The 72,089-nt window shown below is 42.4% G+C and overlaps 3 protein-coding genes across 3 annotated transcripts in view; 2 read left to right on the forward strand and 1 right to left on the reverse strand.

The window, feature by feature from the left end:
- Nucleotides 1-1,815: 1,815 nt before the first annotated feature.
- On the forward strand, nt 1,816-8,702 carry LOC118209896 (carbonic anhydrase 4-like). Its single transcript, XM_035385622.1, has 8 exons — nt 1,816-1,910; nt 5,837-5,881; nt 6,172-6,336; nt 7,010-7,155; nt 7,604-7,696; nt 7,884-7,950; nt 8,263-8,426; nt 8,535-8,702. The coding sequence occupies exons 1-8, from the start codon at nt 1,850-1,852 to the stop codon at nt 8,700-8,702; spliced, it is 909 nt and encodes a 302-aa protein (XP_035241513.1). The 5' UTR covers nt 1,816-1,849.
- Nucleotides 8,703-20,991: 12,289 nt separating this feature from the next.
- Nucleotides 20,992-38,750, reverse strand: LOC118209798 (vitamin K epoxide reductase complex subunit 1-like protein 1). Its single transcript, XM_035385464.1, has 3 exons — nt 38,358-38,750; nt 27,357-27,466; nt 20,992-26,595 (listed from the first exon to the last, which is right to left on the reverse strand). Exons 1-3 carry the CDS (start codon nt 38,546-38,548, stop codon nt 26,369-26,371), a joined length of 528 nt encoding a protein of 175 aa, XP_035241355.1. The 5' UTR covers nt 38,549-38,750; the 3' UTR covers nt 20,992-26,368.
- A 27,490-nt stretch (nt 38,751-66,240) lies between these two features.
- LOC118209261 (dehydrogenase/reductase SDR family member 11-like) overlaps nt 66,241-72,089 on the forward strand; it is a 5,982-nt gene continuing 133 nt past the window's right edge. Inside the window, exons 1-7 of the mRNA XM_035384461.1 lie at nt 66,241-66,822; nt 67,966-68,175; nt 68,654-68,748; nt 69,338-69,467; nt 71,070-71,162; nt 71,318-71,383; nt 71,899-72,089. The exon at nt 71,899-72,089 is cut by the window's right edge and continues 133 nt beyond it. Of these exons, the coding sequence (XP_035240352.1) occupies nt 66,691-66,822; nt 67,966-68,175; nt 68,654-68,748; nt 69,338-69,467; nt 71,070-71,162; nt 71,318-71,383; nt 71,899-71,940 (768 nt within the window). The 5' untranslated portion in view covers nt 66,241-66,690 and the 3' untranslated portion in view covers nt 71,941-72,089. The remainder of the gene's footprint in view (nt 66,823-67,965; nt 68,176-68,653; nt 68,749-69,337; nt 69,468-71,069; nt 71,163-71,317; nt 71,384-71,898) is intronic.

Below are 72,089 nucleotides of genomic sequence, written 5' to 3' on the forward strand. Positions count from 1 at the left end.
AAAGCTTGCATTGAGAGGGCGTGTACTTGGGGCTCTATGATTCAATATTTTGATGACTTTGGAAACCCTCCCTGGAATCTTCCAGAATCATTAATGTCTGTATAAACAACCATGGTAGTGTGACGATTAGTTCTGTGTGTATAGGGTCGGGCAATGTTGGGTAAGGAAATGGAAATATTTTTTGTGATACCTCTCTAGAAAACCTTTTTTATTGTACATATTCAGCGCAACTTTGAATCTTGACTAAACAAAGTATACTGATGTCATAGGTGTCATGTCACAGGGTTTAGGACCCAGGCGCAGAGTGGGGGAAAAACACGAAACTCAAAAATGTAGGTACATTTGGTCAGAAACAAACACAAGTCAGGAATGAGCACAAAGTCGGAAACAAACACAAAGAACCAGCACCCGAGTCAAGGGGACAAAGAACTTAAATAGACAGGGGTAACAAGACACAGGTGAACTCAAAGAACAATCAAACCAAAAAAGGAAGGGATAACAAGACACAGGTGGGAACAATGAGACACAATCAGAAACAATAATAAAATAATTGAAAGCAATAATACAATTAACAGGGGAACGAGCAGGACACAAAACAGAAGTGCCGCCATCTGGCGGCCCAACAAGGAAAGACAGAGACGGAAACAGAACCATAACAATAGGAATGTCAGTTATATACTCATTGAGTTGAAACGAATATTGATAAGGCTAAAATGAATAATATATTATATAATTTATAGAGAACTTGTGAATTCAATTAGTTTTATTGACTGTGGTTGTGGAGAAGAGGGAAACGAAGAGAAATTGAACATACACAGCTTATTTTGCGTCCACATTCTACACAGTAGTCGGATAAATTAGCGATAACATAAGCCTACATATAAAGTGACTATGTTCTCCTTTGTTTTTGCCAAGAGGTAACTATTCCCTTGCGCAATAAACAAATAAATCGTACATGTCCACACAGAGCTGGCCACTGACATACGCCAATAGCTACAGTAGTTTACGGCAAAAACCATCCCTGCGCCCACAATTCAAGGTTTTTAGGGTATTTATTTATTTATTTTTCACAGTAACCCTTTTAAGGATCAAACCTGGTTGCTTGTTCTTGGAGAATGCCAATGAGTTGCGACTATTGCAGTTGAGGTGGGTGTGAGAAGCTACGACTGCTCTGAAGGCAGGGATCAGTGTTAGCCAATAGATGTATATCAGAAGGTATCACGGTGGTCTGATTGCAAAAATGAACCTTTGTCACATTCTACTCTTAGGGTCGTTCAACAAACACTGCCCTCAGAGGCCCCACACTCAAAAAACGACAGCAATTAATACAACAGTTATTTGGACACGAAGTCATCGTCGTGGTAAGGGCTCACGCAGGTGAGGATAATGAGACGATCTCCCTTAAAACTTTTGGGAAGGCTAAAACTCTAAAATGATCAGCGAGAGTCCAGACGAGTAGGTCTAAAAATGGATCGAAACACTGTGCGAGAAATTAACAGAAGACAAAATGCAGCTATTTGAAGTTCAAGGTAAATGTTAATGCAGCTGTGTATGACCATTTCTGCGGAGATGTCTGGGTTAATAATCATTTCGCATCCTTCCAGTAATATTATAATTTCCATAACCCTTGAAATCGTATAATGTAATAAATCTCATTATAGGACAGTAGTTCAACATGTAAAACCTTTTGTCCACGTGCCTATCAGTGAAGATATTTATTAGAGAGGCGGGGAGGAGTCACTTTATCTTTTGGTATTACAGATATAAATATCTCCGATATAACATCATGTCATTAAAAAATATCTCATGGTGTTGTAACCTGTTTTAGCTGCTTTGGATTAAAACCAAAATGCATCTACTATTTCTTTGTCTTGTCTCCATTTGCTTTATAAACATTACAACAGGCGCAGGTGAGTGAATATTTTCCATTTTACCTGTAGAAAATAACATCACAAGAATGCAATGCATTAATTTCTACTGATTTTATATGTTACGTGTGGTCTAATATCGTAAATCATGTCGTTTTGATAGTGTAAATAGGCTATAAAACGCCGGAAAGATAAAACAATTAATTGTATTTAAAGTTTATCAAAGGCTATGAATATTCTACTCGTGAAACCTATCCATTGTTACAAATGAAAGTGTCCCTGACAAAAAAAAAAAAAAAACATAATTATGTCTAATTTATTTCCCTCAACATTATAATGTGCATTATTCCGACATTTACTACGGCCTAATACCGGTTTCACATACCATTTTCGGGTGTTTAGTGTATAGAATTATTGGATCCGTATAGTGGAGGCGCACACTGATGTTCTGATTATTATTTTCTCGCAATCGTTCGTCCGAAACATATAGCGTAGGCTACTTTTGCATTCAACTTTTCTCTTGCATAATTTTATTACTTTGACATAGAAGGTATGTCAGAATTTCGTGAAGTAGGCTATAATGCGTATAACCTACTTTCAACGTTTTAGGGAATAATGCTCCCGAGTTTATTTATGTGTAGTTGTACTATGTGCAGAAAAGAAAATAAAAAAAAGTCATCTGAAGAATACATCACCGATTTACCGTGTCTCGCTAAAATCATCATACAACAATGTACTGTGGTCTGTTCATCTGCAGATCACAAGATACTTGCTGTGGCAATGGTGAATTTTTGAGATCTGACACCGCTTTCCATAATTTTTTTCAGACTAGTGAGTTAATGTTGTGTCTGCGTTGGGCGACTTTCCAGTTCAACAAAATTCTATAAGCATCAGTTTTGTTCCACTGTGCAAATTGGTCTCAATGGGGAGGTATTGTTGAAGACAAGCTTCTTCATGCTTTCCCTAGTCCTGATTGATACCCAAGGAATGAACAGTTAAATGCGAAAGTACTGGGACGGCAACACAATTTGGCTCTGTACTCCAGCACAATGGATTTCAAATAAAACAATGAATGAGGGTAAAGTTCTGTTTACATTCATGTCAGGTGATCCATGTAGGAATTACAGCCCTTTTTGTGTATACTGCCCCCTTTTTAGGGGAGCAGACGTAAATTAACAAATCAACATAGTCTGAAATAAAGTTGTCATATTAAGTACTTGGTTTCAAATCCTTTTCATTTGATGATTCCTGAAGTCTGTGACTCATAGACATAGGGGTGTGCAGAGACCTCATTATCTGTATGTGTATCTGTTCAACCAACAAAATGATCTGTATCTGTATCTTTTATTCGGATGAGGACCGGAAGTGGGCGTGGTTTATACAGGAAGTCACGTTAAATCAGGCAAATGTATTTTCAAACCTAATATTCATTGGCAATGCAATGCCATAATTAATTATGAAATATATTTACACATCCTTATACTGTACTTTTCACCTGTCTCTCTTTTCTTTTTTTTTCTTTTTAACTAAACTAAGTTTTATGAACTTAGTTTAGTTAAACTAAGGGCAACTAAGTCTTTCTTTTTTCCCCGAATCCGAATAATAACGAGCAACTTCGGGTAGAAGAAATATCTGTTTCCATCGCATTATTCGTGCTTTCCCGAATACAGTATTCAGATTCGGATACATCCCTACATAGACATCACCATATGTTGGGTATCTTCTCTGGTGATGCTCTGCCAGGGCTGTATTGCAGGCATCTTCAGCTCCTGCTTGTTTCTGAGGCATTTTCCATCCAGTCTTGTCTTCAGGAAGTGCAAAAGCTTGTTCAGCTGGATTCAGGATGGATGATTGACCTAGCGGCTAGGTCCTAGCCAGTCAAGAGAATTCCACTTTGGTTGCTTCATCAGTATCCTTTTGAGGCATTTGTTTGGAGCAGGTTTGGTGGATAAAATAGCTAGTATGGAAGCAGGACTTAGAAGTGGTAGGTCATATGTGACCAAAACACCTGCTTACTTGATTTTTATCACCTTGTACTGGTGCACTTTAGCACCATGTCTCCACAATAACTATGTATATATTTTTCGAAATATCCTGGCATTTGTTTCTTTTGTTGAGAATGTTCCCCATTTTGTATCTAGCAGAGTGTGAGGCCCTTTTCCTATGCAGTGTCCCAGTATTTACGCATATGATTGATTGTTGTAATGTGGAGCATGGCCAGAGACTAAGGTGAATGGGAAAATCCTTTTAATTACTTAAAGTTAAGTGTGTGACGTCAGTCAGTTGGCACCTGGGCCACGCCAACTATTACATTTATTATTTACTGAATAAAAAATGGTTGTTATACAAGTAACGTTATGTACATACTCATTCATTGTCTAACATTAGGCTAACTTAAGCTGTCTTTACACTGCCGAGCCGGGTTAAAATGCTGTAGCAGACCTGGGGTAGAATTAGTGATGATAAATTTCCACAAACGTTCTTTATCCACCTTTTGCTCGGTATGAACATCTTTACACTGCAGAGAAGAATTCGCGGGATTCGCTGTGGTTCGTGCAATTATGTATCGTGCACAAAAATTCTTTTTTGTGAATGATTGTTGTGTGATATTTTTGAAATAACTGCCTTGTTGTTTCTGGTTTTGCTAGCTAAACTATTCGAGAATAAAGCTGAGCTGGGTGTTAAATTAGCAATCAGAACAAGAAGAATAAAACAAAAACAAAGGAGATTTCATCAAAAAAGGGCATCAAGGCTGAAGGAACATATGAGGAAGCATAATAAAATAATAACAACGCTAATCCATACTGCCATATTCTTTTATTTAGTTTTCTCAGGCTTGACATCTTTACACAGAAATCAGACACGCTCTGCTCCACCTATACCCCGGCTTTTTTCCGATCAATATACTGATGAACTTGATGGCAATGTAAATAATGATAACGTGAAGGCCAGTTCAGATCAATGATTCGCAACGAGACGAAACGGTTTCAGAATGTTGCAGAGAAAATTGCAGTGGTGTGAACTGGTTAGTTGCAGAGCGTCTGAAGCCGTTGCCAGGGGTCTCAAAAGACCCACCATGTCAAATCGCTAAGTGCAGTTTTAGAACGTTTACAATCAGACGTCTTGGAATTTTGCAGGTTGCATCCAGTCTCGTTGCGAATCATCGATCTGAACTGGCCTTTAGTTAGCTACATTGCAACGTTGCAACAAGGTAGCCTTGCATTCGATAGACGGTTTGCGAGGTCGGTACCGGTCGGTAGCGTTAGCTAGCGTTTTTTCTAATTGTTAGCTGACATTAGATTGTGTTAATTACATTAGCTAGCTAGCTAACGCAACGTTACCTGATATGAGAGATGGATACTGTGCGCAACGTTGTCTAAACGAATGTTGCCTTTCTTGACATGGTCCGGTAGCTAGCGTTAGCTGAACAAATAGCAATTTAGTAACGTTACATTGTCATCAAATGTAATACGAAAACTACTTCAACAAATAATATGACTTCTCATGTTACACAAAAACTTAATAGGGTTCCATAACCCCCCCCCCCCCCCCTTCTCTGTAACGCTAGCAGACACCGGAAAAAAAACAGTACGCTGCTCACACACAAGTGAGTTCAAGAGCGAGCCTGTTGCATTAGCTCCGCCTACCCTCTCTGGCGGACCAACCACTGATGGGTGATGGAAAATGCGTCACTAACTATGCACCACTTATGATTTTTTTCCCGGAAATGTCGCCACAGACGCCCAGTTCTTTAATCATAAATTATAATAATAATAATAACAATATAAATTAATATAATAATAGGCTCAATCACAATTGTGTTACCTAATTCAGCGATAGATAGTGACTTAACAGAGATTTATTTTAATGAAAATCTTCGAGATTGTTACTTTAAGGAGCGAGTTTAAAAACCTGCTCTTCTAACTTCCCTTCATTCGAAGATACAGTAATTATGCTTCCTGTTTTAGATTGGTGTTATGAGTCACAAGTGTCGTGTAACAGGTCTTGTCTTGGTAAGTTTTATGCACATTTTCATCCACTTAAAGATTCTGTTTCTTGTAATGTTTTATTATAGGTTGTCATTTTAATTGCAAACACAAAGGATGTGTGTTACATATGTTATATTGTCAATGACAGCAAAACTATTGAATATTTTAAAAATATGATTATGAATGATAATATAATTACATATTGACCTACTTATTTCCATAGCTAAATATGTGCATTAATTACAGTAAATACATTCTGCTATTTTGAAAATGCAGATGAAATGATTCCAGTTCATTCTGACTGATTTGTGAAGGACCAGAAGAATGGAACGAGGTTGCCGCTTCCTGTGAAGGACGAGTGCAGTCCCCCATTAACATTGTGACCAGGAAAACCCTGCTCGATGAACGTCTCGTGCCTTTCACATTCTCAGGCTATGAAGAAGCGTTTCGCAGTCTCCTTAAAAACAATGGCCACACAGGTAGGTTTTAACTGGAATTCCTCAAACAAAATTGACTTAGTTCTAACCATAAATAAGGACATTTTTAATCGTTTTCATTTAGCTGAACACTAAGATGGCTGTGTGAGTATTATTTTCTACTCAATTGGCCACACAACAGCACTGACGTGAGAGTTTTAGTGCCTGGGACTATTGCTTTCCAGCATAGCAAGGCATTTTAATTTACCATTAAAATAAAAAATACCATTAAACATAAAATATTCAAACATTTATGAACAACACATCTTAATGCCCAGACAGATGCTGTTTGCCAGATGTAGGCTACACAGTTGAAAAACAGAAACAATTATGTCCCAGCTTTGCATGAGGCAAAGTCTGTGTCTTAAGACCCCACTGCCAGGAAATACCAGTAATCAGGTGGAGTGGTGAAACTGTACAGGAAAATGTGAAGTGTTAATTCAACTCTAACAGATTTTATATGGGTCCAATAGGAACCACATGCACACTGTAAGAGTTAATTTAACACTGAACCTTTAACTGTGGGATAGCCACTAGCACAGGATGAAGTGAAGAGTAGAGTGGCAACAGAAATAAAGGAAGGACAGCGCTGGTTTGAGTGATTGATTGATTGAGTGATTGATTCATTCATTTATTGATTGACTAATTGGTTGATTAAAGTCTGTCTGTCTTTCAGTTGAAGTGGACCTGCCCCACAGTGCCATGGTAAGTGGTGGTTCACTAGAAAGCACATACAGGGCAGTACAGCTGCACTTGCACTGGGGCCAGAATGGAGGATCGGGATCAGAACACACAATTGACGGGGAGCAGTATCCCATGGAGGTAAAGCTCCACATGGATTATGCATGTACTGTACATCTGCACTGTCTCAATTTCAGTTTTATATTATACTGTGTGAAATATTACATAATCACCTTTCACAAACTTCAATCAAAAATTCAACACATTGTAGCTGTGTTTCCACAATCAGGATAGCCATATTGAACAAGCTCAACCAAAGCTAGCTCAAACTGTTGCCTGGTCCAGAGCATGGTCTTCATTAATAGAGTAAACTGACTGATTATCCTGCCCGCAATCTTAATTACACAATTTATTGATGAGGAGTGGCTGTATGGAAATTGACTATTGAGTACCATTGTTATATATGCGTTAGATGATAAGATCATCAAATGTTGCTTTGAACTAAGATTTCTACTGGGATGGAAATCTTGCTTTTCAGTCAGATGTACTGGCATGATGAATGATTGTTCTCCTGGTGTTTTCCCCCCAGCTGCATATAGTCCATGTGAAGCAGGAATACAGTTCCTTGGCTGAAGCTCTTGAAGACCCCACCGGAGTTGCAGTCCTCGGATTTTTTTTCGAGGTTAAGAGATTATCCAATATCATATAATATTACCTCTGCTTGGCTTCTTTGAAATAACTGTGTGAAGGTAAATCATGTCATGATTTATGAAGGATTATCAACGGTTAAACCATGTTCAATCAAAGTATAACTGGTTTGTAAAATGTGTTCTTATCTGGAAAGTTTCATATTATTCCTACAATTGCAGACATCAAAAAGTGCCAATAAAAAATATGAGCCCATCATAAGATCCTTGGGAAACATTAAACAGTCTGGTGAGTCAGGTTCATTTACGTCACGCCTGTTGCTATTGTGTCTGTGAATAATGTTTTCATATCAGAACTGTAGAGCCCTTGGGTAGCTGTTCTGAAACCAAGCCTAATGAAAACTAAAGCCTAACAAGAAGCATGAAAGACTATTAATATTTATTGTTTTGAACTGACATTCCAAACTGTTTAAGCTTACACTGTTTTATTCACTGAAAAGAGCAATTCCTCTTGTAATAAATGACAGACAGGGCAATTTGACCAAACACAAAGGTAAATACTTAATATGTCAAAGGCGTATTCTGTGGGTTGTGCTCCAAGGCTCCAACGCATCTCTCAATGGCCTCTCCCTGGATATGCTCATCCCCGCAAAGGAGGACATGCGAACGTACTACCGGTACCAGGGCTCCCTCACCACACCGGGCTGCTCCGAGGCGGTGGTCTGGACCCTGTTTCAATGCACCATTCCCCTCAGCAAGGAGCAGGTGTGCTACTTCCAGAAGAGCGTCTGCTTCTCCCTTGTCTGTGTCACCACTAGGTTTTTGCCTCACAGTCTCAAGGTTAACCTCCTTCTTTCTCCTTTTGTTTTCCAGCTCTCCGCATTTTCCGCTCTTCGGTTTAGTAGCGGTGAACCAATGATAGGGACGTTCCGCCCAGTGCAGCCGCTGAACGGCCGCAGGGTGTACCGATCTGGAAGCGGCGCTGTTCTGGCCAGCACAATCGCCCCGGTCATCTCTGTCCTAGTCTCCATTGGACTGTGATGGTTCACGCTGTGAATATTTTTACATGGTAATCCTTCAGGCTAAAAAAACATCCTCATTGCAAGTATGTTTATAAATGCATAAATCTACCACTGACATTTTCAAATGACGAGTCAAATATTACAGTTATACTAATCAACAAATAAAAATACGTTGATTTCGTTACCTCTAATTTTATTTGAAAACCTTTAAAAAGTGCAAACTTTAAGCACATCGGCACTGTTTCATATCGTACATAATTATACACTAGTTTTATTTTTTATATGTAACAAATGCTTCAGGAATTGCTTTTTTATCTTGCCATTGTCACATGGGCAATATTACATCCAAGTTTTTCAGGCAGCATTAAATTGTTAAACTCACATTTTGGTTTAGTTAGATTTATGAGCAGGAGTGTGCTCGTGATTTTGGCCACCAAGTCAAAATAAAGGTGCTGTGAATTTAAGTGGCTGGCTATAATTCCATTGTCCATTTATTGTCAACACCGGCACAATGAGATTTCAGGTTAGGTATATATATATTTCCAAGTGCCTTAATGTGCATTTAGACACGCCTTTCGCATTTTCCTGAAATGTTTCTGAACATGTTTCTGTTCATCCGATATGGATGAAAATACTCTCAAATTAAATCTGACAGTCTGCACTTCAACTTCATTGTCAGTGTATCCTTTCAAACTCAAAGTGCTAGAGTACAGAATCAAAATAACAAAAAATGTGTCACTGTCCAATGAATTATGGTGCTGACTGTATACCAGTCAGCTGAGGAAGACAAATTCCTCCAATGATTCGAGACAAAAATATCAGGAGCTGAAGTTCTAGCAGAAAAGACCTTTGAAGGTTGGGTGTTATTTCAAACGTTAAGATACTATTGCAAGATAACAGCTATCAGCATTAACTGGCGCACAAATCAATTGTAGGCTACTAACAAGTACTTGTAAAATAAAGTTCATAAATGTAGTTTATTTATAGAAGGTTTATAGTATCTTGTATTTTGTTGAGTAGCATGTAAAAATAATATTCTCACAAATGTAATTTAAAAGTGTTGAAATTCAGGGCCATGTGGCTTAAAATCCCATTTATTAACTGTTTATTTGCTGCCAATAATAACTATAAAATGGATATCGGTCAAGTTGTGGATTGGTATTTGCTGTTGTTGATGTCACATTGAAAAATGTTATTTAAATGGTAAAGATGAAATGATAAAATGGTGGCCAGCTAATGTTCACCTAGCAGCAAGCATGAAATAGCAGCTGGAAGCCACACCAGTACAGTAATGTACATAGCAAAAGCCCACATCAATACCCCTATCATAATGATCATAAGAATGAGTTTTTAAAAAGAAACCATCGACAGGGACTTCTTTATTTCGCAACATTCTTGCATAACACACTCATCTTAGGTTTTTTCCCCTCAGCAATAAGATTTTATTTCAGTACAGAGCCCTTCAGTATGTGCCAATGCACTTTGAACAGACAGGGATAGCACAGACCTGGTGGTCCTGTTCTGACATGTTAGCCAGAACACTGTGCCCTGCACACTACCTGCTAACATGCGTTTAGGCCTACCTGCCAATTCAACGAGATGAACTTCAACTGCTGTTGTTTTTTTCTGCTTTATACAAAGCTTTAATACGTGTATATTCATTCTTTTTAAACTTACAGAATGGGACGTTGTTGAGGCGTGGGAAGTTATAACAGAGATATAGTGGGATTTGTTGGAAATGTGTATACAATGGACAAACAAAAATAAAGGAATATCGTGCTGTTGAAAGCTGTCAGTTCAACCAGGCATAAAATGGGACCCTGTTCATTTTATATGTTTTTCTTCTTACCTGAAGCCAAAATGGCAGAGGTATATGCCTTGATCAATCTTAACATCATGCATAGCACAACCACAAGACAGTGCGCCCAGTGTTTTTTTATGACTCAGTGTTATCAGCTTATCCATGGCCTTGTCTTCCATTAAAGATAGTATATCCACAGATAAGAAATGTCCATCACATAAACTGTCATGTTATCAATTCATCTGCTGAGCAAAGCAAGTTTTTCAGCCTTTTTGCCTCATGTGAGGTGTTGAGTTTGCACAGAGCCTTATGGACAGAGACACTGTACATATATACTGCATTGCATGACGGTTGTCCCAGTTCTATTGCCTGTGATACAATGCACAAGTAGTGCTATGAAACATTGCTGTCAAAATATCAATCACAAGTCATATTTGCACACATTCATATCAGAGAATTACAGCCATAAATAAAAAAATAGAAGAACCCGTTCTGTACAGAATGTTCCATTAAACCACCACACTGAGTTCCATTGCTGGTTACGTTGGCTTTTCTGATGTCTTTGGCCCTGTTTTGATGCCATACTGTGGATGTCATGAGTGCATTACCATATGCTGAAGAAAAGTGTGCAGACCACATGCTGTGGCTTGAATTACACATAGGTACACAGAAATGTGTCTGATAAAATTTGATAAATGAGTGTGCACATGCACAAAAGCACACAAGACCTCATCTTTGTCTTTGCTAGATGATGAAAAAAATTTCATGTGAGAATAATCTGTGGTCACGGTGTCATGGTTCTTTGTTTCTGTCTCTGTTTCCGTGTTGGGCCGCCAGATGGCGGCACTTCTGTTTTGTGTCCTGCTCGTTTGTTTCTGATTGTGTCTCGTTGTTCCCACCCTGTCCTGGTTTGATTGTTAATTGTGCCCTCCTGTGTCTTGTTGGTTTTGAGTCTATTTAAGTCCTTTGTCTGCCTGACTCAGGTGCTGGTTCCTTGTGTTTCTGACTTTGTTTCTGCCTGCATTTGGTTTGTGTTTCTGCCTATGTGTTCTACCTGCTTGTGTTCCGTCTGTCTGTGTTTCGTCTGCTTGTGTTTTGCCCTGCTTGATTTCTGCCTGGCTGTTTCAGTTTACAGTTTTCTGCCCTTGTTATGTGTTCCCAGTGTTTTGACTTTGAGTTTCTATGCTTGAGTTTCTATGCTTGTGTTTTTAAGTTTTTTTTTTTTTTGAGTTTTCATTTGTTATTGCCCCTCGTGGCCTTTCGTTTGTTCCTGTTTGTTTTTGTAGTAAGTAAAATCTTTGCTTTGTTTCATTCACCTTTGAGTCTCCTTTTTACTCTGTGCTTGGGTCCAACCCGTCAAAACGCTGACACACAGTCTCCCTGAGAACAGGTCAGCAGTGACACAGGCCTTGACTGCTCATGACAGTAATTTCAGTCTTTTTGGCCCCAGGTTTAAAGACATAGTTGGACGCCATGTAGGTCATTAAGACTTTTGGGCCCGGACCGGCTATGCCCAAGATGAGGTAAAAAGGATTTCGCACTACTTGAATCAGCTCCAGTTTGGTATATGTGTAGTTTATAATGACTTGATGTATACGAAACACTTTTCAGTGCTGTCTAATTAGCTGCACCTGTCACTGCTACCAAGTAAGGATTGCTCTTACCTGTTGTCTGGTATGGATGTCAGTGTACTGCTGATCACCCCCATTGCTTTGAGATTGCAAAAGTTTATTTTCAAAGATTTTCAATAATTTTGTATCTTCATTATCACTCACCAGAGCCTCTCCAACAAAGCTACCAGACTATGGACTTGAAAGCTTTGTAGTTGCCTTAGGCAACACCTAGTTTTATTTCCAGAAATGCAGTGCTGGTTTTCATACAGCACTTAAAAGCTTTGGCTCACACATTTTTGGTAATTCTATGCTTTTGTACAGCATGTGGCAATAAAGCTGTGAGTTCTTAACCCTCCTGTTATGTTGCGGGTCAAATTGACCCTTTTTAAAGTTTGAAAATCTAGGAAAAATACTTAAAATTATTTTTTCAGTATGAAACTTCTTCTACTGGCCTTAATTAGTGTAATCAACATTTTAAATGAAAATGGTTCATTTCATGTATTTGCAAACCCCCCCTGTATGGGGATTGACCCGGGAACATTTTTGCTGTACCTAAAAAATGAACAGAACAGGAGGGTTAAGCTATCCCCATTAATGAATGGGTGGAATATAGACATAGTTGGAGAGAGGGAGAGAACAAAAATGAAGGCTCTACTTACTATAGTACACTATATTTATGCAAGAATAACTGCATGCGCAACAATGTCATGCAATCATATTGCCGACTCTGTGTTTGACATTTAGTAGTTGGCACTACACTCACAAAACCAAGTGCCATTGTACACCTGTGGCAGCAGGTCAGGTTTAGAACTGACAAACATTTCTTATAAGAAAATAAACATTTTTAATAAATAAGAATATTATAGTTGCTGCCTGTCTTGACCAGGGCTCCCTTGAAAAAGAGATTCTTAATCTCAATGGGACCTTTCCTGGTTAAATAAAGGTTTAAATAAAAATCAAAAATCAAAAATCATATATATATATATAAATTACCTTCCCAGGGCTGAATTATTATTATTATTATTTTTTTTAATTTAAACCTTTATTTAACCAGGGAAGGGTCCCATTGAGATTAAGAATCTCTTTTTCAAGGGAGCCCTGGTCAACACAGGCAGCAGCACAAAAATGTTGCAAATAAGACAAAACAGTACAACAAACAATTAGCACTACAATATAAAACAACCAACAACAATGTGCAATAAAAGCAACACATCTTTGGTCCGAAAGGTTCAACAGAACCCCAAAACAACAAAAAAGGAAGTGGTGAAGGAGCTGGAGGCATCAGGTACCAAAGTATCAACATCCACCATTAAGAGAATCCTATGTCTCCATGGCCTAAAAGGCTGTTGCGCAAGGAAGAAGCCCCTACTCCAAGGCCGGCATAAAAAAAGTCAGAATGAAGGTTGCAGGTAATCACCAGGATGAAGACCTAACCTTTTGGAGGAGTGTTCCCTGGTCGGACAAAACAAAAATTGAACTGTTTGGCCATAATGATCAGCGCTATGTATAGTGGGCTCCAGAATTATTGGCACCCTTGATAAATAAGCACAAAAAATGGGTTAAAAAATGCTAAACTAAAAAATAATACAGTTATTGACATAAACTTTATTTTCCAACATGTGTAAACTAGTGTGCTTGATTAATGATTCATTGGAATCAACCAATGTCTCAAATTTTTTAAATAAATAAAAATATTTCCCCAAAAAACAAGTTCCACAATTATTGGCACCCCTGGTTTAATACTTTGTGAAAACACCCCTGGCAAAGACGACAGCCATGAATCTTTTCTTATAATTTGTGAAAAGGTTAGAGAACACATTTGGAGGGATTTTTGACCATTGCTCCATGTAGAACTTTTCAGAATCATTGATATCTTTGGGTTTGCGCTTAAATACCCCCCCCCCCCCCTCTTCAGTTCAGACCACAGGTTTTTGATGGAATTTAAGTCTAGAGACTGAGATGGCCATCGGAAAACATGGATGTTGATTTCAGTTAAGCATTTCTGTTTAGATTTTGATGTATGCTTGGAGGCATTGTCCTGCTGGACAATCTACCTATGACTAAGTCCTAGCGTCTTAGCAGAGACAACCAAATTTTCTGCCAGAATTTCCTGGTACTTTGTTGAATTCATTGTGCCATTGATCTAAAATAGTGCCCCAGGACCACTGCCAGCAAAACATCTCCAAAATATCAATGACCCACCTCCATATTTGACCGTAGGTATGAGGTGCTTCTCCTGTATGCGTTCCTCTTTTGCCGCCAAACATGTCAATGGTGTGTATGGCCAAAACGTTCAATTTTGGTCATCTGACAATAGCACTCTCTTCCAGTCATAATTCCAATGAGGTTTGGCAAGCTCCAGATTCTTGGTTTTGTTTATTGTGCTCAGTAAGGGCTGTCTTCGTGCCACCCTTCCAAAGAGTTACTTGGTATGGAGGTGCCATTTTATGTTTTTTAGACTTGTTGACCGCAAGAAACAAACCAATCTCTGCAATTCTTAAACAGTGATCCTTGGGTTATTAATGGCCTCCCTCACCATCTTCCTCACCGTCCGTGGGGACACCACGTGCCATTTTATGTTTTTTTAGACTTGTTGACCACAAGAAACAAACCAATCTCTGCAATTCTTAAACAGTGATCCTTGGGTTATTAATGGCCTCCCTCACCATCTTCCTCACCGTCCGTGGGGACACCATGCACTTGCTTCCTCTTACTGGCAAATTTGCAACCATTCCATATGTTTTACACCTTTTTATTATTGCCCTTACAGTGCTAAGTGGTATGTTTAACCGTGTATGTCTTTTTTTGTACCCATTACCAGACTTGTGATGGTAAATTACCATCGATCTCTTCTGAATTGACAGTTATTTGGCTTTTCTCATTCTGATGACAAAGGGATTTTGTATGCTTGTTACCTCATTTTTATTCTCTAGTGAAACTGGAAGTGATGGAATGACACAATATAGTTCCTTTAGACTGAGATGAACTAAATTAAGTAAAATTGTATTGACAATTTCATTTTGTTTGATTTTACTTACAATAATTGTTAGGGGTCCCAATAATTATGGCACCTATGCTCTTCAAATTAGATTACTTAATAAAAAAACATTGAAGCATGAGAGTAAATGTATTGAAATAAAAGTATATAGTTTTCCCATATGTTTGAACATAACATATACAGTCCCCTCCAAAAGTATTGGAACAGCAAGGCCAATTCTTTTGTTTTTGCAATACACTGAATACATTTGGGGTTGAGATAAAAAGATGAACATGAGACAAGAGTTCAGAATTTCAGCTTTTATTTATTTTATTTTATTTTTAGGTGAGCAAAAGTATTGGAACAGAAAGTATTTAAGTAAATGAAAGCAAATAACACTTAATATTTGGTAGCATATCTCTTGCTTGCAATAACTGCATCAAGCCTGCGACCCATTGATATCACCAAACTGTTGCATTCTTCTTTTGTGATGCTTTTCCAGGCTTTTACTGCAGCCTCTTTCAGTTGTTGTTTGTTTCGGAGGGGTTTTCCCTTCAATCTCCTCTTCAGGAGGTGAAATGCATGCTCAATTGAGTTAAGGTCTGGTGATTGACTTGGCCAGTCTAAAACCTTCCACTTTTTCATGAATTACGGGCGACATAGACCAGGAGGTAAGACCGATTATCTGGCAGTCGGAGGGTTGCCGGTTCAAACCCCGCCCTGGGCATGTCGAAGTGTCCTTGAGCAAGACACCTAACCCCTAACCGCTCTGGCGAATGAGAGGCATCAATTGTAAAGTGCTATATAAATGCAGTCCATTTACCATTTTTCTCCCTAATGAAATCCTTTGTTGTGTTGGCAGTGTGTTTTGGGTCATTGTCTTGCTGCATGATGAAGTTCCTCCCAATTAGTTTGGATGCATTTCTCCATAAGTTGGCAGACAGAATGTTTTTGTAGACTTTTGAATTCATCCTGCTGCTACCATCATGAGTTACATCATCAATAAAGATTAGTGAGCCCACTCCAGAAGCAGCCATGCAAGCCCAAGCCATGACACTTCCTCCACCGTGCTTCACACATGAGCTTATATGTTTTGGATCATGAGCAGATCCCTTCTTTCTCCACACTTTGGCCTTTCCATCACTTTGGTAGAGGTTAATCTTGGTCTCATCCGTCCATAAAACTTTGTTCCAGAACTTTTGTGGCTCATCTCTATACTTCTTTGCAAATTGTAATCTCGTCTTCCGATTCTTACTACTGATGAGTGGTTTGCATCTTGTGGTATAGCCTCTATATAAAGTCTTCTTCGAACAGTTGATTGAGATACCTTCACCCCTGTCCTGTGGAGATTGTTTGTGATATCACTGACTGATGTTTTGAAGTTTTTCTTCACAGCTTTCACAATGTTTCTGTCATCAACTGCTGTTGTTTTCCTTGGTCGACCTGTTCGATATCTGTTGCTCAGTACGCCAGCAGTTTCTTTCTTTTTCAGGACATTCCAAGTTGTCGTACAAGCTATCCCCAATGCTTGTGCAATGGCTCTGATCGATTTCCCCTCTTTTCTAAGCTTGCTTTTCTCCCAAAGACAGCTCTCTGGTCTTCATGTTAGTTTATCTTTTATAACACAAATGCAGTTTTCACAGGCAAAACCCAAGGCTAAAACCAAGAGTAGACATTCAGAACTATTTATTGTTTAACCAATCAATCTAACAGGACACATCGGGGCAACAAGAAACACCTGTCAGTCACATGTTCCAATACTTTTGCTCACCTAAAAATTGGGTTGTCTGATACAAAAGGTGATATGTTCTAAGTTGTTTAACAAACCTAGATAAAAATACCATGAAATAAAAGCTGAAATTCGGATCTGTCATCTCATGTACATCTTTTGACCTCAAACTCAATTGTCTTCAGTGTATAGCATAAACAAAGGAATTGACCTTGCTGTTCCAATACTTTCGGAGGGGACTGTAGATTATTATCTGTGACATTTATTATATGCAGCCTTTTTTCTTCATTTATGTTAAGGGTGCCAATAAGTCTGGAGCCCACTGTATGTAAACTTTTGGCCTCAACTGTATATATAATCTTATTTCTTCCAATGGTTCCCAGCCAATTGCAAGTGAGGGCACTTTGGAAATTACTGCACCAAAGTGGCATGCTTTCAAACATTGTTCCAAGTAATATATTCCCAAACTGAAACTTAAAGAATATCACAGCTGCCTTTTGCATGTGATTTTACCCATCCCTGGATTAGACAAACACAACTGATGTGATGTTTGTCATGCCTCTGGAACAGCAAATGATCTTAAGCAATAATCTCCTGTATGGATTTTCAAAGTAGATACAAAAGGAACATGCTGGTGATAATACTGTCTTTAATTACACAGAGATTCGTTGAGTGGTGACAGTAATGCATAGATGATAATTCAGTGTGGACGTACCCAAACAGACTCCATGTTGTTTCAGGGGGCATTCTTCTGCAACCTGGTGCTGCTCTACATGATGAAGAAGAGTACATTCTACAGAGAGAGTAAATTTGAATCTGCCAAGTATGAGTCCGTAATATCACATTTACACACTGGTAATTCATGCAATCAGAGCACACTCTACTTTCACACTTATTTCATAGTGAAACAGGTGAAATAATAGGAGATTTTGTCTGCTATGAAATGACTTGATAGGGAAGGAGGACACACACCTAAATATATACAGTATAGTGAGGTGCTGTCTAACGGAGCAATCATAAAAAGAGAAATATAGTCTCACTTTCTTCTGTAATAAATTACTTGGGAGCATAATAGTGTGCGACGATCTTTTTACTCAATTAAATGACGCCCATGCATTTTTTTGCACATATATTTAAGCCACAATATTAAAAGTGTGAGTAAAAGTGTGTGAGAGTCTCTCTCTCTCTCTCTCTCTCTCACCCAATAAAACCCCCTGGAGTTATCTGGAATTCCTGCATCTCCCTGTGTCCAGCTCTGCTGTCCCTACCAGGCTGACCACATGTGTCACACACACTTAACACAACACAACACAACCTAACCCAACACAACCCAACCCAACCTAATCCAACCCAACCCAACACAACCTAACCTAATCCAACCCAAACCAACCTAACTCAACCCAACACAACAAAACCTGACCCAACGCAACCTGACCTGACCTAACCTAACCCAACCTAACCTAACCTAACCCAACACAACCTAACCAAACCTAATCCAACCTAACCCAACACAACAAAACACAACACAATGAGAACAGGCCATTCAAAACAAAGCAGTCCACCACTGCCACCTGTTCTTCCAGAGATCAACATAGAAAAGTATGAGTATATTCTGATGGATTAATCTGCTGGCAAGAAAACTGCAATACTTTCTTATAGAGTAGACTTTTTATCTTCTTTATCCAGGCTCATTTGAAATGAGAAGAGTGCACTCAGTAGAGTTCAGATCTCCGCCAGGCGTGTTAGCTTTGCTGATGCAACAATAGAGGCTATACAATCAATGCAACCAGACAAATGCAATATTACAAGTTTTTACCATGTGCCACAGAAAATCCCGAAAATACTGATTCAGTGAAGTAACGCTAAAGGTGGTGACATGTTAGCTAATTTAATTCATATCAGCCATGATGTGTTAGACAGAGCTAATGTTGACGTTGTAGTCTGGCACTTTCATTTCAAATGTGGACAGGAACAATCTGGACAGGAACAATTCCAAAAGACCAGCGATGTAAAATATCAATTTTAACGCGAAAATGGCAACAAAATAATTGCCACAGATTCAAACATTAATGTACCCCGTTAGTTGGCGGATTATTTTGTTGACATTTTAACATTGAAATTGACATTTTACATTGCTGGTCTTTCATTCCAAATGGAAGCAGTTGTTGATCAACTGCGGCCCCTACTGGCCGGTTAGGAGGAGTAAAGAGTTAGCAGTCAATGTATTTCAATGGACAATGATGGAAACAAATTCAAATAAAATACTTGTCGTTGACTGATTTGCAAAATATTCGAGAATTCAGGTCCTTAGCCTGCTGTCAGCATGCACAACAAGTATTAGGCTGATCGGCCCTGTAGTATGCGAGATTAGCTGCAGACAGATACACAAACATACACACACACACACACACACACACACACACACACACACACACGCGCGACCAAAGGCATAATCCCCTCCAGGCTCTCGCCTGCCGGAAATAATGAGTCTTAATATCAGTATCCAAGGCCTTAAAAAGGCCAGAATATCTTGCAGAAAGAGTTGTAGTGATCCAAAGCAGAACACCATTTCAAAAAATGATACAAAACAAAATATGTATAATAAATATGCACAATGTTCTAAAGCAGCTAATTTGGCCACACAGCAGCACAAATCCAGCATCTGTTCAGAAAACCTGTGTTCATATTATTTTATTTAAGTATAACGTTGTACACTGAAATCATGACATACAACTCTTGGTGTAAATAAATCTAAAATCTATAAAAACAGCACTACAGCATCAAAGTCTGTACTGGTAATATATGACTGTTGATTGTTGTTTTTCTTGGGTGTTCTTGGATAAGCACAGGTAGAACCTTTACCTGTTCACTTAAAGAATTACCAAGAGAAGCCAAGAGACTTTTTGTACACTACTATTACTATTCACTATTAAGACAGACTTTAATACATTATTAATATTGAAAGCATGTTGTGGGTCAACAGTAGCTCTGAACTGTCTGCTGAGATGATTCCAAAGCAATGCAGAGTACATCTGTGTTCTGGTATTAAAGCTTGCAGGTACTGTTTGTATTGTGCCACAAAATGTGACACAGCAGGGAAGTCTGCTCTTACTGCTAGGCCTTCATTTTACAGTGCAACCCCCCAAAATATTCAGGCTTCATAAGAACCACACCTGGTTACGAGGCCAACAGCCCCTAACAACTTCCATTGGTCATTTTCTTGTGGGCTTGCTTCTCTCTGGAGAAAGTTGAGAGAAACAAGGTAAGATAAATTTGAAGGAGGTTTGTCTTGTCACATTGTTATTGAATTCAACATTGGATTCATGTTCAGTAGAACCCCCTTTTTTTGTTACAACAGGAATCCTGTTAAGAATCAGTCATCCACCAGAAGGGTGCTCTCGCCATCAAACCAGGAAGCATTTCTTTTCAAGAGAGGCAAGTCCTGCGCTGTCCATGCTGCTAAACACAAATATCGTGTGTATTTTATTGAAGTGTGCTTGTTCAGGATCAGTCCTGTTAAGATGGGTGGTCCTTATCAAATCTTTATCAAAGCTTTTTAATCTTATCTTCTTTCCATTCTTCCTACCATTAAATCGCAGGATGTTTTATATTGTTTGTCTGTATATATGGGAGGTGCCAGCCATTCTGCGGTCAGCACAGCCACTGCCTGTTCAGGACCGTCTGAGGCATTGAAAGGTGCAGCACTGGGGACAGCAGCATTAAACTCCACCAAATTGCTTTCATCTCCCAAAAAGCTGCTGATCACTTCCTCTACATCTTTCGCTTTCAGGGTCAGGGGACACTTGAATCGCTTTGTTTCTTCTCCAGAATATCTTTGAAGTAACACATTAAGGAGTTCAGAAAGAAGTTAAATCCATGATTGCTTCTAATTTATATTAGATGTTCATGATGTTTTCTGGGGTATTAAGATGTTACAATCTATTGGTCTGTGTCTACTTAGTATAAATGTTTCTAAAATGTCCACTTAATATGTTGCTCCGTACAGATCCATGTTCAATTTGAAGTTCTTTCAAATTAAATTACGCTGTACCCTGCATTGACTGAAACATAACATTCCAAAGCAGGAAATTTGTGCATTCAGGTGCACTAAAATGACAGTAAAACCCATCCCACAAATCTTGGAAACTTTCCTGCTTCTCAGGAGATAAGGAAGAGCAACACAGAGTAGTCATTTACATGGAAGAATTTTAATAGACCATTTCCAGAAAACAGTGACACAACTGAAATACTGACACCTGCGACTCAAAAGTTATTAGGCCTATCTCATGAGTCATGGCCAGTATGTGAGGGTGTGTTGCTGAATCTGAGGGTGCGTTTCTGTATCTGAGTGTGTGTTTCTGTATCTGAGGGGGTGTTACTGTATCTGAGGGGATGTTTCTGTAGCTGAGGGGGTGTTTCTGTAGCTGAGGGGTGGTTCTGTATCTGATGGGGTGCTTCTGTATCTGAGGGTGTGTTTCTGTAGCTGAGGGGTGTTACTGTAGCTGAGGAAGTGTTTCTGTAGCTGAGGGTGTGTTTGTGTAGCTGAGGGTGTGTCTGTGTATCTGAGTGTGTTTCTGTATCTGAGAGGGTGCTTCTGTAGCTGAGGGCATGTTTCTGTAGCTGAGGGTGAGTTTGTGTATCTGAGGGGGTGTTTGTGTATCTGAGTGTGTGTTTCTGTATCTGAGGGGGTGTTTCTGTAGCTGAGAGTGTGTTTCTGTAGCTGAGAGTATGTTTCTGTAGCTGAGGGGCTGTTTCTGTAGCTGAGGGTAGTTTGTGTATCTGAGGGGGTGTTTGTGTATCTGAGGGGGTGTTTCTGTAGCTGAGGGTGTGTTTGTGTAGCTGAGGGTGTGTCTGTGTATCTGAGTGTGTTTCTGTATCTGAGAGGGTGCTTCTGTAGCTGAGGGCATGTTTCTGTAGCTGAGGGTGAGTTTGTGTATCTGAGGGGGTGTTTGTGTATCTGAGTGTGTGTTTCTGTATCTGAGGGGGTGTTTCTGTAGCTGAGAGTGTGTTTCTGTAGCTGAGAGTATGTTTCTGTAGCTGAGGGGCTGTTTCTGTAGCTGAGGGTAGTTTGTGTATCTGAGGGGGTGTTTGTGTAGCTGAGAGTGTGTTTCTGTAGCTGAGGGGCTGTTTCTGTAGCTGAGGGTGGTTTGTGTATCTGAGTGTGTGTTTCCGTATCTGAGGGGGTGTTTCTGTAGCTGAGGGGCTGTTTCTGTAGCTGAGGGTGTGTTTGTGTATCTGAGTGTGTGTTTCCGTATCTGAGGGGGTGTTCCTGTAACTGAGGGGGTGTTTCTGTAGCTGAGGGCATGTTTCTGTATTGGAGGGTGTGTTTCTGTAGCTGAGGGTGTGTTTCCGTAGCTGAGGGGCTGTTTCTGTATCTGATGGGGTGCTTCTGTATCTGAGGAGGTGCTTTTGTAGCTAGGAACACCTGCTATTGTTTTTTTGCTTTGCTTTAATGCACAACTGTCATTTAAGATGCAACTGAAACAACTGTCATTTAAGATGCAACATTTCAAGAATGCACATTTGGCAAATTCTGAATATTTTTACCCAAGAACAACTCTTCCACAAACAGCTTTGTGATGCTCACATATATACCGTATCCTCATCCTCCCATCCTTTACATTTTCTCTACAAACAGTCTAAGGTGTTAATCTACACAGGGTATCATACATTGCCATAACATGCAGGTCCCTTTTGTATAAAATGGAGGCCTTCACTTTCCATAAAAATGGTTTAACATGACCTTCAGGTTTCACCCGTTAAACATTTAGACAGACGTACACTTCCAGATATTAATCGTTGAGTAGAATCATGGCATCAAACCCACTGCAAGAGTCACTGTTCTGTTGCAATAATTTAAAATCATTTTATCATGACAGCAAATCTGATGGCTATTCTGTCCCCTACTGCCACAGGCGTTACAGAAAAATGGTGTTCAATAAACAAACCTGTGCATTCCAAGTTAAAAAGAACAAAGAACAATATACAAATGCACAGGTGATTGTTGCACACCACCTTAAATACGTCTTAAACCCCCCCACCCAAACATAATAATAATCAGGTTTTCTTGAAAAAGACAAACAGGAATGCATTTTGTTCCTTAACACTTAACTCATAACAGCTCAAACAGGCCAAACATTTCAACACAAGGCACTTTTATAGGTTTCATTGACTCAGGCACTGCACATCAAAACCTGGGACTCAGAAATGATGTAATGTATGCTAACTACATACAGTTCATTTGCATCCTGTAAAGGCAAATCTTAACAAAACTCCAGGCTGTATTGTATAATATTAATAACCCACTCATTAATTTCTGGAAAGCTCACTATTGTATTTGGGGGTTACTTGGCTTAAAGTTTAAAAAAAAATCTCTATCTTTCGCTCTCTCCCACACAAGAACACACTTTTGCTACCGGCAATCACAAAAGCACCCCTTTCAAAGTACAATATTCCAGTAATGCATATAATCTAGTATTGTGCATATACTAAAGCATTTCACTCTTGACTTCAAACCACAGAGGCATACATCCATCATAAAGAATCAAGTAAACACTAGGGATGCAAAATTATATTGCAGGCATTGGCCAATAAGCTAGTATTGGGCAATATGCTGGACTGATAGGATGAAGCAAGATTCATATGCAACACAGGTCATCCATTTGACGAGCCGCTAATGCTGTTGAATTAGGTGAAAATTTGGTGCTCATAAGTCATCTGAACTTATTATTCTTCATTTGTTATTTTTACCAGCCAAACTCAGGCAAAGCTACAAAAAGACTCTGTGGCTCTGTAGACTCATGCTCTTTCAATTATTCGCTTCCATTATTTAGCAAATTCAAATATTTTGTCACACAAATAAAATTTGTTATATTTTTCCTCCGTAAGTTGACGTAAGCTGTGTTCATCTACCTCATGGATGTGGAAACTTGGCTGCGGTTTGCATTTGCGCTATAATGAGGTATCCACATTAGCCAATATGGCCAGCTAAATATTAGATATTGATATCAACCCCATAAATTCCAATACTGTGCATCCCTAATAAACTCATCTTATTTATCACTGCCAGCACCCTACATATTAACTATTTGATCATTGCTCTGCTATAAAAACCAAGGCCAGCTACAACGTAGCATGTGCCACTTTACTTTGAAATAATGAAATGGGGCCATCTGGGTAGTGTAGAGGTATAAGCACTCGCCTACCACCGCAACGACCCGGGTTCAATCCCTGGCAGTGGTACTTCGGACTTGGTCAGACATTCCTACAAACACAATTGGCAATGTTCGCAGGTGGGAAGCCAGTGAGGGTATGAGTCCTTCATGTTTTTCTGGAAGATTCTCAAAGCGTGGAATGCAAGAACATGCTCCATCCAGCCTGATGTGCTTTGCCTTCTGAGTTACTCTTATGATGACAGTTCAGTTGCCATGCTGTGCAGGACTCATTTACAGTCTCTGTCTCACATGACTCACACAAACCTCATTCTTTGAAACCAACTGCGTTTCAGTGACCTCACAGAACCTCACACTTAGGCCAAAGGCTGGCAGCCAGTAGTCCTCACAATACAAAAACTAAATATTTACAAGAAAAGGCTGGGGCCTGATGTTTTCTCATTTCTTAATATAAAAACAGGATCATAAATGTACGCAAAGCGTACCAGGTGTTTACCATTCCATGACAAACTGTCATTTACCTCAACTCCTCCCCAGACCTACACACACCGACACACAACATGACTTCTGCTTCTGCATGCCTTTTGGCCCCGAATGATCAGATCACAATGGTCAGCCTTGATTAATTTCCTGAAACCTCACCATTCTAGGCACTTGCAAGGGCTGTTGTGTACTTCAGGACAGTTTCAGGACGTGATTTGACTTGTGTGCAAAATTAATACCTGTGCGGCATGTTGTACAGGTACAGGTTGCCTGTTTGAAATTCCTTAGTATTTACGAGTGACCACACTTGACCCCGTGGAGTGATGTTTGGCAGTAGCCAACCAATCATCATCTGTGCGGTGTATGCAGGCTTTGATTGTTAACTATGTGTTTTTAAATCATCAATGCAGACACGGTCAGCAACCTTCGCACATGCCACACATTCTGCACAACCCCTATGCAGACCCATTTTTACATGTACTCCACAGCAGTATAAAACAGCCTTCAATCATAAATCATAGACCTTGTTGCGGAGCTGAAAAACTGGAATACACTGACATTGAGCTGCAATACAGAAAACAAACACCATTTCATAACACAACCTTGTGGGAAGCCATTACCATTGTGCCACACGAAAACTACTGATGTACAAATTTTAACGACACACTTGATAACAAAAATCACACAGAACATTGGGCCAGCATTGACAATAAAACATACAATTATAAAGTGAAATTACCACCCTCAGAAAAATACAAAACCTTAAATAAATATTTTGTTTAGTTGCAGGTATACTACATGCCTGTATTGAAAAACAGCCCATGCATGTTCGATAGGACAAAAAGAATGTACTCGCAATGACCATATAACATACTTGGAAAAAAACCCCATATCAATCCGAATAGGACACCTACACAATAACATCAGGATTCTACTGGTTAAAGAACACCTCCATTTACTAACCAGCTGTGAAGCCAACGCAGCCTAGGCACAAGTCCTCGAAATTTCAGCATCTATAAGACCTATACATTATCTTGGTTTCTGAGGAACACAACCTATGGTTCACTTCTGCCATGTTACCAGGAATACCCTTATGCATACTCTTAAAGAAAAATAGAACGAAAGATATGCCATACTGGTGTCCTAGCTGCGTAAAAGACATTTCTAAAAATATTCTGGGTGGGTGGTAAGAAAAAGGAAAAAAATGCTACCAGTGAAAGGTATAGAATGTAAATTTCTCAGAATAATCTGTCCCCGACTGAAAATAACTCCACAGATGGACAGCAGAAATTAGGCTGCCACACCAACTACACAGACACGTGCCAAAGCTACCCCCCCCCCCCCCCCCTCTATTTAAACACCTACAAATCAAATAAATGCTGCTCATCATTGTATGGTAAACATAAAATTCATAATATGTCAGTTATTTGCATGGAATCTCATCCTTGAACTCTGCAAGTTTTTTGATTAGGCATTTATGTCTTTGCCCCATAACTCTGGACTTTTAGGCACTCAGTACAGCTCCAACACACACACAAAACTGACTGATATTTCCTCCATTTATTCAGAAGTCCAGTTTTAATGTTTGTTTTCCTCCAGAGACTGAGATATTCTTAAAGATGCGGAAGAGAGTTCAGCAGTTTTGTGTTTTTCGTGCTTTTCGTGCTCCTCAGGAAAGGATATTATAGTTTAAGTATCCTCTTTCCAAATAAAGCACAAAAATGACCTGTCCTTACCACAGTCCTTTTCACTGTTCTAACAATATTTGCCCCAGAAAGGAGGTTCACATTTTGCATTTACCTTCTTTGGTTTTCTTTCTTTTTTACGTCATATAAACAATGGAAGCAAGGTTTCCATCTGACATTTGAAAAATGTTCAGAGGTCTTCTCTTTTTTCTGAAGTGTTTTGTTTTAGTCCTCCTTAGTTTGAAGCTTCTGCTTCCAGGCCTCATTCAAGTAAACCAGTCGCTTGTAGTTGAGCATAAACAGAATGAAGTTCAGCACACACGTGGAGATGCCGATGATGCAGACGTCCTTCAGCACAAAGTACAAGATGTAGCTCAGATATAACGAGCCCATGACTGACACAATGGACGTCGCCATGAGGGTCAATGCAGCCATTGCACTGACAGTGAGGCCTACAGACAGGGGGAAGGGTCATACTGAGAGCACAGCATAGGGAAGGGTCAGACTGAGAGCACAGCATGGGGAAGGGTCAGACTGAGAGCACAGCATAGGGAAGGGTCATACTGAGAGCACAGCATAGGGAAGGGTCATACTGAGAGCACAGCATAGGGAAGGGTCAGACTGAGAGCACAGCATAGGGAAGGGTCAGACTGAGAGCACAGCATGGGGAAGGGTCAGACTGAGAGAACAGCATGGGGAAGGGTCAGACTGAGAGCACAGCATAGGGAAGGGCCAGACTGAGAGCACAGCATAGGGAAGGGCCAGACTGAGAGCACAGCATAGGGAAGGGTCAGACTGAGAGCACAGCACGGGGAAGGGTCAGACTGAGAGAACAGCACGGGGAAGGGTCAGACTGAGAGCACAGCACAGGGAAGGGTCAGACTGACACAGCATGGGGAAGGGTCAGACCGAGAGCACACCATAGGGAAGGGTCAGACTGACACAGCATGGGGAAGGGTCAGACCGAGAGCACACCATGGGGAAGGGTCAGACTGACACAGCATAGGGAAGGGTCAGACTGAGAGCCCAGCATAGGGAAGGGGACTCGCAGGCATTAGAACACAAAATTCTGCCATAAACTATTTAAAATAAAAAATAAACATCCACATACCACAGATTATGGTGAATTTATGGACAGCTAAGTTGTTTTGTCACATTTTTTTTAACCACCCCAAACGCTAACCCACGTTTAACCTCTTTTTAACATACTTACCCAGTAACAGCTGAAACAGATAAAATATAAGTCCATAGACGCTGTTTGGCTGGTTCATTGCACCATTTTCACCAAAAATTGCGCCTAGTAGTCCAAATCCCGTACCCCACCTGTAATGACAGTAAAAATAGTGATGGCTCTTTTATGTTTTATGACTTTGCCTCATGCCGGTGTGACACCCCTGGGAAGGAGACGTGGCAGTTCCAGAAGAAGACCGTTAGTGGCCACATAGAGAGAGAGAGAGAGAGAGAGACCGCACAAACAAAACTGAAACTCGCTCTCATTGTGCACTCCTAGTCTCGGCCCCGAGCTGTGAAGAGCGGCACTCTTTTAAGCACCTGGGCTAACTGTTAAACACAGCCCAGATGCGTGTGCTCTCTCCACCAGCCAGTGCGACCGAGATCAATCCGCTTCTCCGAATGCGAGAGACTTCCATGAATTTCATTGGTCACTGTACAAAAAAAACGCCGATAACAGGCTCCAAAGGCAATCGAAAGCCTACAATCAAGATTAGATACTGAAAGCTCTTATAGGTATAAAAAGTGCTGGTGTACATGGTGAAACCACAATGAATTTATATACCCTTTAATAATAGCTCAGAAGCTGAACATTAACCACATATGAATTGTTTAATTACAAATCTAAAATTAGAGCTAAATCAAGAAAAAATGGTTTTGTTGAAAACATTATGGCCCTCACTGAATTCACGTACACTCACCGGCCACTTTATTAGGTGCACCTTCCTAGTGCCGGGTTGGACCTACTTTTGCCTGCAGAACTGCTTCAAGGTTCGACGCTGTGCGTTCAGAGACGCTCTTCTGCATACCTCGTTGTAATGAGTGGTTATTTGAGTTATTGTTACCTTTCTATCAGCTTGAACTAGTCTGGCCATTTTCCTCTGACCTCTGCCATCAGCAAGGCATTTTGCCCAGAGAACTGCCGCTCACTGGATATTTTCTCTTCTTCGGATCATTCTCTGTAAACCCTAGAGATGGTTGTGAATGAAAATCCCAGTAGATCAGCAGTTTCTGAAATACTCAAACCAGCCGGTCTGGCACCGACAATCATGCCACGAGATATGTGCTAATTAAATATTTGCGTTAACGAGCAGTTGAACAGGTGTACCTAAAAAAGTGGCCGGTGAGTGTGTACACAGGGAAGCTCGCTAGATAAAGTCTTACTCTTTGAGATCATGTAGTAGGAATAAAATAAGAAAATATAATTAATTTACTGAGAATAGATACTAAGAAATAATAATAACAAATTAATAACAACAACAATAATAATATTCATAAAAATACATGTTTTAAACTGGAAAACTGATTTTTTTTAATTAATTTTTTTATAGATGGCTGGAAAAGAAAGGAGTAAAAGCAACGTGTGGAGTTATTTTGAATTCACTCCACTTGAAGATGGTGTTAATATATATATATTTAATTTAATATCATATATATATAAATATATTTATATATATATATATTACGGCTGTCAAATTAACGCATTAATTTTGATTAATTAATTAATTATAAAAATAACGCGTTAACAAAAACAACGCAAATTAATGAATATAATATCACTTAATGTCTATGTTAATTTATGTACCGATGTTACTATAAGTTGCTGCATGTTAAATAACACTACCTGTAGGAGCTACTAACCAAGCTACTACTCAACTACTAACCAACACGCTACAGCTTGGAACAATAGATTTTCTAGTCGTTATTTGCGGTTTAGTTTGTTGTTTATTGAGGTAGCAAGCAGTTGTATAAAAAGATGAACGTACCCGGTTTGTTTCCAATTCTATTGTTCCAAGCTGTAGCGTGTTGGTTAGTAGTTGATCTGGTGTTGGTTAGTAGTTGGTCTGGTGAGAACTGTTTGTGCTCCCCCTTCCTGTGCCTTCCATTTCTTGTGCTACTATTTCTTGTTACCTTTGCCCTTAAAATACAACCCTGTGCATCTAATCACTGCCACCAAGTGTCCAAAAATAATACTGTGCAATATATCTAAACAAAATAATGACATGCCAACAACAAACATAAATGGCTCCTACACACCGGCCCCTAATTGCCTTAAGTATATAACAAAACATTTACCAATAAATAATAAAAGGAGCTATAGACATTACACATTACACCCTTTTTTATATTAACACATTTTCAAAAAGGTATGTACTATGTGTTGGCATTTAATCTTCTTTTGTGATTCTTCAATCTTCTTTTTTATTTTTAGGGCCAGAGGTTCCAGAACATGGCACCTGATGGGATCTGATCTTTACCACCAGTCCTTGCTGTCCTTAGGTCTCAGCTTCTTGGAGCAGACATAACTTTGTTATTGGTCTTTCCAAGATGTTGCTCTTTGTCTGAAGTCGAACTGAAGTCGCACAAGACCGTGTGCATCTGATTTGGTCCACCAGTATTCTGCCCATTAACCAGGAGCCTCGTGGCAGTAGAATCAACCACCACAACTATGTCACCTGGATCAAAGCTTAAAGCTTCTTTTCACCTTTGACCACCGTTGTCGTTCTTGGATAAGAGGCAAGTATTCCTGTGTCCACCATTTCCAAAAGAGATCTTCAGGAAATAAACACTGTCCACGTAGTTTTGCTTTAAAGACTTACATCTCTTTATCAACCTTCTCCTTTAGTTTTCCAGGATCATTTCCAAAGCTACTCACAGCAGTATGAATGCCCTTTCTCCTTTGAGTCAACTGCAAGAGTGTTGATTTTACTTTAAGAAGCCAAGCTACAGCAGTCTTCAGATTCCTCCATGATGAGAAATAGTTGATGTACTTAAGCACTGTTGTGCTATCGGTCCAGAAGACGGATTTGTCCAGTTGAAGCTGTAATTCTTTTCACAGCATTGTGTCAACTCTGACAGCTAGGACTGCAGCTGTAAGCTCCATTCTGGGAATCGTTATTTGTTTTAATGATGCCACTGGATTTTCCTATTATGAATGCAACATGCACTTCTTTGTTATCATTTTCCAGTCATAGATATGAAACAGTACCATAGCCTCTTTCGCTGGCGTCCGAAAAGTGGTGCAGCTGTGCATATCTGATTTGACCAAAGCTTGTGAGCTTCATGCACCGGTCCACTTTAAACTCCGCCATCTTGTTGAGATCTGCTAGCCATCCTGTCCACTGCTGAAAGAACGTTTAAGGTATGTTTTTGTCCCATCCAAGGTTTTTCTTACAGAGCTCCTGCATAATCAGTTTTGCCGGCGGAGTAAATGGTGCGATAAATCCTAAGGAGTCGTATATAGAGCCGACCATGGACAAGATGCCACGTCTTGGGTATGGTCGTTCCTGTGCAGCAATTCTGAACTTGAACACATCTGTTTCAACGCACCAGTGCAAACCCAGTGCTCTTTCCATTGGCAGATTGTCTTTGTCCAAGTGAAACTCCTTAGTCTCTTTGGTTCTGTTTTCTTGTGGAATGGATTCCAATACAGCACGACTGTTTCTGATCCACTTTGACAGCATGAATCCACCCTTTTGGCAGAGAGCAGTCAGGTCTCTTACCATTTGAAGTGCTTCCTGTTCCAAAGACATGGATTTCAAACAATCATCTACATAGAAGTTGTTCTTTACTGTGTTTGTCACCTCTGCTGGAAAGTGAGCTTTGTTGTCTTCAGCAGTCTTCCTTAAAGTTTGCGCAACTTGGTGAGGACATGGCTCCAAAAAGATGTACATTCATCCAGTATTCAACAAGATCTTGCTGTACATCACCATCGGGCCACCACAGGAATCGCAGATAGTCAATACGCTTTTCTGATACTTTGACCTGATGAAACATTGCTGTGATGTCAGCCATCAAAGCAACTGGTCCTTGTCTGAATTTGATGAGAACTCCAATGAGTAAGTTGGTAAGGTCTGGACCCTGCAGCAGTTGGCAGTTAAGCAATGTTCCTTTGAAGACTGCACCACAGTCAAAAAACACTCTTAAGGTTCCTTTCTTTGAGTGATACACCCCGTGGTGTGGGATGTACCAGAGTTCTCCATCACTTCGATTCAGCTGGTCCACTGGTACCATTTCAACATAACCGTTGTCAATTATTTCTGTGAGTAAAGTTGTATATTCATAATATAATTTCTCATTCTTGCCAAACTTGTGTTTCAGGCTCTGGATGCGCTGCTCTGCAATGCAGCGGTTATTTGGCATGCTGGGATTTTCTTGTTTGAAAGGAAAGTCAAGGCAGTAGTGTCCATCTGTCATCTTTGCTGAGTGATTCACAATATCCTAGAATTTTACATATTCTCTGGACATTTCCTCTGTTTCCATGCTGGCTCTTTCACTGAAGTCATGATTGTACTGTTTTACCAGTAGCTCCTCTAGGTTTACTATGGATATTTGATTGACAGCAGCAGCAGGGCAGCCAATTTCATCCCTGATGTCATTGTCTCCTCTCTGGGGACCATAGATGACCCACCCCAGTAGGGTCCTCACAGCGTATGGTCCATCTCCTTGGCTGTTGACCAGCTCCTAAGGTTCCAGTACCTTTGAAGCATTTTTTCCAATGAGTAGGTCAATACCAGAGTCTATTCCATGAATCTTGATATCCTTCAAGTAAGGCCACTGTGTCAGGTCTTCTTGTTTGGGAATGTTGAGCTGGGAAACAGGCATGGTCTTGTGTGTGAACACATCAGATAGTTGAATTAAATCATCTTTGTCTAGACTAGATATTTCCAAACCTGAGATATCAAGCTTTCTGTGCAAAAGGTAGATGAACTTCCATGATACAAAAATTTGCATGTTTGCAACACTGTGTCCCCCTTGTGGCTCTTTACTTGTACTGGTACAGTGGAGAAGATGCAGTTATCACCGGCCCCAATATGCCCACATGTATGAGGTGAGAGAACAGTATTACTCCAAACTGGTTTCTCATTCTGTTCTGTATGTTCTGGTTTCTTTTCTTTGTCCTTTTGTTCAGTGTGAAGGATTTCAGGATGATTTTGGTTGCACACTCCACAAGTCAGACAATTCTTTCTGTCTTTGCTCATGTGTCCTATTTTCAAACATCCAAAACAGACTCCCTTCTCCTTTAGGAAATCAAATCTTTCTCTGTGCATTTTCTTCCTGATTTGTGGACACCGCCCCAATGTGTGACCACTCTTATTACAGAACAAACAAGAACTTTGAGAATTGGTGGTAGATACATTTCTTTTCATTCTGTTTCTTGTCATCTTTTCTTGCACTGGTGTTTCTACAGGTGTTACAGTTGTTGCAAAACAGCTTCCTCTTGGTCTTGATTTTTCTCTTGCTTTAGCAAAAGTAGAGCTGTTGACAGTTGCAATTGGCTTTGCATCCTGAATGTTTCCAAAAAGTGGATCTGACAGTATCCTCAACTGTCTCTCTATGAAGTCTACCAGGTCAAAAAATCTAGCTTGATGTCCACACTGCTCTTGTAGCTGACATGCCCTATTCCTCCACTTGTCTCTGAGCTTGTAAGGCAGTTTCAGAAGGATGGTTTTCATATTGGAAGCAACATTAATTTCCTCCATATAGGTGAGATGTTCCATTGTACTGCAACAACCTCTAAGGAACAGTGAGAACACAATGCTTTCACATCCTCTGATTTGATCACTGACCAGGAAAATGCTTTGTCCATATATGCAGTGGCAATCTTGTATTCATGACCAAAATGTTCTTTAAGCAGGGCTTTTGCTTTTTGATAGCCCCGGGCTGGAGGCAAATGTTAGCAGCTGCGGACTAAGTCTTTTGGATGCCCTCTTGTGTATTTCTCTAGAAAATGCAAGCAGTCACTGTGGTCATCAGTGTTTCTTTCCACTCCTCTCTCAAATGCCCTGATGAAAACTTCATACTGCAAAGGATCACCATCATAAACAGGAATGTCTCTTGGTGGTAAAGTAGAAGAGAGATTTTGTTGAGTCAGAAGAGCAGTGATGTAATTTTGCCTCTGAATTATGTTACAGATATCACCTTGGTTACCATCATTCAGTACAGGGGGTGTAGTGCGAACATGCCCCTGCACAATTTTTGCATGAATCTGTGCATTTTGCCTTTGAAGAGAGTATTGAGTTGGATGAGTAACGTCATGAGCTCTAACAGACGGTCCATGAGTTGTTTCTTATGGTCTAACAACCTGTTGCTGGGAGGAAGATTCAGTTCCCATCAACACATTCTGTATCTGTTGCCCATGACCAGGTAAATATTCATTTCAATTCATCAAGTTTTTAAACTACAGTTACAGTGGGGCGGGGTGGTTGAAAAGCTCACCAGCGACATCTGTTGGTTAAAACGTGAACGCAATAGGAAAACAGCAGGTCTGAGATCAGTGTTCTTTACCCTCATTTTGCGTAGTGACATTCAACCTTTTTACAGTCTCTGCATTCAACACGCTTCCAACTATCACAAGCTAACGTTACATAGCAAGCCACCATTTCTTATTCAGTAGGCTAACTAACCTCGTTACAAAATGCGTTATCACTTCATCTCGTCGGTAAGTAGCCTACATTCTTTTTATATTAACTTAAGCAGTGTGTAGGTAACGTTAAACTAGTAGCTAGAATGTAACGTTCAATATATTGTAACATTACGTGACTTATTAAAAGCCAACGAAATAACGACTTCACGTTTACTAATAATGTTAGCTTGATGACATTGATGTGCACGACAACGTTGTCATAAAAATTTTCCCTACCGTGAAAACTGCCTGACTTGTTTACATTTTGGACAGATGTGTCTACAGAGTAAATCCATCGTTGTTTCCGTCCCAGTACTTTCGACACAAGCAATATCGGAAAAATTACGGTGAAGAGTGCCTGACCGGCAAAGAAATGTGTTAACACAGCAGCAAAGTTAGGCTATATCTAGAAATGCCGTCTTTGGGGAAAAAACGCTACGGTTGAGGGTCAGGCACTCTTCATGGTAAGAAGACTTTTTTTCGATATTGCTTGTGTCTGAAGTGCGGCGGCGGAAACAACGATAGATTTACTCAGGAGCCACATCTGTCCAAAATGTAAACAGGTCAGGCAGTTATCACGATCGGGAAAAAACTTAGCTAGCTAGCCAAACAGTCAGTAACCCAGATACTTCCTTTGTGACATTTAGCGATAATGTCAAGGAGGAAAAGTAGCCTACTGTAAAAGCCAAAAAAACCTTAGACGGTTTTTTAAATGTTTAAATGTGCCCAGCATTCCAAGGCTTGTTGTAAGATTCGGTAGCCAATCAGGACTTTTTTCCAAGTTTTTTGTAGAGTGCAAAAACTTTGATTTTATTTATTTTAATTTAATTTCTTTTGTTGTTGTTGAAAACACAGCATTCCAAGACTGTACATTGTTGTCAGATTCTTTGTAAGACTCTGCTATGCTGTAAATAGTTGTTCATTTTTTAAAATGTGTGTTGAATAAATGACTTATTTATAACCACATTCACATTACGTAGTCATATTTTCAAATCTCCAGTCAGCTTTTAGCACTGACTTAATGTAGTGCCCCATGGAATCTGTGTTATAGCTTTATTAAATTCTAAATTCTGCGATTCCGTCCGTGGTTCTGTTATCACAGAAACTACAGGGCCCTCCTTAATGCTGCCATCAGTCTGTTGCTGGCCCACGCCGGGCCCCATCAAAAGACACTTGGCCGCCGGCCCGCGTCGGGCCCTGTCAAAAGATACCTGCCACCGGGCCTAACAACTTTTCTGGGGGAATCCCTGATATGACATGCCAACAATAAACATAAATGGCTCCTACGCTACCTATATTGCTAAATAACCCAACCATCGCATTTTGCCACACTGTCAGCCATTATGGGGTTTTCCCTATTTACCTGGTCTAGCACCATGCAACTTTTTTATTTTCCCTAAAATCAAGTCTGCACTCAACAGAACCCGTTTTGAGTCTGCTCCAAAAGTGAAGAAGAAAATGACGGAGCTTCTGACACAACTAACGGAAGAAGGCCTACTGCACTGCTTTGATCAGTGGAAGTCCAGAATGCAGTGGTGTGTAGTTGCAGAAGGGGAATATATTGAAGGGGAAAGGAATATAAATGTAAGTTTTCTTCATTAAAATTGAATTACAGCATTAGTCTCATTATTCAGACCTGCCAACCTTAGGAAAATATTTTGAGTACCACAATAATCAGTGTAGCGCTTAGTTCACATGCTTTCGCACCACTTCGCTTTGCACGCACACACAAGCCTTTCTTCATAATTCTAGTTTTGACTGTTAAAGTGATCAGGCAAAATTGTATAACTTGACCTGATTCTAAAATATGACTTGCACTGCACTGGGCTATATTATGACATACTTTCAAGTCAAAAGTTTAAGTACACCTGCTTAAAACAATTTTTTCATTATTAATATTTCATTATATGATATGTGTGCCTATACAAACTGATAACCATAAGTGAATTGCATTCACTTATTTAATAAAAATGGAAATAATTTATTTTGTATATTGTAACATGTTTTCATTTTCAAGTATTTACAGAAACGTATGTTGTAATGTAAAAAAAAAAGCTTATGTTGCGATGTAAAACACTGTCGATTGTGAATAAAACCAAGTTTCTGTTCATGATTTCCATTTTTATTTAATAATTAAATAATTGAATCAGCTTATATAGGCACACATCATATAGGCCTAATGAAAAAAATAGTATTCAATTGAAAAATTATCTAGGAATGTAGGCTTTTGTAACTAGAGGTTTAGCCAAATTATTACCTGAAGCTCCTTGGTGGCTAATGTCAAAATCATAATTGCACAACGTGCAAATAGCATGGTGCGGAAGTTTTGAGGGGCGGAGGCACGGCCACATTGCTCCTGATATTTCGCGAGGAACTTCTGGTGGGCATGGACTCGCTTCTTTTTAGTAGGTCTGCTGCTCTCTCTCTCCTTGTTAGTATCCTCGTCATCTGACTTATTTTCTAACTGAATTATTTGCTACGTTAGCAGTCTATAGTCAAACATCTTTGCAATGGTCACTTTGCTCCAACAGAGCGTGCGCGATTCAAAGTTTGAACAGGGAGTCTCCGTGGCGTTTGAGTTACTGCAGCTAAATTACTCCATCAGTTATTCACACGTCTGGTAACGAGGTTAAATCGCATGCGAGCTACTACTACGGCTAACTATATACACAAATTAATCTCATTAGGATATACCCCTTGAAATGCATCATCATCGTAAAGTAACCAAACATGTTTTACCGTTTTATATAACATTACGGTCACATTTTTCTTCTTGATTATTACTCCCCACTTCCCATTTTACCTCAGCAATGCAGCGTTACGCCTCGGTAGATAATAAAGTACCGCTGCATATCAATGGATGTTGAGTGGGTCGGGGAGCGGTTACAGAACCACAAGCACAAGGTCGTAGCATCTGGTTCAATCCAAGGGATGTAGTTTAAATACCAAATAAATGTACGGAATTGTTTTGTATTAATTGGTTGTTTTCCGTAATTAAATTACAATTATATATATATATATATATATATATATATATATATATATATATATATATTTGCGTAGTTTCAGCTGGCATTTCGTACCTGCGTATTTTGACCAAGAATTGCGTGGTTGGTACACAAAATGCGTGCAGGTTGGCAGGTCTGCATTATTTAATAGCCACACCACGTATTCCCAAACAGTTCTTTCATAACTTAATTTTGGTACTCGCTTATTTTAGTCAGAACCTATAGCCCTTCTTCTGCTGCTGAATGTGCCGTGGATAATTTTAGTAATTCAATCTCTGCTTTTGCAGATTCTGAATGAACTGCTATGGGTGGTTTCAATTTTGACAGGTTAAAAGACGTTTCGGATAAATTTAAGGAGGTCTGTTCTGATGTAAACCTAACTCAGATTGTTACAGAACCAACTTGTCCAAACTTGAAACATCCATGCAAATCTACTCTCGATCTTATACACTGCAACAGACCAGACAAAATTGTGGCTAATGGGGTTTTTGATATTGGTATTGAGGACTATTGCCCTGTTGTCGGTATCAGAGCATCTCGGTCCCTTCCAAAAATAGATGTGCGTAATACCACATCTGTTGTTTACGGCGTTGTCGCCCTTTTTAGTACAGTCTGGATTAACTGACAATTAATTTATTCAGTAGGTGAGGGTATAAGCTTTCTAACGATGTATAGCATGTCTAATTTTGCTTTTGGAATAGCGTTTTATAGGTCCGCGTAACGGAAAATTTTCTTATTATCGCATTCACCCTGTGGTAATGGAGTGTAGATCGGGAATTGCGCGACGCGGACCCTCAGTTGTAATATGAATGGAACCGGGTGAGCATCCGCGCGACCCGTACTAGTCCGCAGCTGTCCGCGGAACGCGGAAAGTATGAAGCAGCCTTTAGTCAGTGACTGGGGTCTTCGTACTGAACAGAACGAACAGATTCGAATCGGGAAAGTTATTCGTAATTTCCACCACTATTAATGTGAATTCTCCACATCATAAATAACAGCCCTATGATTAATAAGGAAGCAAGAGAAGGTTAGCTAGCTACGAAAACCATAGAGCATATAATCGAGTTCAGCAACAAAGTCACCAACTGAATTTGTGAGTAACGGCAACGTCTGTTGCCTCCAAAAGCGCACATGGGGAGATTATGGAAATGAATTTGCTGTAGAACATCCCATTTTAATGGGAGCTACAGTTTGCTACCATACCCCGCTGCCCGCTCCAGCCAGACAGCTAGCAGGGTAATGCTGACAAAATGTTCTGACATGTCATAAAATAATTTGACTAGTAATAAAAAGGCATAAATACAACATTATACCAGTACACTAACAGCATCACTTACCCGTAATAAAATAACCTGTATATAATATAATATAATAAGAGAAAGTGACTCAGCCCTTGATCTGAAGCTAGCTTAGAAGCAGATGAAAACTAATTTGGCTCAACTAGCAAGACACAGATGTGCTGGCAAGCAGGATCGCTACAATCTGTCTGACATCTGTCTACTGAAGTGCAAAAAACGAACGTCAGCTAACAGGCTACTTGGCTAGTTAGATGTAGCGTTGACAGAGATACCTGGAGGTGACCAATTTAGAGCAGCTCACAGAGTTGCTCACGTCGCACAAGGGCTGATAACTGGGGTCCCGCGCCTTTTCCCTTTCCACACGGAATGCATATACTGAAAATAAAATACCCAGCAAACAAACGAGGAGCCGGGCGATTCTTTCCCATCGAGGGGTAGACACTCTCAGGACGGGGGCCGCCATCTTTACACGGCCGTGCGTCGTCTTTTCTTCTTTGTAAGATTTATGAAAATTTGTTGCATGACAACACGTTGCTGCCACCTAACATTCCGGAGGTTTAAATATTTATTGGGTCATATTGTTTTTAATTATGTAATTACAATTTCAAAACGCACTAACTCCATATTCTCCTCATTTTCAATGCCTGAATAATGTGGAGGATAGTAACGTTAGACATAGATTTAGCAATCCACGTCTCCAGGTAAATCTGAATGCTGTTTTTGTCTGCTTTCACCTCCGCCCATATGCTTTCTGTTGTGAGTCAGGAGATACATATTCATATCGTGTTTTTCAGAGATGTGGTGGACTGTTCATGTCACGAAAAAGTTATGGAAAGACAAGTAATATACACCAGACGAAAAACCGATGTTGTTAAGCATATTCCAATGTGCATATTTTGGAGTTTTTACGACAAAGGTTTTATACAATTCCTCAGGCAGACACCTTAAACCTGCTAAACTGGTTTTTCCCATCCGTACTCTGTTTGGCAATCCATCTCTCAATCTTCACCTCAATTTCATGTTTTATTCTGCCCCCCATTTAAGTGTTCTTTCTCCCTGTCTTTGATATGCAGGGGGTGAACAAACTCACCCAATGCCCAGGTGCAACTCTGCCCAAGATCATTTTTGATGTCCCTAATGCACTGTAGAGCACACTTTAATAAAATTCTTGCATATCCATTGAGTGAAAAGTTTATTCTACTGATTTATAATAAAGGAAATATTATTAATATAAATATGCATTATATTGTGTTGCATTTCATTGTGTGTATTCACATCTGAGATAATTTTTTTAATTTTTGTTACTTTCTATTGTAAAATACATGTTCAAAGTATATACTGTATTTTATCATGTTCACTTTGCAGTCTTATTTTCTGTGATTAGCAAAACAATAAGAATAACAAGAGTAGTAACAATGATAGCAGTAATAATGATGGTGACTAATGAAAAAATAATAATTAAGTAGTAATAATAAGAAACAAACAATTTATTGTAAAAATAGATGTAAATTTAAAGATAAACAATATTCTAAATAATACTGATAAATAAATTCCGGTGTTATTAGTCTCTCTTAATGGGGCTACTGGCTAGTGTTCATGGTTAGTGCCTTTACGAGCTGTGCCACTCAGGAGCTCTCTTTGAGCAAAATAATAATCAGCACTTGCAATAATATACAGATTAGGAGTATAGAAGAAGATATACTTTATTGAACATCATGGGGTAATTTGTCCTCTGCATTTCACCCATCCTAGTTACTCAGGAGCAGTGGGCAGCTGCCTCTCTTGTGCTGCGCCTGGAGACCAACTCCAGTTCTGAGGAAAGTGCCTTGGTCATGGGCACCTGCAGGAGCGCACCTAACATGCATGTCTTTGAGTGTGGGAGGAAACTGGAGTACCCGGAGTAAACCCACGGGGAGAACATGCAAACTCCGCACAGAAAGGCCCCATGCCGAACCCACAATCTTTTTGCTGTGAGGTGACAGTGCTAACCACTATGCCACTGTGTCCGCCCATAAATATGCTTTAATATTTCTTGATTATGACCATATTTAAGATAGCTGTTTAAACCATTTAAAGCTGTAATTTTCTAAAGTTTGCACTATGTTCACAAAGCCACACTTTAAGCTTAATTAGGAAGTTTAATTGGCTTAATTGCCAAGTTACGCCTTGGCGGGGCAGGACGACCCATATCTATACATCACCGAGAGTTTGGCACTTTGCAGGGTTCCCTACAGAAATATCCACAATGACCACAGACCCTTAAAGACATTACATTTTGTACCTTCTGACCTCATGTAAACAGACAATTCTCAAACAACTTCACACAATAAAGTCTCAAATTTAGGAGATTTTGTGTTTTTTCCTTCTTCTTTCTTAGCAGTTACTGCACATCATCACAAATGCTCCAGTACTACAATCAAAAATTCCACCCATTTGTCATTTAGCTACATCAGTCAATAATAACATTGGATACACACACAAAATGGACATATAAGGAAGTGCACACATTTTAAAAAACCTTGCGGTTGCCATCTTTGGTTTGTGTGGAAGCCAGCTTACTTGCTAACTACTAATTACCAAAAAAAGAAAAATATTGCTTTTACAGCTGTCTAATCTTTGTAGGAAACTCATATTTCTGAAACCAATTCTCTATCATTTCACATGCAAACCCCACATAATATCGTTTCATGACTAGAAACACTTTTCAAACCTGGAACAGTAGTCTGCCTTCTTTAAAGGAACGAGGAAACGATAACATTAAAGAACGCCTTTTTCGGAAGAAGATGTATGAGCGTATGAAGACACTCCAGAAAGGATATGCTTATACTTGGTTGTCAAGTTAATTTTACAAAATTTACAAGTTCTTGTATATTTGCAACTTTCAATAAATATGGATTGTAAAATAGATGCTGTACATACTTACATACTTAGAATATTTCATTATCCCCACACGGACATTCCTAGCAGTATATAACATTCACATTTAAAAACAGACATTTATACCTAGAAACAAACAGTCATTCACACTACAGAAGGGGGAGTAAATAAACAAATACAAATCAAATGTATAAACATTTAGGCTTATTAAATAAATATTGAATCTTACAAACCTATCCAGGCATATGTTTGCCCCATTGATACACTATATGCTTGTTGGTCAAATAAAGTATAGCTAAATAAGTACTATAAATAAATAGTATTATTTCTTCTACAATAAAAAATCATTAAAATCTTATTTGTGAACACTGTGGTGTGGGGATGGCTGGTTTAAGCAGCCACACCTGCCCTGGGTCAAGCTAATTAGACCTGGCCAATTGGATAATTGGTTAAGAATTAGATAATTGGCCAGGCTAATTGGACCCAGGAACAGGAGTGGCTGCACCTGTGCGTAGTGAGGTAATCACTGCGCACAGGTTAAATCTGCCATCCCCACTCACACGGGGAGCTTCGGTCATGACTGGGTTACATCTGCTCACTTTGGCTGTAACATCTTGCCAAACCCTCGTTAATAAATCTGGACTGTTGGAACATCTTCTCCCTGTGTCTCTGTGAGGGCCCCAAGGAAAGCCACTTCGGTGGCCTGTGGCAGGCGTGTTTGTCACAAACACATTTTTCTAAACAAAACCATAATAATAATAACAATAATATTAAGGAATTGTATTCATGATGTGTTTTTCATACACCCAAAGCACTGGATGCGATCCATTGTTCAAACATATAGTGCAGTCATTTAAAATACAGCTGAATATCTGATTATTTCCACTATAAACTATTTGACGCTTTCATGTGATGCATAAACTCTGAATGACTATATTCTGTTAAGATGAAGAAACACAGGGCCAAGTTACTTGAAATAATTTAGGGAACAATGGGTAGCATTGCTTTGGAATACAGCTTATTTCATTTGTGTCAGCTAGGATAGCCAATATTGTTTATTGTAACTTCATTTTGATGCCAATACTTTTAATGACATGCCTAGATATTGCAAGTTTAAATTAATGACTTACAGACAGTGCTTTGTATGTGTGAATAACTTGCTATTGTTGGGAACGTGTACATATTTACATTTTTACATATTGTACATATTTACATTTACCCAGTCACATGTTCTGGTTGATGTACCTGACGAAGACCTTTGAGGTCGAAACGTTGTACTATTAAAAGCAGAAAAAATAGTGTGCGGATATACTCTCTCTTCTTAGATATTTATATTTTTGTCATGAATAGGCCGTTATGATTGCAACACCACATAACTCGTTTGTTTACATAGCTCACTGAACTCTTAACAGATTTTCATTTTATACACCTCCTCAGTTCCTATTATCAGGGGCCCGTAGGTGCATAGGCACCTATTATGTTTGTGCGTTTTTTCATTATTTAGAGGTTCAAGCAGCAAAGCAAATTTCAGCCCAGTTGGCCACATGACGGCACTATAGTGAACAATTAAATGCAAAATTTTCAAACCATTGTTACTCTTGATGTGTTCGACCTACAGATGTGAGATCAATATCTATACATGCGTCTTTTCTCTGGGAACAAAATACAAATGAGCATTAACAAGTAACGTCAACAGACATAAAGGGTCAGCTCATGAAACAACCTAAGTTGAGAGAAGACACTTCAGCCAACGTTAGTCTAGCCCATGTTAAATAACAAGCTGTGTGTCATTGTTGTGACTTTTTCTGGTCGCCAGAGGACAACATTTCCCTTCATCTTGTGCTCGTATGTCGTATTGCCTTCTCCTGTGTTCAATCAGTCAGTGTTCTCCAGCATTCATTTGATTATTGTGCTCACCTGTTGTCTCGTTAAACCCATGTGTATATAAGTCTTGTTTCTCTTTCACTCAGGACTGGATCCTACTGTTTTCTGCCCTTGCTGTTTGTTCCCTGTGTGATTCCTGTACTTTCAAGTTTTTGAGTTTCCTTTATTCTGAGTCCTCTGCATGTTTGCTTGTTTTAGTATTTTGAGTGTTTTTAGTTTCTTTCGTGTTTTTCTATTTCAAGTATTTTCTTTTGAGTTTTTGAAATTGCCCCATGTGGCCTTTTGTTTGTTCACTGTTTGTTTTTGGAAAGTAAAGTCTTTATTTGAATATAACCTTTTGAGCTTTGTGTTTTTCACTCTGCGCTTGGGTCCTAACCCCCCCGAACCCGGACACTGTGTTATACAGTTATGGGCCAACTTAATTGAGCTTTCTGGCTAAATGATAACCTAGCCAGTAGCAACATTAGCTAATTGGTGAAATTTAGGCAGGAGGACACTTTGCTTGTCACATTAGGCCCTTAACGTTAGCAACATTTCTGACGGTTAGCTACCGAACATTTAAGTTATTAAATTCGGCATTACGAACAGCTCACTCAGCCAGTGTTCCCCCCAAATAGAGCAGATCTTCCCCACATCCTAACAACTTTCCAAATGTGCCAGAAGTCCACCACACCTGGGCCACAGCTGTCTGTTTACCCGCAGGGCCTCACACTTCCTGCCAGAGGCCCACACAAGAAAGTTCACCTCACTTCCTTAGTGTTGATAAGCACATGTGGCAAATCTCTGGCTCAACTGCCAACAGCCGTGCCAGCACTCAACCAAACGTGCCAGCAGTCTGGCACACAAGGGCTTGCTATCTGGGCTATGTTAATAATATCCTAATTCTGATATATTATTGTAAAAGTTTTCTTGGGAAAACAAACAAACAAACAACACAAGTCTGTAACAAAGTTTATTTCCGGTACTTTTCTGCACAGTTTTTCCATTAAAATACCTGTAACTTCCTAACCCTAACCATAACCCTAACTTCAAGTCTGGACCTTAATTGGAGCTGTTTGCTAAAAATCAATGTGTGCCTAGAGCAGATCCCCTGACAGCAAGAAACTCCAGGACAGACCTGCTCCAGCTCCATTTAGAAGTCAGATCATCGGGGGACTTCAGGTGACGTCGGAATGTAGTAGACGTGTTAGTCTCGCTCTCCCGCGATTTTACTTTCAAACAAAACTTTTTCATAACCCCTGACAATAAAAAAAAACATATTTGTAAACAGAAATCGCTATATAAAGTACAAACCGGCATAATGTTGAAATCAGCGAAGTCATCTAGGAAGGGCAATGTTGAGGTACCGGCCACATGTGATAGCTCCTGTATGGCTATCATAGCTAGCCTGCTAGAAGAACACAGAGCCAGCATCTCCGTCGATTTTAAAACAACCTTTGTGGCCCTCGAGGTGAAGTTGAGCAACACTCAGGCTACAGTAACCAAGCACAATCAGCGTATCAACTCTCTGGAGTCGACTGCTGATCTGCAAGATCAGCGAATCAAAGCGATGAAGGAGCGATACACAGTCTTAGCCGATAGCAATGCCAAGCTAATTGCCAAGACCGCAGATCTGGAGGGTCGGAGCCGCAGAAATAATATCCGTATTTTTGGACTCCCGGAATCTATCGAGGGACCCCGACCCACAAACTTCTTCTCAGAACTCCTAGTCGAATTGCTAGGCGATCAGATTCTTCAATCTCCTCCCAAATTGGATCGCGCGCACAGGTCGCTTGCAGCTAGGCCTCATGGTCGAGACCGCAACCCATAATTATTCGGCTTCACCGCTACCAGACCAAGGACCTAATCGTCCGCGAAACCCGCAAGAGGCGAGACCATCTCCAGTACCGTGGGACACCCATACAGATTTTCGAAGACTACACCCTGGAGGTTCTGGAGCAGTGTGCAAAGTACCAGGACGTCATGGCTAAGCTGTACAACCTGGGTCTCAGACCAGCTCTTCTGTCTCCAGGCCGCCTGCAGATTACGCTGGGAAGCGGAGCTAAAGAGGTTCTCTTCGGCTGAGGAGGCTGCGGCCTTCGAGGCTAGCTACCAACAGTAGCCGGTGGTCAACTAGCTTGGCCGCTAAACTGAGCTAGGCTAGACACTAGCCATCTAGCATACTTCGTACATCGCCTTATTTTTGTGCTCTTTAAAGTGCCCCATGGGACTAACATCAGCTCAATATGGGACTAAGATACATCGTAGTATGACCCTATATTTTCATATTATTAATGCATATGCACTGTACAAAGACGATGAACACTGATTGTAGACATATATGCACTTTTTGTCGTTGTTGTACACCTGTGATGGAGCCACTATTGGCGGTAACACCGTGACATTTGCCTCCGGTGTTCTTATTTTATTTCTATTTGTTTATTCTTCTATTTTGTCTTGTCCTGCTATGTACTGTTTCTAACAGAGCTATTCTACTACTGATAGAGCCTCCTGGTACATTTACACCACTGGTAATGTTCTCTAAATATCTATATTATCTTTTACAATGGGTAAGCCCAAATTGTGCTCCCGTGGCACTTTAACTGTTATTCCTTTAAATCATTATTATTTTCTTACCATGGAATTTGTGAATTTTTTTGTTCCTATATATACTGTTCACAACTGTTTACATTTGTTAATGTAGGGGTTTTAATGAAGGGATGTGGGTGATGAGACATCTTGAGAATGGTAAATGGTAAATGGACTGCATTTATATAGCGCTCTTATCCAAAGCGCTTTACAATTAATGCCTCTCATTCACCAGAGCAGTTAGGGGTTAGGTGTCTTGTTCAAGGACACTTCGACACGCCCAGGGCGGGGTTTGAACCGGCAACCCTCCGACTGCCAGACAATCGGTCTTACCTCCTGAGCTATGTCGCCCCTGTAAGAAGGAAAGATAATAAAGAAAGGAAGGTTTGTGCCAATCTGTTTGGCAGAGAAGGGTTGTATTAAGGGAAATGAAGGGACAGGGGGGTGGGAGGGGGAAGAGCAGGGGTGGGATTGATCGTTCGGGGTGATAAGTCTGGGGGGGAGGGATAGGACAGGGAGGAAGAGCCAGGTAAGGGTGGGTGGGGAGACCTCTTTGTTTGTCTACCCTTCATTTGGGAGTCCTTTTTCACTGAACTCACATACATTATATTGTGTTGTTTCTATGTGTTGTTTTCCTTCTCCTTTTTGTTGCTTGCACTCCAGGACCAACCTGACATTCCTGAAATTATACGCTGTGTCATGGCTAGCGTGACTGGCGTAGGGGCCGGTGGCGGACAGGCAGTGAGGATCATCTCTTTAAACACTGGTGGGTTGAACACAACTGTGAAACGTGCAAAAAATTTTACACATATCAAAAGTCTAAACGTGGACATAATGTTTATTCAAGAGACGCATTTATGTAACTCTGACCAGCAGAAACTGAGTAGGCCTTGGATTGGACAGGTTCTCCATTCCAAATTTAATCTGAAAATGAGGGGTACAGCTATACTAATTAGGAAAAATGTACATTTTACTCCTAACACCATCATCGCAGACATAAATGGCCACTATGTCATTGCCTCCGGCATACATCAGAAGCCAGTCATTTTAACGTCCATTTATGCCCCAAACTGGGACGCCCATAGCTTTATGAAACTGCTGCTGTCCTCTATCCTGAATTTAGATTCACACTTATTGATAATGAGAGAAGACATGAATTGTGTTATGGACCCAACACTTAATAGATCTAGCCCAAGACATATTACACCCTCAAAAGCATCTCAGACTCTCTCTGCCTTTATGGACCAATATGGTTACGTCGACCCATGGAGATTCGTAAAGCCCTCTACTAGAAAATACTCTTTCTTTTCCCATGCACATCGTTCATTCTCTCATATAGATTATTTCATTGTGGATAAAACACTCATCCCATCTATTGTCTCCACCCAATATTCACCGATAACTGTATCAGACCATTCCACTGTGATTCTAGATTTTCACATTGACCTTAAGCCCAAGGGATTTAGATTCCAGCGTTTGGACCCACTTTTGCTAGCCGATGCAAACTTTTGCAAATACGTCTCTGAGTCAATTACATTCTTTTGTAAGACCAATAAAAATGAAGAGACTCCCGCGCCTCTGCTGTGGGCAACCCTCAAAGCCTTTATAAGGGGTAAAATTATTTCACATGCCAATAAGCTTCGTAGAGCACGTCAAAATGAGCTAGAAGAGTCTATCACCACCTTAGACAACCTATTTTCAATTAACCGTTCACCCAATTTATATAAAGAAAGGATGGGACTTCAAACGGAACTTGATCTTCTCCTAACAAAAGAGGCAGAACGTCTCCTACTGCGCTCTCGAGGGACCATGTATGAACACGGAGACAAGTCTGGTCACCTCTTGGCCCACCAACTGAAGGCCAAGATGGCATTGAATCAAATCACCCAGATACGAGATGATTCAGGCTTTCTTGCTTCTGACTCGGGTGATATCTTCAAAACATTCTACTCCCAGCTTTACACATCAGAATCTCCCAAGGATGAAGCTCGACTACTTAACTTTTTTGAGAATTTAGACATGGCCAAGATCTCTACTAGGGATTGCCAAATGCTTGACGCCCCGTTAAAGCTTTCTGAAATCAAAGAAGCAATTAAGTCAATGCATAGCGCCAAGTCTCCGGGCCCTGGCGGGTACCCGGTGGAATTTAATAAAAAGTTTTCAGACCAGTTAGCCCCGTTGTTACTTGAAATATTTAATCAGTCTCACCACCAGGGCTCGCTGCTGCCCACCCTTACGCAGGCCTCTATCTCTTTGATTTTCAAGAAGGGCAAAGATCCGTTGAACTGCGCGTTATATCGCCCAATCTCACTTTTATCTGTGGACATGAAAATACTTGCAAAGGTCTTTGCTCGCTGATTTGAATCTGTTATACCTTCAATCATGTCGGAGGATCAGACGGGATTCATAAAAGGGAGGCACTCTTTCACAAACATACGAAGGCTTCTCGGCGTCATTCACACTCCGCCCTCCCCTACTGAACCAGAGGTGATCATATCTCTTGACGCTGAGAAAGCCTTCGACAGGGTGGAGTGGGTCTATTTGTTCTCTGCGCTGCGACAGTTCGGCTTTGGTGAAGACTTTGTTTCGTGGATTCAATTACTTTACTCTTCCCCTCACGCATCAGTGTGCACAAACACCCACCGCTCCGAACCCTTCCCTCTCTTCCATGGGACGCGCCGGGGATGTCTGCTGTCACCGCTCTTGTTCGCGATCGCTATCGAGCCACTGTCGATTGCTTTAAAAGCAGAGAGCGGGCTTAAGGGCATCCAGAGATGGGGTACAGTACATAAAGTCTACTATATACTATAGGGACTATATGCCGACGACCTGCTTTTATATGTGTACGACCTCCTGTCTAGTATCCCTCATATTCTCTCACTCTTGGAATCTTTTGGCGTGCTCTCCGGTTATAAATTAAATATCCAAAAAAGCGAATGTTTTCTTATTAACCAATTGGCAGCAGATTTACCAATGTCGTTAATACCTTTCAGACTATCTAACGTGGGATTTAAATACCTGGGCATAGCTATTACTAGATCCATCCTCTCGCTACGGGAACAAAACCTTACGGCACAAACGGAAACAGTCAAATCTGACCTACAGAGGTGGAGCCGCCTACCGCTTTCTTTAGCGGGAAGGGTACAGACAATCAAAATGAACATTTTACCTAGGTACTTGTATATTTTCCAGTGTCTCCCTATCTTTTTACCTTGATCGTTTCTCGGATCTGTTGATAGCATTATATCCTCATTTATCTGGGCTGGTAAGCATGCGACAATTAGTAGAACCTTGCTACAGAAAAACAGGTTGCTAGGTGGGCTTGGCTTACTCAACCTCCTTGGCTACTACTGGGCCACCAATGCACACAAGGTCATGCTTTGGTTTGTTTCACCTCAGAATAGTTGGTATCAGATTGAGGCTGACTCATGCTCTTCATCTTCACCCCAAGCCCTAGCATGCAGCACCCTGCCCCTCTTCCCCTCACAATATACATCTAACCCCATTGTTATCGGCACTCTGAGAATCTGGGCACAGATTAGGCGTCACTTTGAGTGGCTTACTCTTCCCCAGGCGACCCATATTTGCAATAATAATTTATTTTTGCCTGCTGGAATTGACCCTAGATTTACCTCTCTAGATAGGAAAGGCATCCACTGCCTGGAAAGCTGGTACATAGACAGCCTGTTTGCCAGCTTCGATCAAGTGTGCGCAGCTTTCGATTTAGGCAGCTCTAATTTTTAAAGATATTTTCAGCTACAAGATTTTGCTAGAACCCACTCCCCCTGGTTCCCCCAAATCCCACCCCCCCAGGGGCCTAGATTTTGTACTTAGAGCTAGAACCTTACCCAAGGGCCATGTCTCCTACTTTTATGACCTCTTATCCCCAGCGGATGAGTCTATCATTAACAAGATCAGAGCCAACTGGGGGAATGAACTGCAGATTACCTTCTCTGATCATTTCTGGGGGAAAGCCCTAAGAGCTGTCAACTCATCCTCCAGCTGCACTAGGCTTAGCCTTATAAAATTCAAGGTACTTCATAGACTCCATTATAGCAAGGCTAAACTTTCCAGATTTTACCCAGACAGACTAGATGATAGATGTAACAGATGCTCACAAGCGCCCTGTGATCTGACTCTTTTGTTCTGGTCGTGCCCCAAACTGATTTGATTCTGGCAATCATTTTTTGATGCGGTCTCAGAAATTTTAGGAATTGAAGTCCCTCCATCCCCTCATGTAGCTATCTTCGGTAGACCTCCAGATGAAGTCACTACAACAACTATCCAAACCAATGTTATCGCGTTCGCCTCTTTGATTGCCCATAGGAAAATTCTCCTTCAGTGGAAGTCCACCCTGTCACCTTCATTTAAATCTTGGCTGCTCGATACTCTGTCTCTCCTAAAACTGCAGAAAATTAAATTTACACTAAGAGGTTCCTCCGATCAATTATGAGACCACTGATCAATTATGTTGATCGGCTTCCCCCTGGTAGGGTGTCACAGTAATGGTGTGTCCTGTGCCTGCCTACATTGGGCGCGGGTCTTGCTGCCTGTCTGCCACACGGTCCCCGTATAAGATCTCTGTGTCTATGTGTATACGAAGGCTCTGCGTGTGCAGTAGTGTGCACGCTGAGTCTACTGGCTTTGCCTCCTGAACTTCGGATCTTCAATAGTCCAGTGTGACAGCCTGAATGTCAGCAACCACTAACTCTTCTTTCTTAGTGTTTGTTTAGGTGTCTGTATTATTATTATTATTATTATTATTTTTATTACTGTGTCTGTGTTTACTTAATTTAATTCCATGTTTAACTTGCCATATCTTCCATGTGTACCACACTGTCTCAATCTCATCAAAGAGGGCATCAGCAAAGCTAACACGCCTGGCGGAGATCTGCACTCTACTGAGTGCACTCTTGTAGTTTTTTTCTTATTTCATCATCAACATCATCACAATCATCATTCCTGTTATTGCTGTTGTTGTTGCTGCACTCGTCTTAGGCAACGTTTCACATAAATAAAAAATGCAAACGGACAGTCAGGTTAACAGAGTAGAAATTTAATTTTTTTATTCAGAGGGTGGAGGTTGGAGCATATATAATGCACGTGATGCTGCATTTCTGTTGGGAGGTAAAGCGCCACTGAGGAAATATTTGGCACTAGAGCCGCCGAACATGGTCTGGCTGAAAATAACGCTAAGCATACGAACGACTGAGGAAAATGGAGTGTGAAGTGGAAGAAGGAGCAAATAAGGAAAGGTAAAAAGGAATTGAAAATGAAAAGAAAGATGAGAAATATGTAGTAGGAATGAAGGTGGAGCCCGGGTCTGGATGGGAAGCTAATGGCGTTTTTAATGACATCAATGAAATAGGGAGATTAGTGAAGGATATTGGGGACGTTAGAGCAGTGAGGGTAACGGGGGGGGGGGGGGGGGGGGGGGATTATAATCATTGTCAAAGAGACTGAGGGACAAAGCACTTAAAATTAAAAGATTTGGATTGACAGAAGTTATCTGTTTTTTAATGAGGGAAAGAGCACTACGAAAAGGGGTGATCAGTGGCGCCCCGGATTTGGTAGATGCTGACTGTTTCTTGGAGGTGGAGGGAGTTTTCGGGGCGAGGAGAATGAAAAGTTATCGGGAGGGGAAAGAACAAGAAAGTGGCTCAATACTATTAGAATTTGAAGGAGACTACCGGAGAGGATTTATTTAGACTATGTTAGTTACAGGGTGAGGGAATATGAAAGCGTTCTACTGAGGTGTTACTGGTGTCAGGATTATGGACACGTGGCAGCAGTTTGTAGAAGGGATCACAGGTGTAGAAGGTGTGGGAAAGATGGGTGTTTGGACGAGGAGTGCACGGTGTCTAAAGACCAGGCAATATGTTTTCACTGTGGGGGAAATCATGAAGTGGGGGCAAAACAGTGTGAAAGAAGGAAGAGGGAAAGTGAGGTAGAAAGAACACAAGTGCAAAACAAAATAACATGCTGAAGCAACGAAGAGAGTGAGGGCAGAAACCAGACTGTCATTGAGCACGGATAGCAAGTCTTCACCTACCACCTGCCAGAAGCCCTTGTAAAATTCTACTGGCAGCCCATCAATTCCAGGGGCCTTCCCACTCGCCATGCCCTGAAGTGCTGTGTAGAGTTCCTGCTGAGATAGAAACCCCCCCAGATCCCCACTGGCATGAACGGTTGGAAGCCCGTCATGGAAAGCATTTGCTATCCCTGCCTCCCCTCTATATTCACTCAGGTAAAGCTCTGAAAAGAACTCCACTGCCCTCCGTCGGATTGCAGTAAGCTCTGTGAGCTCCTGACCTGTGGCGGATTTCAGACAGTGAATAAACCGACTCTGACCACTTTTCTTCTCTAAGCCAAAGAAAAACTTTGATGGGGCATCCATCTCTGTGTGACGGTACGGGTGCTGGGACCCAGGCGCAGAGTGGAAAAAACACGAAACTCAAAGGGGAGAAAATTAACAAAGACTTTACTTACAGAAAGGCAAACACACGGAACAGAAAAGGACACGAAGGGCAAAAACACAAACTCAAAAAATCTAAATAAGGCAAACAAACAGGGAACAGAAAGGACACGAAGGGCAAAAACACAAACTCAAAAAATATCTAAATAAAACAGAAAACAAGAGGAACTCACAAACATGGGCAGGGCAGAACACAGGCAGGTAGCAGACAAGGGCAGGTCAAACAAAACACAAGTCAGAACAAACACAGGCAGGTACATACGCTTGAAACCAACAGATATCGGGAACAAACACAAGGAACCAGCACCCGAGTCAAGGGAACAGAGAACTTAAATAGACAGGGGGGTGACAAGACACAGGTGAACTCAAAAAACAATCAAACCAGAAGGAGGGGATAACAAGACACAGGTGGGAACAGTGATAGAATAACGAGACAGACAATAATACAATTAACAGGGGGGGAGCAGGACACAAAACAGAAGTGCCGCCATCTGGCGGCCCAACAGGGGAAACACAGACAGGAAAACAGGACCATGACAGTACCCCCCCCCCCAAGGGACGGCTCCTGACGTCCCAGGAGGTCGACCCGGGGAGGGAGTCAACAGAGGGTGGGGGCTAGAGACAGGACAAGACTCAGGGCTGGACTGGACAGGACAGGAACAAGACGAGAACAAGACTCGGGGCTGGACTGGGCAGGACAGGAACAAAACAAGAACAAGACTCGGGGCTGGAGGGGAACTCGGGGCTGGAGGGGAACTCGGGGCTGGACGGGAACTCGGGGCTGGACGGGAACTCGGGGCTGGAAACAGGACTGGACACAGGACTCAGGGCTGAACCAGGACTGGACAGGAACAGGACGGGACTCGGGACTGGACTAGGACGGGGGAACAGGAGGACGGGGGAAAACAGAACAGGAAAACTTGGGACAAAACTCAGGAACTAGGAAAACAGGGCGACACAGGGAGACTCAGGGCTGGGCAGGAACCGGGCGACACGGGGAGACTCAGGGCTGGGCAGGACCCGGGCGACACGGGGAGACTCAGGGCCCGCACATCGGGCGACTCGGGGGAAACTCAGGGCCCGCACATCGGGCGACTCGGGGGAAACTCAGGGCCCGCACTCGGGCGACACGGGGAAATTCAGGGCCCGCACTCGGGCGACACGGGGAAATACAGGAAACCAGGGGGGACTTGGACAGGGGCAAGGCAGACATACAGGACTGGACTGGGGTGAGGTGGACACAGGACTGGACTGGGGCGAGGTAGACACAGGACAGCAATGAGACGGGGCACGACAACACAGGACTGGGTTGGACAAGACTGAGGGGGAAACAGACTGCCAGATACTGGCACAATCGGGAGACCTACAAGGACAGACACAGGGACAAGCAGGCGGGGAGGCACACGGCGACACCGACGGACACACAAAGGGACAGGCAGACAGGGAAGGCGAGGGGGGAGCCCAACAACTGACATAGGGACTGACACACAGGCAAACAAGACAAAACACACGCGGACTGGCACACTGACAGACAGGCAGACAGGCGGGCAAACACATTGGCCGATGGGCTGACGGCTTGGGGGGCAGACAAACAGGCCAACAAACTGGCTGACACACATACGAGTAGACCAACAGACAAACAGGCGGGCAGACAATTAGACAGGGGGGCCGGGGAACACACGGACACACGGTTGGGAGGACGAACACCAAAGGGAGAATGGACACCAGGGGGAGTGACGAGGCCGGGGGAGGGACGACCACTGGGGGGAGGACGGACTCCGGGGAAGAGACGATCACTGGGGGAAGGACCGACACCGGGGGAGAGACGACCACTGGGGGGAGCGACGAGACCGGGGGAGGGACGACCACTGGGGGGAGGACAGACTCCGGGGAAGAGGCGACCACTGGGGGAAGCGACGATACCGGGGGAGAGACGATCACTGGGGGAAGGGCGAACACTAGGGGGAGCGAGAACACTAGGGGAAGCACGAACGCCAGGGGAAGCACGAACGCCAGGGGGCAAGGTGTGGACACTAGGGGGAGCGAGAACACTAGGGAAAGAACGGACACTGGGGGGCGTGAGAACACTAGGGGAAGCACAAACGCCAGGGGGAGCACGAACGCCAGGGGAAGCATGAACGCCAGGGGAAGCACGAACGCCAGGGGGCAAGGTGTGGACACTAGGGGGAGCGAGAACACTAGGGAAAGAACGGACACTGGGGGGCGCGAGAACACTAGGGGGAGCACGAACGCCAGGGGGAGCACGAACGCCAGGGGGAGCACGAACGCCAGGGGGAGCACGAACGCCAGGGGGCAAGGTGTGGACACTAGGGAGAGCAAGAACACTAGGGGAAGAACGGACACTGGGGGGTGCAAGAACACTAGGGGGAGCACGAACGCTAGGGGGAGAACGAACGCCAGGGGGAGCACGAACGCCAGGGGGAGCACGAACGCCAGGGGGAGCACGAACGCCAGGGGGAGCACGAACGCCAGGGGGAGCACGAACGCCAGGGGGCAAGGCAGGCGGCTTAGCCTGCGGGGCGGCCAGAGCAGTCTGCGGCGGCCCCTGCGGGACAACACATGGGACCGTTGTCCTCTCCGGGGCTCTGGACGGCTCTGGAGGCCTCTCCGGAGCTCTGGACGGCTCCGGAGGCCCCCCCGGGACTCGAGGCGGCTGCGGAGGCTCCCCTGGGGCTTGAGGCGGCTCCGGAGGCCCCCCCGGGGCTCGAGGCACAAGTACAGCCCGAAACTTGGGTGTAGCAGGCGGCCTCCGCGGAAGGGTCAGAGCAGGCGAGGCCTCCGGGGCTGGAGGCTGCTCTGGGGGCCTCTCCGGGGCTCGAGGCGGCTCTGGGGGCCTCTCCGGGGCTCGAGGCGGCTCTGGGGGCCTCTCCGGGGCTCGAGGCGGCTCTGGGGGCCTCTCCGGGGCTCGAGGCGGCTCTGGGGGCCTCTCCGGGGCTCGAGGCGGCTCTGGGGGCCTCTCCGGGGCTCGAGGCGGCTCTGGGAGCCTCTCCGGGGCTCGAGGCGGCTCTGGGGGCCTCTCCGGGGCTCGAGGCGGATCTGGGGGCCTCTCCGGGGCTCGAGGCGGATCTGGGAGCCTCTCCGGGGCTCGAGGCGGATCTGGGAGCCTCTCCGGGGCTCGAGGCGGATCTGGGAGCCTCTCCGGGGCTCGAGGCGGATCTGGGGGCCCCTCCGGGACTTGAGGCAGAGCAGGCCGTGATGGCCGCTCCGGGACTTGAGGCAGAGCAGGCCGTGAAGGCCGCTCCGGGACTTGAGGCAGAGCAGGCCGTGAAGGCCGCTCCGGGACTTGAGGCAGAGCAGGCCGTGAAGGCCGCTCCGGGACTTGAGGCAGAGCAGGCCGTGAAGGCCGCTCCGGGACTTGAGGCAGAGCAGGCCGTGAAGGCCGCTCCGGGACTTGAGGCAGAGCAGGCCGTGAAGGCCGCTCCGGGACTCGGGGCAGAGCAGGCCGTGAAGGCCCCTCCGGCACTCGGGGCAGAGCAGGCCGTGAAGGCCCCTCCGGCACTCGGGGCAGAGCAGGCCGTGAAGGTCCCTCCGGCACTCGGGGCAGAGCAGGCCGTGAAGGTCCCTCCGGCACTCGGGGCAGAGCAGGCCGTGAAGGTCCCTCCGGCACTCGGGGCCGAGCAGGCCGTGAAGGTCCCTCCGGCACTCGGGGCAGAGCAGGCCGTGAAGGTCCCTCCGGCACTCGGGGCAGAGCAGGCCGTGAAGGTCCCTCTGGGACTTGGGGTGGAGCAGGCCGAGGGCCCTGCCATCTGGGCTGGGCAGGGGACAGGAACACAGACCACAGCTGTAGGGAACCCGGCTGGGCAGCCGGACGGGACCGGCGGGACCCCCGCGGGCCGGACCCTGGGAAGATTGCAAGCCGCGACCCCTCAAAAGGGTCAGGATCCGCCGGCTGATCAGCTGGAGGTCTGGCCGACCGGGAGGCAGCCCGACCACGGCGCCTCCGCGACCGCCCGCCCCGGGCACTGGGAGGTTGAAGCTCCCACCACCCCGATGGCATTTTAAACAAAAAAAAAAAAAAAAAAACCTCTGCTGGGTCCCAAACTGGCTGGTTCCTTCTGTGACGGTACGGGTGCTGGGACCCAGGCGCAGAGTGGAAAAAACACGAAACTCAAAGGGGAGAAAATTAACAAAGACTTTACTTACAGAAAGGCAAACACACGGAACAGAAAAGGACACGAAGGGCAAAAACACAAACTCAAAAAATCTAAATAAGGCAAACAAACAGGGAACAGAAAGGACACGAAGGGCAAAAACACAAACTCAAAAAATATCTAAATAAAACAGAAAACAAGAGGAACTCACAAACATGGGCAGGGCAGAACACAGGCAGGTAGCAGACAAGGGCAGGTCAAACAAAACACAAGTCAGAACAAACACAGGCAGGTACATACGCTTGAAACCAACAGATATCGGGAACAAACACAAGGAACCAGCACCCGAGTCAAGGGAACAGAGAACTTAAATAGACAGGGGGGTGACAAGACACAGGTGAACTCAAAAAACAATCAAACCAGAAGGAGGGGATAACAAGACACAGGTGGGAACAGTGATAGAATAACGAGACAGACAATAATACAATTAACAGGGGGGGAGCAGGACACAAAACAGAAGTGCCGCCATCTGGCGGCCCAACAGGGGAAACACAGACAGGAAAACAGGACCATGACACTCTGCTACATTCTGGAACCTTGACAGCACGAGTGCTCCCTGAGCCTGTATGCCCAGCAGGTCAACTAATTACGTTTTTTTTTGGCTTTGAGAACACCAATTGTTTCTCTTCCTCCAGAGGTCTCCACCAAAGTTTGGAGATCCTCTATTTCTCTCTCCAGAGCCTTCATAGACTGAGTGATGTCTCTTGTCACATTTAGAGTGTATTGCAGACACAACTGTTTAATCTGATTTTACCACAGTCCCACCATTGTTGTAAAGAGTTGAAACTATGTTTTCGCTTCTTCCATGTACCCCCAAAAAATTCAGAAACCTCCCTGAAATTAGAGTCCTTGTAGGAGTGTATTGTTGAAATGCCAGTAAGCACTCCCAGGCTTGAAAGATTGGATGGAAAAAGTCCCTGTCACTAAGCTGTGATCAGAAAAACCCACAGGGGTTATAAAACACTGTTTTACTGCATTACCTTGATATTCAAACACATATATCCTATCTAATCTAGCCATTGTGATTGAATTTCCTCTAGTGTGTGTCCAGGTGTACTGCCTATGCTGTCCATGGACACGCCTCCAGACATCACACAGCTCATGTGTCTCAATAATCTGACAGATTAATCTGCTGGAAGGTGCATGTGGTTCTGTATGATTCCTATCCAGTGTGTTCTGCGCTGTACAATTAAAATCTACAGCAACATACAAGTCATCAGTGTTACATTTAGCTATTATTTCATTAAGCACATTCAGAAAAATCACCCTCTCTGGTCCATATGTTGGGGCATACACATTAATAAAGGCCATGTTGAAATGAACCTTGCAACCACCTTCAAAAATCTACCTCTAACCACCTCCTCTACAACATAGGAGAGTGGCGAGAAAGTCCTTGAAAACAAAATGGCCACCCCTGAGCTATCTGAGCTCTTATGGCTCAGAAAGACCTCACCCTCCCACTCCTTCCTCTAGTCAGCCTCATTATCAGTATCACTGTGTGTCTCTTGAGCAAAGGTAACATCAATGTGTTTTTGCTTTAATTTGCTTTTAAAATTCCCCTCTTTCTACCATCCCTCGCCCCGTTCAGGTTAAGTGTTGCTATCTTAGCCTCAGCCATGGATGGTAAAGTGATAAAGAACACATAAAACAGCACTGGATACACTAAACAGAGAAAAGGGGGAGTTTGCCTTTGCCTGAATATCATAATTTAGCTTGATTTGCTCCTTTGCCTTTTGCAAAAATTAATACTCTGTAAACCTCAGGACTGGGAAAAGCTACCTGCCCTTTGATGCTCATTTGAGCCTTTACAGATCTGACAAATAGCCTCAGATCTGGAAAATGTTCATGAATCTGAATGTTCTTTTGATTCTTAGTTGTTTTCAGAAAATTCATAATCTTTTCAATACTGTAGCCACCTGTAGGCTGCTCAAGCCCACTAGCTGTAGAGGAGTCTGAAAAATACTCGTCCTCACTAGCGTGAGATCCTGTCTCTCCGCTCTCTCATCTGATGTTTGCTTGTCTACTTTTTTGTTTTTGCACTACGTCCTGCTGTACATTAACTTTTCCTTTTAGCTGTTGGTATCTTGAAAACACCCTCATCTTCCTCTTCAGGCCCCCCACCCTCGACTATGGCTGTAACCATGCTATCTGCTGGAGAGGTTCCTTGTTCATTCACCTCCTCCCCAACCATGCCATCTGCTTGAGAAGCCCCTTGTTCATTCACTTCCTCCCTAACCATGCTATCTGCTTGCGAAGCCCCTTGTTCATTCACCTCCTCCCTAACCATGCTATCTGCTTGAGAAGCCCCTTGTTCATTCGCCTCCTCCCCAACCATGCTATCTGCTTGAGAAGCCCCTTGTTCATTTGCCTCCTCTGCCACCTTCTCCCCCTCTTTTCCTACAACCACTTCTGTTGTCACAAACGCACCATTATCCCCATTATCATTACCTCCCTGCTCAGAGTTTGTTTGCGCTTCCCCTGCCCCGCCAGAGGACGGGCCCGCAGGTTCATCTGCAGCAGGCTCCCTGTTCAGACAGGATCTGGATAAATAAGCCCAAAAAGGACCCAAATGCAGAGTGAGGGGGAAAACGCAAAACTCCTAAAGGGTAATCGGAAACAAGGACTTTACTTACAAACAGGAACTAAATCAGGGAGCAAAAAGCCTTGCAGGGAAACTCTCAAAAACTACAAAGAAAAACTTCAAAAACACAGGAAACAAAGAAAATCCAAAAATTCAAAAGCACATGGAAAACAGAACACGGGCAGGAACACACGGGGCAGAAACACGATCAGATGCACACACGAACAAACAACCAACGAGGAGCCAGCCCTTAGTCAGGGTGAAGGGAACTTAAATAGACAAGACACTGACGAGACACAGCAGGGCACAATGCACAATCAGGCCACAGAGAGGGAAGGGAAAACGAGACAACCCAAAAACAATAATAGTATAATTGAAAGCAATGATACAATTAAACAGGGGGAGCAGGACACAAAACAGAAGTGCCGCCATCTGGCGGCCCAACAAGGAAAGACAGACGGAAACACAGAACCATGACAGATAATAGATACAAGACAAAAACATGAAGAACATAAATCAATCAACTCTAATTAGTAGGACAGTATGCAAGTGTGTAGCCTTGCTCACAGTTTAGTGTACATAGCATAGCTCATAGAGGCAGTCTAGTGTACATAGCATAGCTCATAGAGGCAGTTTAGTGTACATAGCATAGCTCATAGAGGCAGTTTAGTGTACATAGCATAGCTCATAGAGGCAGTCTAGTGTACATAGCATAGCTCATAGAGGCAGTTTAGTGTACATAGCATAGCTCATAGAGGCAGTCTAGTGTACATAGCATAGCTCATAGAGGCAGTTTAGTGTACATAGCATAGCTCATAGAGGCAGTTTAGTGTACATAGCATAGCTCATAGAGGCAGTGCAGTGTACATAGCATAGCAGGTAGAGGCAGTGGTGAGTGCGAAGGTGAACCCTTTTGTCTTATGTCAGTCAGCAGTTGTAATTAGCCCATGGGGGGTACTGGTGTCTCCCCATAATGTGGCCTGTCAAAGCAAGGTGGGGCCCTATCTCTCTCTGAGAGCTACAGCGCAACTGCCTCTGCTGAACACTGTACAACTGTGCGTGCGTGCGTGCGTATGTGTGTGAGTGTGCGTGTGTGTGTGTATGTGTGTGTGCGTGTGTGTGTATGCATGTGTGAGTGTGTGTGTGTGTGTATGCATGTGTGAGTGTGTGTGTGTGAGTGTGGGTGTATATGTGTGTGTGTGTGTGTGTGTGTGTGTGGGTGTATGTGTGTGCATGTGTTACGGTGAAGCCACACTATACGCGGCGACGGCCGCCTGTAGCCGCGCCGCGTCCCCACAATCGGCTGTTTGTGGGCATGTCACCTATTTTTGACAGACAGTTGTGTTCGTTAAATGTTGACCGGGTTTAATATCGTGTTTCATATTCATTGTCCTGTCTAAATAAAAATCATTTTTGCAGTAACCTAGATCTGAAAGATGTTAGTCAGCTGCCTAGCTAGGCTGTTTAATGTCTAGCTAGTGAGTAACAACCAACAACAAAAACATTGTCTGGCTAATTAGCCAGATAATGCCTTCAGAGTTACATCTGGTCAGCTAGCTAGGTGGCTGGTAGAAACGAACAACTTGCAACTAATACATTAGGAAGATTTTTTTGTTTGTTATTGTTTGTTGTTACTCACTATAGCTAGACAGCCTAGCCAGGCAGCTTATTAACATTTTTCAGAGCTAGGTTACTGCAAAAATGATTTTTGCAAAGTGATAGTAGCTAACGGCGATAACTACGTTGCAGAGCCACCGACAATTTCAGGGACTTTTCTCCACGCTGCGTTCCTCTTATCAATGTCTCTGTAGGAGATTTTATTAAGTTGGGAAACCCGATACGGAAATTATGAGTTAGGTCCTCCATTGTGGAACGATAGAATGTGGAACTAAAATTAGAAAAAATTAGGGACAATTTACTTGACGGATAATTAGATCAAATCAGATTGCTTACCGCGATGCGGCGAGGGGGTCAAAGTTGAATTTTTGCCATCTCCCCCGCGGCCTCGCTGCCTCACGCCGTGCCGCCGGCAATCCCATCATGCCTTGCGGGGTCTGGCCGCCACCTCTCATTCAAAATGAATGGAGGCGGCACCGCCGCGCGGCGGGACTGCGTATAGTGTGGCTTCAGCCGGAGACGACGTCGCCCGCTGCCGTTGTAATAACAGTAGGCCTACTTCAACTACGCTTCAGTTACGCGCGTAGTGCGCTCGCGGTCGATACGTGTGCGGTGGGTGCCCGGCTTAAGACAATCTTTGTACCTTGGTGGTGTAGGCCTTCATGGAAATATGAACAAAGGCAATGTTTCACTTTTTGTAATGCTGGGGTCACTCTAGGAAAAGTAATCAAATTTCAAGTTGAAAAAAGATAATTTATGGGGTTTTATCTGCTGTTAAACATAGTGGTGAGTCATTTTTGACCCTTAAGACATTACAAGGGTTAATCGGGGTAACAAAGCAAAGAAGAGAGTGAGGGCAGAAACCGGAACTGTGAGGAAGGAACAGAATAGGACTGTTAACACAGGGTAAAGATCAAGTGAGATGTGATAGAGAAATGTTGCATATGGAGAGAAGAAGGTTCTTGGCATTTATAGCGATGGTGATCAATTGTGCAAGTGAAACAGAAACAAAATCAGAGAGGATCAAGATGGCGGTGGACGCAACAAAAGAGATTTTGGGAATAACGGACGTGAAGGGGGACGAAATTCAGGGAATTTTGGCTAAAGGGTTTGGAGGGAGCCAGACGCCAGAGATATAGGAAATAGTAAAGAATCGTGAGTCAGATATGGAAGGGTTGAGCTGTTGTTTTATTTATTTTTTGAGAGAAGATAGCAAAGCATAGAGTTGGTGACGGTAATGCACTAATTTTTGTTTGCAAATCGCCATTAAAACCAAAAAAGAAGAAGATTACTGTTGGGAGCGGGTGGCTGCGTCCGAATCAGACTGTAAAAAATATGGACAAAGCTACTGTGACGTCACCCATTGACTCTCCGTGGGTCTCTAAAACACGTTTTGAAGCTCAATGGCGCGCGCGGCCATGTTGTCAATTTGGAGCCAAAACCATAGAGTTAAGCGGTTCTGTGATTTTTGCAATGTGATTGACAGTCTGCTGCGGAAAAACCCATCAACCTGAACGAACGATTGCAGAACGAACTTGAGGCTAGCTGACTGTCTGCCGTTATGTTTTAAAATATATTATCAAATGTTTACGGAGTTTAATTTCCATCTGTGACTATAGGCTACTGTGTCATGTAATCACGTTATATGTATGACATTAATAATACAATTATGTTCAGTTATCTTCAATTTATGTTTCTTAGCAAAACGAATATGCTTAGCTAGCATATCAGCTTGCCAATGAGCTAGGTAGGCTATCCGTGGTTAGCTCACGCATTAGCAATATGAACCACAGGGGAAGAACATCGACTACACTGATGGTCAATCAATCAGAGATGTGTAGCTACCGGTGATTTGACTAGGCTAATTTTCATATAACTGTCTGGTAGACCTGCTGTTAACCGAGCAAGTTATCGTCATAGGTTTTCGCCACAGTCAATTAATGAGCCAGTAACTGCTCCATCGCCGTTTGTGGTGTTCACTTGCTGGGTGACCCTAGGTGACCGATCGTTCGCAAGTCACTTTTTACCAAATAAAAATTAACACTATCAGCGGTGATTAACAAATCTACCAAGTATTTTAATAACTGATCTGCAGGCGGGTAAATATGACAACGCACTCTGTACAGCAAGATTTCCACCTGGTGCATGAAGAAAAAAATAATGTACATTGAATTTCTAATTATTATTAGGCTATTTTTTTTTCTTGTAGACCATCAAAACCAATGGAGAAAAGCCAATATAAGCAAGGAGCCCCCAGGACCGATTCTGAGAACCACTGTCTTAAATGCTCTTGTCGGTCTCTTAAATGCTAAAAACATGTTCCTTTCTAAATGCCAATCTTACAAAGATGGTTAATTTCGTTAAATTCTGTGTGTGTGATTTCATCGTGTGTTGTATGTTATCCAGTAGGCTAAATAAACCTAAGACTCTTAATTTGCTTCGTGAAACTGAAAATTTAGCAGTGTTTATCCCAAAATCGCGATTATAGTAGCTTTGTCACATGCGTGAAGCATGGCCCAGGTAGACATTTACGGAATGTACACGACTGACAAGCCGTCAAACACGTTTGAAAAATTGAATATTTGCCGGTTAGGGTTAGCTAGCTAGTCAAATGGCTTGGTAGCCGAAGTTGCGAACTGTTTTAGCATAGGCTACTGGACTACCAAATATAACAAGCTGATTATGCTTTCTGCCAACTAATTATTTGGTTAAGTAGGCTAAAGGAAATAGCAAAAATGACTCGGCTACCGAAAAACTTCAGAGGAGGATTATTTTATGGTCGTCTAGTGCAGCTGTAAATAGCACACACCATAATGAAATCACAACGAATGCCTGCATTTTCTGACTTCGCACAGGTGGACCGTAGTTGGAGCCGCAATGTCAAGGCCAAGAGGCGCCACCTCCTACCCAGTGACCATAGACTGTAGCCCGTACTGTAGCTTAGTCCTCTGCAGTAATCAGGAAGTGACACAAACGGTACCTCATTGGTCCACAACAAATATTATAACAGTGCCCAAATGACACAATAAATCATGAAATCGACCCATGGACAGTCATAATACGAATAGAATACACATATTGTGACTATTTGTTCTCATGAGAAAAAATAATTGACTTTGTATTTTGACCGCATTTGTGCCGTAGACTTACGTGGAAACCGGATATGAAAACACCTATACTGGAGCCAACCGTAGTGGCGCTAGTGAGCAACCAGGAACAACAAGACCAGGAAATGAGCTTCAAAAACGAAGTCTGGTTTTGGCCGCTTGGTCCGAATCAGAGACTGTAAAAAATATGGACTAAGCTACTGTGACGTCACCCATTGACTCTCCGTGGGTCTCTAAAACACGTTTTGAAGCTCAATGGCGGGCGCGGCCATTTTCTCGATTTGGAGCCAAAACCATAGAGTTAAGCGGTCTTGTGATTTTTACAATTTGATTGACAGTCCGGTGCGGAAAAGCCCATCAACCTGAACGAGGCTAGCTGACTGTCTGCCGTTATGTTTTAAAATATATTATCAGATGTTTACGGATTTTAATTTCTATCCGTGACTGTACTGTGTCATGTAATCACGTTATATTTATGACATTAAAAATACAGTTAGGCTATGTTCACTTATCTTCAATTTATGTTTCGCAGCAAAACGAATATGCTTAGCTAGCATATCAGTTTGCCAGTGAGCTAGGTAGGCTATCCGTGGTTAGCTCATGCATTAGCAATATGAACCACAGGGGAAGAACATTGACTACGTGATGGTCAATCAATCAGAGATGTGTAGGCTACTGGTGATTTGACTAGGCTAATTTTCGTATAACTGTCTGGTAGACCTGCTGTTAACCAAGCAAGTTATCGTCGTAGGTTTTCGCCACAGTCAGTTAATGAGCCAGTAACTGCTACTAGCTACTCCATCGCCGTTTGTGGTGTTCACTTGCTGGGTGACGCTAGCTGACCGATCGTTCGCAAGTCACTTTTTACCGAATAAAAATTAACACTGTCAGCGGTGATTAACAAATCTACCAAGTACTTTAATAACTGATATACAGGCGTGTAAATATGACAACGCACTTTGAAGAGCAAGTTTTCCACCTGTTGCATAAAGACAAAAATAATGTACATTGAATTTCTAATTATTATTATTTTCTTGCTAGCTTCTAGCTTTGTCACATTCGTGCAGCATAGCCCAGGTAGACATTTACGGAATGTACACGACTGACAAGCCGTCAAACACGTTTGACAGATGGAATATTTGCCGGTTAGGGTTAGCTAGCTAGTCAAATGGCTTGGTAGCCGAAGTTGCGGACTGTTTTAGCATAGGCTACTGGACTACCACATATAGTAAATAAGCGTTAGCTGATTATGCTTTCTGCCAACTAATTATTTGGTTAAGTGGGCTAAAGGAAATAGTAAAAATGACTCGGCTACCGCAAAACTTCAGAGGAGGATTATTTTATGGTCGTCTAGTGCAGCTGTAAATAGCACGCGCTATAATGAAACCACTACAAAATGGGATGCCTGCATTTTCTGACTTCGCACAGGTGGACCGTGGTCGGAGCCGCAATGTCAAGGCCAAGAGACGCCACCTCCCACCCCAGTGACCACAGATGGTAGCCCCTACTGTAGCTCAGTCCTCCGCAGTGATCCGGAAGTGACGCAAGCTGTACCTCATTGGTCCAGAACAAATATTGGCACTGTGCCCAAATGACGCAATAAATCATGAAATCGACCCATGGACAGTCATAAGACGAATAAAACACACCTATTATGACTATTTGTTCTTGTGAGAAAAAATTATTGACTTTGTATTTTGATCGCATTTGTACCGTAGACTTACATGGAAACCGGATATGAAAACACCTATACTGGAGCCATCCGTAGTGGCGCTAGTGAGCAACCAGGAACTACAACACCAGGAAATGAGCTTCAAAAACGAAGTCTGGTTTTGGCCGCTTGGTCCGAATAATCTTTTTTGCTCAGGAAGGTTCCTAACAGAGTGAAATGACCCGGAAGTATCTAAGTGGCAGCCATGATAAGAGCTGTTCGAATTCTCTAAATACTAAGGAAAGGTGCTTCAATGCTTCCTATCTTTTCTCCTTTAGCATAGGGCACACTGGACCGTCCTTTACGAAAGGAAAGGAGATAGTGCCGTCCCACAGTTCCTTACGGCAGCATCATTTAAAGCGAAGCACCATTCGGCCGTTCACGAAAACAAACGATCAACATGACTGAGTTGTGTGGTGGTTCTTAAGCTATTATATGCATAGGCTTATAATCAGATCATAATCAGCATAGTAACCATAACACAGAAGTCTGTCTTTCAAGAAACAGGGATATGAGACGTTTTTAGATTATGTTTTTAATTCAACATGTTTGAAACTTATGAATGATGATATGTACGGTAGTAAATGTGTAGGCCTAACATGTTATGCCTATCTTGCATTAAATTTAATGAATTATTTTCATACAATCATACTAATTGGGATTCATGTCGATAAATATGAGTGGACAGGAGGGTGAGCGTGAGCAACCATTCTCAATGTGACAACCATTTCGTTTCACTTTTGTGACTGGTAGCTTATATTCCTTTTTTTATTTCAATTACAACCTTGGTAATGAAGTTATATTTTTCACCGGGTTGTCCATATTTATATAGCCTGCATGAAACAACACGGTAAGAACGCACGGGGCGAAGTATCTAAGATGCGCTTTTAGTAGTCCACCTTTGGAACATTGTAGTTTTACCACGGCAGACCCACGTCAATAACATCCGCCGTCGCAAAATTCCGTAGCCTAGTGTAAGTGCAGTCGGATTGTCTTAGCACCGCGGTTGTGTTTTCCTAAGTCCTTTTGAATTCTCCTTCACATCTTTCCTTAACCTCATGACGTTTTCCATCAAGGTCAAGGAAAGGTGGTTAGGAAAAGACATAAGACGTAATTTTTTCGACTATTCGGACGCAGCCAGTATGTGCGCAACCACAGACATATATACATAGACGCCGCATTGGCCGCTTCGGCCCCTTGCTGCGATACGTCAACGTGGCCGCCATATTGGTCCAGGCAAGACTGGCCTGAAAACAAATAGAAGTAAACGGGGGAGCCGCAGTTGTTATGGATAAAAAGCACTATGACGTTTATATTTCTCACTCGATTTCAACGAGTCGTTTTTATATTCAAGGGTTTATGATCGTGAAGTACAAAATTGTAGTGCTTTTTATCCAGAAAAACCGCAGCTCATCCGTTTACAGGCCAGTCTTGCCTGGACCGATATGGCGGCGACGTTGACGTACGATCCAAAGGCCAATGCGGCGTGTCTATGTGCGCAACTGTGTCGTCGTAGAGTTGCTTGAATTACGACAGAGCCATAGCCATATGACTCCGAGTTACGAGAAGATCAGCAGTCCTCGTTCTGTTGTGCACAGCCTGTGTTTTTCGACATGGAGCGGTGGAAAGGCAGAGTTGCCCTTGTTACAGGAGCTTCGGTTGGGATTGGAGCGGCTATAGCTCGTACTCTTGTTCAACACTGTATGACGGTGGTCGGCTGCGCTAGGAATGTGGAGAAAATAGAGGTTAGTCATTTGCTTTCCAAGAAATACCCGAGACAGTTGCTAAGATATGTTATGTACAAAATACAGACACGTCCAATGTGCAGCCCTACGTACGTTTAGCTAGTTAGTCCGTTATGTGTGAACCTTAGCATTAAGCAGGGGTTCAATTGGGATTTGGGAGGTGGGTGGACCCTGAGATCCGGTGGGAGGTGGGTGAAAAAAGGTAGCCTACAATTAATGTCTCAGCTCAAAACAGTTGTATCTTTAATGTATTGTGCACATATTTGTAATTAAGGAAAACAGTGTTTTAAAAAGAATGTATACTGTAGATCTCCAGAAATGGTGTTGATTGAATGAGGAGTCTCGCGGTACCTTGAAGGGACAGAGATTCCCATTGGTCACTTCAGCAAGTACGCTGAATTAAAGCAGACACAGGACTGCTCCCATTGGTCACCACAGCACACACGCTGCTTTAAAGCAGACAAGAATGCTTTTTTACACACACACACTGCAACACATCCATGCCCTTTATTCAATGGGTTCCTTTCTTTAGTACTTACCATTTTAGGCAGATATGGAATAAATAATTACTGTAAAACCTTGCATAATACAAATTACGCAATTTTTTTAAGGCATCATTACTATAGGTTATGGGCATGTAGCAGATGCTTTCATCCAGTGTGTCTTGCATAATTTGACATTTTTTACTGAAGCAAAGCAGGTCAAGTACCTTGGGTAATGGCAACCCTGCAACCTTTTGGCTACAAGGCCAGTTCCTTAACCATTTTGCCGCACTGTTATCATCAAAATAACCGGTTCTAAATAAATTTTTTAATTGATTATATTGCTATCAGTACATGTTGAATTAAAGCCTGTTCTGTGTGTGTGTTGTTTGGAATGCCACAGTAGATCAAGCCTTGTGGGGATGAAAGAGAATTCCTTTTTAAGGCCCTAAAAATCGTTTGCTACCGCAGCTGTCATAACAAACGACGGCAGATCACCTGTTCTCTGAGATCCCTGTACTGTGCCCTTGCTTCCGGCCTGTTATGTTAAAATAGATTTGTGACGTAGCTGTGATGGTTGGTCTGCTGGCTACGGCAGTTCCCTTGGCTGGCTGTGCTGAGGTGGTGTTAGGACAGGAGCTCCTGTGTTCCTGCATTTCAGAAGCTGGCTGCAGAGTGTCGGAGCGCGGGCTACGCTGGCACCCTGATCCCGTACAAGTGTGACCTGTCCAGCGAGGAGGAGATCTTGTCCATGTTCTCCGCCATCAAGACGCTCCACCAGGGAGTGGACGTGTGCGTCAACAACGCGGGCCTGGCTTGCGCCGAGCCCCTGCTGAGCGGCCAGGCCGACGGCTGGAGGACCATGATCAACGTGAGTGGAACCGCGGTTACCTTGGCGACGTTGCTTTTGGTCCACTGCCAGCCGAACCACAGTGAGGAGTAGTGGTGAGAGACTGCAGCAGTTTGAGCATTGGACTGTATGACTCTCTACATTGTTTTCACTTGACTTCCCTTGCTCAGCTGTTTTTTATTATTTTTTTGTTTTTAAAGGAAGGTGTTTTCTAAGAGTTCATCTTTTATCTACAGCCATATGTCATAGGATAAGGCAAGTTGTTCTGTCTTTTAAAAGTTTTTTTCCCAAAAATTTAACAGTTGGATTGATTATGCATTTACCTGTTTATTTGGCCGATATTCATGATTGCATGCTATTGGCGATAGCTTGACGCTGTGAGGAGACAGTCCTAGCCTCTGTAGCACAAGCTGTATTGGGTAGAACTGTCTCCTTGCAATGGCAAACTTGTCTTGTATGGAGTTAAGCACCATTATTGGTTTGCCTATTTTTACTTCAGGTGAATGTTCTAGCATTGTCCATCTGCACACGCGAGGCCTACCAGTCAATGAAGGAGAGAAGTGTGGATGATGGCCATATTATTAACATTAACAGGTAGAGTGTGATTTCCATCCATTCTCTGCTGAGAACAATCACCGACTTGCCTCTTATGAAATGTGACAGAAAAACTGCAGGAGATTCTGTGCTCCTGTCATTTACCATTAAAGCCCTCAGTCCTACTGACAGAACTGTGTTCCAGGATCAGCACAGAAGATTACTTATCCAGGGAAAGAGGTCACATGCTAAGCAAGTCAAGTCAGTTTATTTATAAAAAACATTTAAAAACAACAGAAGTTGACCAAAATGCTGTACAAAAGATAAAAAGATACATAAAATACAAAAATAAAATAAAAGGTATAAAATACAATACACAAAGACTACAACACATGCCAGACATTAAGATTCATATGCCAATGTAAAAAGGTGTGTCTTAATACGGGATTTAAGAAAATCAAGATGACTGTGGGTTAAACAGAGCAAAATAACACCCAGGCAAATGAATTGTTTTCGACTGCTTTGCCTGTTTAGTTAAGCAAATGACCTTTAGGTATAAACCATTGTGCATTAAAGAAATTGGACTTGCACTGACCGAGGTGAAGTGCTGGGCCTTTGCTGTTCATCTGACTGTGTTTTGTTCCTGCAGTATGAGTGGACACAGGGTGGTGCCCAATGCAGATGTGCACTTCTACAGTGCCACCAAGTATGCTGTGACTGCGCTCACAGAAGGGCTGAGACAGGAGCTGAGGGAAGCTAAGAGTCACATTCGAGCCTCGGTAAGCGCTGTCTAAACCTGGTACAGCACATACGAGCCTCTATAAGGGCTGTCTAAACCTGGTACAGCACATTCGAGCCTCGGTAAGCGCTGTCTCAACCTGGTACAGCACATACAAGCCCCTGTAAGAGCTGTCTAAACCTGGTACAGCACATACAAGCCCCTGTAAGAGCTGTCTAAACCTGGTACAGCACATACCAGCCTCTATAAGGGCTGTCTAAACCTGGTACAGCACATACGAGCTTCTGTAAGAGCTGTCTAAACCTGGTACAGCACATACGAGCTTCTGTAAGAGCTGTCTAAACCTGGTACAGCACATACGAGCCTCTGTAAGAGCTGTCTAAACCTGGTACAGCACATACCAGCCTCTGTAAGAGCTGTCTAAACCTGATACAGCACATACACGCTTCTGTAAGTTCTGTCTAAACCTGATACAGCACATACAAGCCTCTGTAAGAGCTGTCTAAACCTGGTACAGCACATACAAGCTTCTGTAAGTGCTGTCTAAACCTGGTACAGCACATACAAGCCTCTGTAAGAGCTGTCTAAACCTGATACAGCACATACGAGCCTCTGTAAGTGCTGTCTAAACCTGATACAGCGCATACAAGCCTCTGTATGAGCTGTCTAAACTTGGTACAGCACATATGAGCCTCTGTAAGCGCTGTCTAAACCTGGTACAGCACATACGAGCCTCTGTAAGAGCTGTCTAAATCTGGTACAGCACATACGAGCCTCTGTAAGAGCTGTCTAAATCTGGTACAGCACATATGAGCCCCTGTAAGCGCTGCCTAAATCTGGTACAGTACATACGAGCCTCTGTAAGTGCTGTCTAAACCTGGTACAGTACATACTGGCCTCAGTAAGAGCTGTCTTAACCTGGTACAGCACATACAGACAAAATGTATTAGACAAATGGAACCTGTGTAATCACAAAATGCATTTCTTTAAAAATTATTTCATTTATTTAATGATAAACGTAATCGCACCTATATCACCGATGTGATAAAGTAAGAACTGTCTAAATCTGGTTCATGTGAGCCAATAGTATGAGCTTTCGAAAACTTGTACCATTTGAGTGACAGTCAGACCTTTCCAGCATTCATATATACTGAGCACATGAAGTGCCCTAATGACTCGCACTGAGTGAAAGAGCTGCTGGCACTGTGACCAGCAGCCATTCCTGCATTACGGCATTTCAGTGCATCCATAAAGGTCTCAGTAACGGCATTTACAAGCTGTCAGAGCTATGGTATCAAAAATACAATTCCTATGTTCTCAGTTCTTCATGTCTCTGAAGCAGGAAAACATATTTTTGCAGGTTCCTTAATTGGAAATCTGCACCAATGATACAAGGCCGGATATTAAAAACCTGTGGGTACTCTGTGAAACTCACAGCTGCAGAGAAGAAAACTTTTTTTTGACAAAAAGCTTTCTCTCACTGCATTCTCAAACAATCGTGCAGTGCTTTCATTTGGCTACAGTTTGCACTTATTAATACATTTTAAAAAAACATTCAATTTTGTATGCATCTATGCATGGTTTCTGGATTAGTTTGATTCTACCCATGGTGAGTGTTCTGTCTGACTTTTTTTTACCACAGTGTATATCTCCTGGCTTAGTGGAAACTGAGTTTGCTTTTCGACTTCACAACAGCAACCCAGAGAAAGCCGCTGCCACTTATGAACAAATCAAGGTAAGGCAGCAGAAGTACTTTGTCAGATGGTATCGCAAAAGAACAATAGTTCCTTCAGTTATAAGTAGCAATCACATGCTGAAAATGCGATTCTTTGGAATGGAAGTCTCCCCTGCAGTGATAAGTGAGTTTTAAAATGTGTTCATTCCCCTCAGTGCTTGGAAGCGAACGACGTAGCCAGCGCAGTGGCATACATCCTCAGTGTACCTCCACATGTGCAGGTAAGCATGCTCATGTCTGCGTGAAATTTAGGACATAAAATGGTTGTTGAATGAAATCGGGTGGACCTGTATTTTGGTTTTTCATTTCATGTTGACCGTTGTTTATGTGGGGCCAAATAGGGCCATCATAAAATGAGATGTGACTATTAATGTCGCACTAAACCAGATACACAGAGTGCTGTTCATGTCCTTAGTCCATGCTAAAGAGAGATTGCAAAACAACAGAAACATTCTTGGCATGTGTTTTTTCCATAAATGTTCCACATAGATTGACGGATCCTATTACAATTTGCACATGTCCATTTTTGGAAGTTTTTTATTCCCATTTCCTTATAAACTGCATGAGAGATTGGCCATTTTCCTTCGCTCACCTTGACATACCACTCAAAATCTAGGGGAGATTATGCTGAGCTTTTTTGAGGGATTTATTCAAAGCAAATTGTCATGGATAGTTTGACTTGTTTGTGTGACTTGTCTGTTTACCTTTTTGGTTCTAATGTATCTTCCTGATGCAGATTGGAGATGTTCTGATGAGGCCTGTGGAACAGGTGTCCTAGCAGTCTGCAGTCTCAGCTGGAGCTACCGTAGATCAAGCTGGCAGCTACGCTGTCTCTACAGTGACCCCTGCTGGGCACAAATAAGATTAAACTGGATGTGAGAATTCGGGGAGAATGGAAGAGCAAAACCCTGGCTCTGGGGATGGCTG

Source organism: Anguilla anguilla, chromosome 12, assembly GCF_013347855.1.
Source record: "Anguilla anguilla isolate fAngAng1 chromosome 12, fAngAng1.pri, whole genome shotgun sequence".
NCBI lineage: Eukaryota > Metazoa > Chordata > Actinopteri > Anguilliformes > Anguillidae > Anguilla > Anguilla anguilla.

Coding starts and splice junctions, on each gene's coding strand:
- LOC118209896 (XM_035385622.1), top strand. CDS start 1,850: ATGCATCTACTATTTCTTTGTCTTGTCTCCATTTGCTTTATAAACATT. Junction 1,911..5,836: donor AAACATTACAACAGGCGCAG/GTGAGTGAATAT, acceptor TTCCTGTTTTAG/ATTGGTGTTATGAGTCACAA. Junction 8,427..8,534: donor TTCCCCTCAGCAAGGAGCAG/GTGTGCTACTTC, acceptor TTTGTTTTCCAG/CTCTCCGCATTTTCCGCTCT.
- LOC118209798 (XM_035385464.1), bottom strand. CDS start 38,548: ATGGCGGCCCCCGTCCTGAGAGTGTCTACCCCTCGATGGGAAAGAATC. Junction 27,467..38,357: donor TCTAAATTGGTCACCTCCAG/GTATCTCTGTCA, acceptor CTGTCATTACAG/GTGGGGTACGGGATTTGGAC. Junction 26,596..27,356: donor TCTGTTTCAGCTGTTACTGG/GTAAGTATGTTA, acceptor CCCTGTCTGTAG/GCCTCACTGTCAGTGCAATG.